At 34.5% G+C, this 72089-nt stretch overlaps 5 protein-coding genes across 7 annotated transcripts in view; 3 read left to right on the top strand and 2 right to left on the bottom strand.

The window, feature by feature from the left end:
• Positions 1-5903: 5903 nt before the first annotated feature.
• Positions 5904-7666, bottom strand: LOC124829060 (aspartic proteinase PCS1-like). The gene has a single exon (XM_047302501.2). It carries the CDS (start codon positions 7580-7582, stop codon positions 6296-6298), a length of 1287 nt encoding a protein of 428 aa, XP_047158457.1. The 5' UTR covers positions 7583-7666; the 3' UTR covers positions 5904-6295.
• A 9091-nt stretch (positions 7667-16757) lies between these two features.
• LOC148204486 (uncharacterized) lies at positions 16758-20808 on the top strand. The gene is made up of 2 exons (XM_088110247.1): positions 16758-17775; positions 20744-20808. Exons 1-2 carry the CDS (start codon positions 16758-16760, stop codon positions 20806-20808), a joined length of 1083 nt encoding a protein of 360 aa, XP_087966373.1.
• Positions 20809-27129: 6321 nt separating this feature from the next.
• LOC124829063 (NAD(P)-binding Rossmann-fold superfamily protein) lies at positions 27130-40655 on the bottom strand. Its single transcript, XM_047302507.2, has 11 exons — positions 40542-40655; positions 40125-40171; positions 39081-39174; positions 38224-38371; positions 34139-34351; positions 33604-33738; positions 29662-29793; positions 29273-29488; positions 28534-28658; positions 27997-28054; positions 27130-27364 (listed from the first exon to the last, which is right to left on the bottom strand). Exons 1-11 carry the CDS (start codon positions 40634-40636, stop codon positions 27254-27256), a joined length of 1374 nt encoding a protein of 457 aa, XP_047158463.1. The 5' UTR covers positions 40637-40655; the 3' UTR covers positions 27130-27253.
• LOC124829062 (uncharacterized) lies at positions 40461-44557 on the top strand. Of its 3 annotated transcripts, none has more exons than XM_088092724.1 (7): positions 40461-40574; positions 40894-40986; positions 41492-41585; positions 41775-41991; positions 42694-42842; positions 42922-43077; positions 43155-44557. In XM_088092724.1, exons 2-7 carry the CDS (start codon positions 40898-40900, stop codon positions 44352-44354), a joined length of 1905 nt encoding a protein of 634 aa, XP_087948850.1. In that variant the 5' UTR covers positions 40461-40574; positions 40894-40897; the 3' UTR covers positions 44355-44557. The 3 variants fall into 3 exon arrangements, with proteins under 3 accessions (XP_087948850.1, XP_047158461.2, XP_047158459.2); XM_047302505.2 differs by lacking the exon at positions 40461-40574 and adding an exon at positions 40622-40759; XM_047302503.2 differs by lacking the exon at positions 40461-40574 and having other exon boundaries at positions 40807-40986.
• A 16270-nt stretch (positions 44558-60827) lies between these two features.
• Positions 60828-72089, top strand: part of LOC124829065 (potassium channel SKOR) — an 11888-nt gene continuing 626 nt past the window's right edge. The window contains exons 1-12 of the mRNA XM_047302509.2: positions 60828-61677; positions 64036-64260; positions 64480-64543; positions 65392-65731; positions 67769-68064; positions 69087-69167; positions 69656-69754; positions 70079-70300; positions 70490-70675; positions 70828-70903; positions 70995-71289; positions 71687-71808. Of these exons, the coding sequence (XP_047158465.1) occupies positions 61373-61677; positions 64036-64260; positions 64480-64543; positions 65392-65731; positions 67769-68064; positions 69087-69167; positions 69656-69754; positions 70079-70300; positions 70490-70675; positions 70828-70903; positions 70995-71289; positions 71687-71808 (2311 nt within the window). The 5' untranslated portion in view covers positions 60828-61372. The remainder of the gene's footprint in view (positions 61678-64035; positions 64261-64479; positions 64544-65391; positions 65732-67768; positions 68065-69086; positions 69168-69655; positions 69755-70078; positions 70301-70489; positions 70676-70827; positions 70904-70994; positions 71290-71686; positions 71809-72089) is intronic.

Below are 72089 nucleotides of genomic sequence, written 5' to 3'. Positions count from 1 at the left end.
CATCGAACGGTCTTATACCGTTCGGTTTCCCTTGAAATGACTTAGAATAAGAATTCTTTCATTTGGAAAGGATTCTGATTAAGAACGAGCGTCCTTTGAGTGAAGGGTTAGGTTTGAGCGTTCGGCTCAGCCTAGCGTGTCCAACGATTGAAATAAATTGAAGTATTTTAGTAACGCTCGGTTTTATATTCCAGCGTTCGTCATAGGTAGCGCTTAGTCTTATACTGAGCGTTCGTCCAAATGAGCTCTCGGTCTTAGATTGAGCGTTCGTCCTAGTTAGCGTTCGGTCTAATACCGAACGTTCGTTCTAAATGAGTGTTCGTTCTATTTAGTGCTCGGTCATTTACCTAGCGTTCGTCCAAAGCAGAGTTCGGTTTTATAACTGAACGCTCGTCCAAATGAGTATGTGGTAAAAGAACGCTCTGTACTATACCGAACGTCCGTTCCTTCATAAATTATCAACGAGCGGTAATAGCGTTCGTCCCAAATTTGAAATAGCGTTCGTCCTTAAAATCTAAATAGCGTTCGTCCAATAATTCTAGTAACGTTCATCCAAGACTTCAGTGACGTTGTCCAAAAGTTTCATTTTAGCGCTCGGTCATTGACTGACGGTTGTTTCTTGAATTAAATCGTGTTCGGATTCTTTATCTAAACAATTTGTCATATATCTATCCATTTGATTCGTTCCAGAGTTATTGAATTTAAATTATTCTAAGTAAATTCCAGATCATTCTAGATTCAGTTCATCTAACTGATTCAAGTTCGTGAACAAGCCTTTTTGGTATTGCATTAACGTTCGTCCTCTATTACAAAGAGGGCTGGACGTTCGTTCTTTTATGGAAGTGAAACTAAGAATGAGAGTGTGAATGAGATGAAAGATTAAGATGTGCGAACACCACGAGAAATGAAATTGTGATTGTTGGTTTTGAACGAGCGTTCCAGGGAGGAACGACTCTTGGTTGGAAATTGAGATTTGTAAGTATGAACGTGGTAAGCTTAGATGGTGGTTCATCCTGATATTCCGTGAGTGCTCGTTCTCAAGTAGAGATGAGTATGTCATGCGTGGGAATGGCAGGAGGTCTAGTCCATAACTGTAACTTGGACAAAAAGACTAACCTCAGGTGGCTACTGATGAGCATTCCAGTTACCCCACCTGAGTGCACGGACGCCTTAGCTACACAGGATTCATACAGTCCGGACGGTCGGTCTAGCATCAGGATTTGGATGGAATTATTATATGAATTGAATGTATATGTTTGTGAATTTACTTGCTGTATTTAATAAGTATGAAATATATATTTGACTTGAATTAAATTCAATAAGCTTACCCTTGCACTTTCCTTGCGTTGTCTGTATATGTGTATCCGTCTTGTCCTTGCTATGATCATCCGTGTGGATGTGAGCAGAAGGTGATACTTCCCTGGAGCAAACACTTATCCTAGCTGAGGAGAATCTCGTTGAAGTGGAAGTGAAGGCCGAGCAGTAAAGACGTTCGGTTTTTGGTTAGAGAAATTAGAATAGCGGATCACTTAAGCGAGCGCCCTTTTGTTGGTTGTTTATAGTTGGACGTTCGGTCATTATTTTGTAAACCGTTCGTCCTAATTCTTTTTGTGAACGCTCGTTATTTTTGTGTGTGTATAGTATGAAATATTAACCGAGCGGTTACAAACAACCAACCGAATATTTAGGTAATCTGTTTATATCTTATTCTGTTTATATTTTATTGGGCTTATATTAGCTCAAGATCCATGAGGAAAATAATAAATACAAAGCTAGGGCAAAAAGCCAGGTACGTTCCACTTACTCTACATGACTCTCAAATACTCAATAGTGATAACCATTCACTAAATATCCAACCAAGAGCCGAGGCTCTTCAAATCACACGCCTAACTTGGGCGTCGGAGTACCTTTTGCAGGTACATCCCCCTCGTCAAGAAGGAGACCGATCGGTTTGCGCCAACACCGATCGGCCAACAGGAGGAGTTTGGAAGCGAGCGAGCGGCCCAGACACGTCAGCAGGTTAGTCTCTCGGTCCCTAAAAGTATCCACCGAAACATTTTGGCGCCCACCGTGGGGCCGAGCGTCAAACCCAATGATGACCACGAGGAGCATGGAGGAACAACAAAGCACCAGAAAGATTATTAGAAACCACAAGAAACCAAGACGAGCGTTCGGTCTCGACATCACTATTTCGGATCAACACGAGAAACTTTCGACAAAGTAAAAACTACAGTAGATGAATCATCATCTCTACGTGAGACGTCGTCAACAAGATAAGTATTTTTTGAAATATGAATATTTCATAAAATATCTAATTGATAATAGATATTATAACAACTATTTTTATGTTAAATATATAGTATAATCCATAATATATTATATGATATATGATATATTATATATAATATAGCATATAACTATAAATATAGTTATCTAATTATTATAACCGAAATATTTTCTAGCATGATTAAAATAGTCAAAGAAATTGTTGTGTGAGAGATAAGTATCAATAGCAATATTATAAAATCTCAAGACGGTTTTGATACCTTGTTTATTATCTATGTGATTTATTCGGTGCAATTCATAATATCTGGTAACCGAATCATTTATTATACGGTTATATACCATAATATATATCATCATGAGAATTTCAGCAATGAACATCTTGAACAAATATATATCGAAATCCACGCCATCAACTATGCAAGTGCAGACTAAGATCTAGTCATAAACGAACTTCTTGCTTAAAGTATCATGGAATTCAATTAACGAAGGGGAAGTCTCCTATTGCAAGCACTGATTGCCAATTTTGTCAGCAAAGTTCATAATTAACGATCAAGTCCAAGACCGAGCGGTAAATCCCTCTCGGGAGAGAGGTAAAGCCCTCTCAAAGACGAACGGTAAATCCCGTTCACTAGGAAACAATCCTAGCTCAAAACAGAGGTAAAACCCTCTCAAAGCCGAACGGTAAAGCCCGTTCCCTAGGTAGCACTCCTAGGTCGAAGACCGAGCGGTAAATCCCCCTCGGGAGAGAGGTAAAGCCCTCTCAAAGACGAACGGTAAATCCCGTTCACTAGGAAACAATCCTAGCTCAAAAATGAGGTAAAACCCTCTCAAAGCCGAACGGTAAAGCCCGTTCCCTGGGAAGCACTCCTAGGTCGAAGACCGAGCGGTAAATCCCTCTCGGTTCATGTTGAAGAACGAGCGGTAAATTCCTCTCGCTTAATGTCTAAGGACGAGCGGTAAATCCCGCTCGGTTAATGTCGAAGCCCGAGAGGTAAATCCCTCTCGGTTCATGTTGAAAGACGAGCGGTAAATCCCGCTCGGCTAATGAGGTAAAGCCCTCTCAACGACGAACGGTAAATTCCGTTCACTAGGAAGCACTCCTAAAGCCCGTTCCCTAGGAAGCACTCCTAGGTCGAAGACCGAGCGGTAAATCCCCCTCGGGAGAGAGGTAAAGCCCTCTCAACGACGAACGGTAAATTCCGTTCACTAGGAAGCACTCCTAGCTCAAAGCAGAGGTAAAACCCTCTCCAAGCCGAACGGTAAAGCCCGTTCCCTAGGAAGCACTCCTAGGTCGAAGACCGAGCGGTAAATCCCCCTCGGGAGAGAGGTAAAGCCCTCTCAACGACGAACGGTAAATCCCGTTCACTAGGCAACACTCCTAGCTCAAAGCAGAGGTAAATCCCTCTCGGTTAATGTGGAAGGTCGAGAGGTAAATCCCTCTCGGTTAATGTCGAAGGTCGAGAGGTAAACCCCTCTCGGTTAAAGTCGAAGGTCGAGAGGTAAACCCCTCTCGGTTAAAGTCGAAGGTCGAGAGGTAAACCCCTCTCGATTAAAGTCGAAGGTCGAGAGGTAAATCCCTCTCGGTTAAAGTAGAAGGTCGAGAGGTAAAACCCTCTCGGTTAATGTCGAAGACCGAGAGGTAAACTCCTCTCGGTTCCTGTTGAAGGACGAGCTGTAAATCCAGCTCGGTTAGTGTCGATCGTTGATCGTCGAGCGTCGATCGTCGAGCGGTAAAACCCGCTCGCTTATTGTCGAAGACCGAGAGGTAAACTCCTCTCGGTACCTGTTGAAGGACGAGCTTAAATCCAGCTCGGTTAGTGTCGATCGTTGATCGTCGAGCGTCGATCGTCGAGCGGTAAAACCCGCTCGCTTATTGTCGAAGACCGAGAGGTAAACTCCTCTCGGTACCTGTTGAAGGACGAGCTGTAAATCCAGCTCGGTTAGTGTCGATCGTCGAGCGGTAAAATCCGCTCGCTTATTGTCGAAGACCGAGAGGTAAAATTCCTCTCGGTTCCTGTTGAAGGGCGAGAGGTAAATTCCTCTCGGTTCATGTTGAAGGACGAGCGGTAAAACGCCATCGGTTTGTCTTTACATGGAAAAAGTTCTAAAAAGAACTCTCTTCAACCACCGACAAGAGCGGCAGAAGCTCACCAATACAACAAACACACCCTCCCTCAAGCTCATAAGTCCTATAGTTAACCACGGCTAAAGCCAAACGCTTAACTCGGACTTGGGGGGCATAATGTATAGTATGAAATATTAACCGAGCGGTTACAAACAACCAACCGAATATTTAGGTAATCTGTTTATATCTTATTCTGTTTATATTTTATTGGGCTTATATTAGCTCAAGATCCATGAGGAAAATAATAAATACAAAGCTAGGGCAAAAAGCCAGGTACGTTCCACTTACTCTACATGACTCTCAAATACTCAATAGTGATAACCATTCACTAAATATCCAACCAAGAGCCGAGGCTCTTCAAATCACACGCCTAACTTGGGCGTCGGAGTACCTTTTGCAGGTACATCCCCCTCGTCAAGAAGGAGACCGATCGGTTTGCGCCAACACCGATCGGCCAACAGGAGGAGTTTGGAAGCGAGCGAGCGGCCCAGACACGTCAGCAGGTTAGTCTCTCGGTCCCTAAAAGTATCCACCGAAACAGTGTGTATATGTAAGACCGTTCGGCCATTTTTGCACGCTGCTCTCTTTAATTGTAAAACTGTTATATAATATTAATACATGTTAATATTCTATTATATAGTTGCTGACTGTATAATTTTGGGATGTTACATATATTCTACAGATGAGAGAGAAAAGGTTAACATGTTGTGGTAATATATTAGATCATTTGTTCAATAATACGATAAGATGATTGCCTTAAATTTTATAATATTCACTAACAAAATAACTTTAAAAAGAAAAGTAAAAAGTGGTTCAATAGTTTTCTCAAATATTTATACTCTATGACAACACATTGAGTTGAGTAACATATAATCGAACAGAAAGGGAAAACTTTATCCCTTGGCTGGTAAGATTTGCAAAAGAAAATATACTTTGATTGGAGGCAAAGTAATTTAGAAGTATAGAGAAAAGCCACGTGGACATTAGTTAAAAGCAAAAAAGTAAATGGTTGAAGCAGATTCTATCCTTAACAAAACGACACAAGGTTTATGTAATCATGTGAATGATGTGACTGTCGGGAATTATGTGGAAGCAGTTCGTGTTTTGGGCGGTATCAGTCTCTGAAGACCCCACCTTGCATCCTCGTAAAATCCTATGGCCACTTGCCACGACCACAACAACTACCGTCACTCTTGACTTTGTTCCCTTTTGCACAAACACAACCCTCTAACTTTCCCTTCTTCCGTTTTCGGCATATTTTAATTCTTCTTTTTACCCATTCTTCACTCTTTACTTGTGGTAGTTCTTTGTTAAATAGTCTATTCATATAAAGTTTAAGTGCCCTCAATCAGCTGAGTCTTATTCAATCGTCATCTAGTGTCACTGATAAGGATCCCCTACATGAACCCTAATTTCCTACTGACCAACCGTTCGTTTAAAAGATTATATTTTTAATTAGAAGTTAAGTAGATATCATTATTAGATATATAAGAGAGCATGATCTTATTTTGTATATATATATATATATGATTGAAGCTTATCTGAATTACATACAGAAACTATACACACAAGCATTATTGATGGATGCACTCTAATCGTTATCTATACACTATGAGTCCCCGTCAGATTAATAAACAGGCACGACTTAAATATGACACAAGGCAATGGGTCTTCCTTTCGCTTCCCCCGCATGCATGCGTCCAAAACGTTGACGTTTACCCCTCTTAGACCTCACAACAAACATCTCTTTTTCTTCCCTTCTTAGACAGCTCCAAATCCCAATGTCACTCATCCATCTAATCTATACAGTAACCATGCTGTAACACTTCCTTACGTCCTACTCATCGTAACCGCATGCACCACCACGCACTCTAATGGTTACTCCTACGATCTGCTACAATCGGCTTCGCCGAACCCGATTCTGTGATTCGCCAGGTCGAACTCCACCCACAGATTCTGCTGATGGATGTTCCCTATGATGTTGCTGGCTGCACCCAATCTCTCCGACCTGCCAATTCCCACACAGTGGACCCCACCTCCCACGTCAGCAAGCACCCTCTCTTTTGGAACCACTATCTCAACGCCTTTCTCCAATTCCAACACCACGTCCCCTATCATCCGTCCGATTGACTCCCTCGCGGAACCGTCAAAACACATGTCCGCGACTCCGCCGTACACGTACCCCTTCTTAATCCTTGGGCCAACAACTCTAACTACCTCCTCCCGCACCCTGTCGTAAGCCTCGTCGACCAAGAAGGTGAATTCGGATCCTGAGTCGATCATCGTCTGCCCCGACCCGCCGGCGTCCGGGCGGAAAACGGAAGGATTGATGTTTAGCCTCTTGCCACCAATTCTAATTCCCTGCATGGGGACGGTGTAGGCCAGCGGGTCCAAATTCGGCATGCGTTGACTTTGACTAAACGTCAACATGCTGACGTAACGGAAGCGCGCGGAGTTGGGGTTGTTGCCGAGGTAGAACGACCCGGTTGGGAGGTTCCCGGATCGGGATACTCGCGTGGGTACGCAGTACGAGAATTTGGTGATTTTGGCCTGCGAGGGAAAGGAAAGGCGGCCGAGGTTCATTCCGAGAATTCCGCCGGCGTCGCGGGACTCGGTGGCGCAGCCGAGGGTAAGTGGAGGGGTTGTTTGGGAAGGTGAGAAGGTTAGTTTTTCTCGGACGAGGTTGCCCTCGGCGTAGGTGCCATCGGCGTAGAAGTAAGAGTAGTGGCAGAGGCGGTTCTGGTCGCATGTTGTTGGGAGAGTAAAATCGGGGACGCGAGGTTTGCAGAGAGGGTGGGTGCAGGGGATGACGTAGAAGGAGGAAGAGAGAGAAGGGTCAAAGGACACCGTTGGGGGAGTTTTATTACGACACTGAATCCACGAGAGTTGGCTTCCTGTATCCAAAACCATTTGTTGATGCTGCGGAGGTGTCCCTATGGGGAGGCTTACCACCAGAGCCATCGAGTACTTGAACGGCAACTTTACGTTGTACGAGGCAGAGGAAAGGCTTCTCAGTTTTGGGTTCGTCTTCAGAGGCTTCTCTGCGGTGATGGGAAGCGACCTGAGAGGGAAAGAGAACGAGACCGAATCATGTTTGGCGGAGGAGGAAGCGGAAAACAACAACACCGTACAGAGAAGTGAAAAGAGGGAAACAGGGGAACACAGAGCCATGGTTTTCTGTTTCCCAATGGAGAGTGCAGAGTCAGGGAGTGAGAGTGATGACCGGGGATTTATTTATACTGGCAAAGCCTTAAAAAAACATTAATGGTTGTATGTTCTATTATTTATACAATTTTTACACTACCATTCTTTTATTCGTGCTTTACGTCATTAATGGTACATTTTTTTTTTTTGCAAAAGAAGAAAATCTAAATAGAATTTATGGTGTCGGAAAGAAACAATTGGACGGCAAAAGTGGGAAGTGCAGCCAGCCCCTAGGTGAGGACGCGTTTTCTTTGGTTGAGTGGGTGAATATTATGATACTTTAACAAAAACAGGTTGATGCGTGTTTCACATCCTCTATGTATGATCATACCCAATTAAATTTGGTCGAATCCATGTTCTATTTCTCTTCCTCTGGTCACCTCTTTTTGAATGTGGACGAACTGGTTGAGTTCAATTCAGATATTTTTTTTTAATAATATTTGTCCTGTTCCTACCTCAACGCCTACGATCGTTTCGTTTCTTTATTTCGTTACACTTGTTTATCAATGAAATTCTGACATGTGTACGCATGTAGCACACCATTGCCAACAAAATCATCCATTACTTGTGTGATGATGATATAGTGTACAAAGTCCTACTACAATTAAAAAAACTAGATAGAAATTATGCGAGATACTATTCCATTACATTAACCAATACATTATTAGTTACTTTATTTCGTTCTCTGGAAGATGCTATCTAATCATGCCATTCATTTGTTTTATTCATTTAATGACATATATTAAAATTAATCGTCGGGCTATCTAATCATGCTTACTATATTCTTCTCTTCTTATCTGGTCTCCCATATTATGCGACCCTTTCAAAATCCAAGTTGTAAATTCCACTCAACCAGTCAACTTTGTATCATTGAGTTATTCTTTCTGATGGGTCCGAGTAGAAGTGATGGCTCATCGTAAATTGTGCAAAGCTTTCGTATGGCAAAAACATCGAAAGAAAGAACAAAAAATCTATTATCTGTTAGGAAATGGTCGGATTGGTACAGAAATTGCTTACAAAGGTGAATGTTTTCTAGCAATTTTTGTGTGGAAAAAGAAGGAAATAAAGACTCATAATGTTGTGAAATAGCAGAAATGAGAAATGGTAAGTAAGATTTTGATGAGTTGGAAGGCCATTGATTTGGGGCAGAGAGATGTTGCAGTCAACCACAGCTGGAGCAGATCGCAAGTTGAAGTAGGCAACACAACACAACATGCAGCAGCCAACACCACCAACCATTTGTGTCTTGTTATGTAGGTCGGTCATAATATCTTCAAAACAAAATGAACCCAAATATTCTTTTAATATTGGAAACTCGACACTGCAACTAAATCTAACAACTTTGGTTGTTTTCTATATGTATTTTAATTTATGGATGATTGTATCTGTCGCTTGTTCATATATGCAACAAGAGACACTTAATGAAAAAACACAAGTTCAATGTTTAATTATGTTTCAATTGAATTGGTCTGAGGGTCGGTCGTCCTTTCTTATTTTACTTTTTTTATCTTTAATTCTCTCCGAGAATGCGATCCACTCCAATGAGTTGTTGACTTATAGAAAACACGCTCAAGTGATATGTTTCATAAAAATGTCTATATTTTATTATAATAGATCAATATGTCTTTACCTGATTATTCACCTTGCATTTTTATAGGCTTTGCAATTGTGCAACCCATTGAATGTCCATTAATGTAGTATAAATATACCCTGCCAATCATTCATAAATGTAATATATATGCATATGATACGATAATTACTCACATTAATTACCCATTAATGTCCTTCAGTGTGCCTATCAGGCTGACTGACACTTTCGTCCAGATGGCCGATCTACTGTCCTCACGTCTTTGATCGATCGTCTCTCTTCAGTCTCTTGTCGGCGGATCCTGTATAGTACATAAGCCCCCCAAGCCCAAGCGAGGTCTTTGTTGAAAGAGGTGCGTAGGGATTATTATGAGCTTTAAAAGAGGTAGTTCATGTTGTATTTAGAGAGTCTATCTTCGATGCGCTTTAAGTCTTCATTGCTCCCTGTTCCGAGCGGCGAACTCTAGGAGTTCTCTTTGGAACTTTTCCCTAGACTGAATAAAAAATGCTAAGAGTTTTCTTTGAAACTTTTTCCTGTGCAAGAGATTTTCACTCCAAAAAATATGCGTTTAAATAAAATAAAGTAAACGCTTCAATATTTTATAATGAAAAGGCATTAGAACCTGACAAAGTTGAACCTGTTGAGTAGTCGACTAATAGTTATTTTTCTAACTTCCTACGTTGAGCGGGGATTTCTGAAGTCCTTTTTCAGACTCCCCCGAGCGGCTTGAGGCATGAGTTATTTTTCTAACTTCCTACGTTGAGCGAGGATTTCTGAAGCCCTTTTTCAGACTTCCCCCCGAACGACTTGAGACAGGAGTTATTTTTCTAACTTCCTACGTTGAGCGGGGATTTCTGAAGCCCTTTTTCGGACTTCCCCCCGAGCGGCTTGAGGCAGGAGTTATTTTTCTAACTTCCTGCGTTAAGCGGGGATTTCTGAAGCCCCTTTTCGGACTTCTCCCCGAGCGAATTGAGGCAGGAGTTATTTTTCTAACTTCCTGCGTTGAGCATGGATTTCTGAAGCCCCTTTTCAAACTTCCCCCCGAGCGGCTTGAGGCAGGAGTTATTTTTTTAACTTCCTACGTTGAGCGGGGATTTTTGAAGCCCTTGTTTGGACTTCCCCCGAGCGGCTTGAGGCAGGAGTTATTTTTCTAACTTCCTGCGTTGAACGGGGATTTCTGAAGCCCTTTTTCGAACTTCACCCCGAACGGTGAACATGTTGTAGAGGAGTGAATCTTCCTGTGCAAAATATTTTTACTCACAAAAAGCATGTGTTAAAGCAAAATATTCAATATTTTATTCTTATAACGAGATGGCATTGGAACCTGATAAGATTGAACGTTGGAGTGAACCTTCCTGTGCGAGATATTTTTACTCGTAAAAATATGAGTTAAACAAATATATTATAATTTATAAATTATAATGAAAAGTGGAATTTGTCAAGGTTAAACGTAGGACTGAACCTTCCTGTGCATGATATTTTTATTCACAAAAATATGAGTTAAACAAATATATTATAATTTATAAATTATAATGAAAAGCGGAACCTGCCAAGGTTGAAAGTACGTAGGACTGAACCGTCTTGAAAGTTCTCAAAACAAAAGATATGCCTTTAGAAATTATTACGGAATTTTTTAATCTTGTTGCATAACCTGGTGTTGATCCGAAGTAGCGATGTCGAGACCGAGCGCGCGTCTGGTTCTTCGTGGCTTCATGGGGATGCCGCTCGACCCCACGGTGGGCGCCAAATGTTTCGGTTGAATTGGTCCGATGGTCGGTCGTCCTTTCTTGCTCTGCTCTCTTTTGATCTTCAATCCTCTCCAAGAACGCGATCCACTCCAATGGGTTGTTGACCTGCAGAAGACACTCCGACGCTTTCAAGTCAGATATGTTTCATAAAGACATTTACCCGTTAATGTCCTTCAATGTGCCTACCAGGCCGACTGACACTTTCGTCCAAATGACCGATCTATTGTCCTCACGTCTTTGATCGATCGTCTCTTCAGTATCTTGTGGGCGGATCTGTATAGTACAAATTCGTTATTTAATCATATGACACATGAACCTTTATTCATCCAAATCGAGTGAGTTAATTTATCTAGTGTTCTATTAAGATAAGAATGGTCTAAAGAAATCGTAATGTGATGCGATATTGTAGCTTTTATAAATAGACAAACACTTTATCTTAGTAGTCACGACCAAACAAGGGGAGACGCTAGTCGAGTATAGATGACTTAAAATACAAATTTATTTTTTAAGAAAAAATTAAAATTACTTGTTCATAAATGATCATAAATGAGAGTTGTTGAAAGAAACTCTTAGTACACCACCATTTTAGTCTTTAAAGGCATAAAATAAAGACACGTGATACATTGTCACTATCATAGTTAAAATTAAAAAAAAATGGAATGAAAATATTTTTAATTATTTCATTTTAATTAATATGATTTCATAAACTTATTGTACTTTTTTTAGCTTTTATAATAATGTCATGTAATTTTACTCTTCAAATTGTGCTATATATGTTTGATATATATATATATACAATACAACTGTCTGACTTTTAGAGAAGCCATGGCAACTTTTCCTCCTTTTAAAAACGTCCTTTCTAAGATCAAATAAACACACAAAACAAAAGAAATGTGAGGATGAATGAGGAGACAAAAGAAATTAAAAAGGTACAACGTCAAGGTAAAGAACGTGATAAAGTTAAATCCGTGTATAGTTCACGGATTGATTACGGTATAAAGTGGTAAACTAATCACGAGATATGTAAAACAATTAATTAATACATATTTTAATCACTGAGACATATATAGTACCAGTTTTTTTGCTTTGTCTATTATATAAGGAAAAAAAATAATAAACATGTTATTCATTTTGGATTTTTAGGTGAGGTTTGCAAGTACAAGTTTTCTTGCTCTTTTTCTTATTCGTGCATGAATGGGAGTCTTGCGTCCATTGATGCTTCAAGAAAGTGATATATCACAGTGTTGGATTAAACGATTGCTAGATTAGTAAGTTAGAAGAAATGTTTGATGGATCTAAATTCTCTATTGAATTTTGGTCAATTTTCTGTTTTTAAAATACATTAATTTTTTAAATATATTTTTAAAATATTAAAATTAATGTATCTTAAAAACACACAAGGAACAACAAAAAATCTAGAAAAGAATCTGTTTTTGTGTTTGATAGGAAGATTTTATTTTTTTTAGAAATTGAAAATTAAAAATATTAGATTATTATTTTCGATAAGATTCCTTCCTGGACTAAAATCAATAAAATTAAGCATAGTAAAAAATTTTGTAAATATTCTCTGTATGTGTCCAAATACATTAACTATAACACGCTTATAAAAAAAAGAAAAATTAACTATAACACTATGGGGGAATACCATGCCTTGGAAATATATTATTAAGGAAAATACCAGGTGTAGAAAATATTATAGTTAAAAATTATTGTTAAATTGTAGAGGGCAACTTTGGTTGGTCCAGAATATGCCTTTTGGATTTAACTTAGGTTTACTTTAATAAATTAAACTAAATGAATATTGTTGAGCGTGTACTACCATAGTTATATATAATTGTGTTAAATTAAAAAGTGTCAGTGTATCATGCAAGTAGTAAAAAACTAGCACCCGTGATAACGATTTAGAGTATATATATCATGCAAATATAAGTTTAATTCATTATTTATAATTACAACTGTTAAATGAGCCACATATAATTCATTATTTATAATTACAACTGTTAAATGAGCTACATCATATGAAATACTAATTCTTTTACTTTTATAATTCATACAACTTTTGGTCCACTTAAGTTTTTTTTTTAATTATAAAATAAATTGTAAAAATATTCTCATTTATTATATTATTTTATTGTAACTTGTACGTCAGTGAAGCAATTTAATGACAAGACTCAAACAATGTTGCGTGATAATAACTTTTCTCAATTACTATATCTGTTTTTGGTAGGTATTTTCTCGAAAGACGAACATTTGCTGACATGATTTTCCTTTTTCTGACTCTTGAATTTCTTATCGCAGGTTCTTCAAGTCCAAATTGAGGAGGAGAATCTTTGCAAAAGACACCCAGTGCTCAAGTTAGACGTGTTGTTGAAGAACTTTAGCTCTTAATGAAATATTCAATGAATGGTTAGCACTGTTTGAGTATTTGAGAGTAATGGAATATAAGTAAAGTGTACCTGGCTTTTAACCTTTGGTCTGTATTTATAGGTTATCACAAGCTTAATAAAATATAAATAGACTTACTTTAAACATATTTACCTTAAAATCCGGTTGGTTGTTCATAAACAGCTTTATGAATATCTTTAATCAGGTATTTTATCCAATAACGTAAATGTTGGTCCAATTGTGGTCCAAAACCTTTTAACCTGGTTGGACCTGGTTTGACAAGCGTTGTAGCCCAACATCATTTTAACCTGGTTTGTTGACGAGCGCGGCTACAGTAGAGTTGACGAGCGCTGCTACAGTAGAGTTGACGAGTGCTGCTATAGTAGATAGACTGATCGCTCTTGGATGCTAACCGTTCGGTCTAGATATCATACTATACATGATGTCCCCCAAGTATTAGTTAACCGTTCGGCTTTAGCCATGATTAACTATAGGACTTATGAGTTTGGGGGAGGCTGTATTTGTTGTATTGGGGAGCGTGCTTTTAGGCATTGCTCATCTGTGGACCGAACGGCGGGCTTTATGAGTTTTCTTTTTGAACTTTGCCATATGCCGAGCGGTAAATGATGAGAGTCCTTATTAGAACTTTTTCCCTTGTTGATTAACGACTTGGTAGTATCTTGTTTACCTGTTCCGAAGGAAGATAACAATCGAATATGACATGTCAAAGAATGTAAACAAGACTAACCCCTTTTATAAGATCGAATAGCCAAGCAGGGATGACCGCTCGGTTGGAGATGCTCGGATTAGGGTGACTATTCCTCAGCTCTTGGTTTTCGATCTAGGAATTCCTGGAGAACCTCTCAGTAGACGTGAATGACCGTCCGTGCCCCAGGAGTTCCTAGAAAACCTTCCAGTAGACGTGAATGACCGTCCATGGCCCAGGAGTTCCTAGAGAACCTCCCAGTAGATGTGAATGACCGCTCGTGGCCCAGGAGTTCTTAGAGAACCTCCCAGTAGACGTGAATGGTCGTCCGTGGCCCAGGAGTTCCTGGAGAACCTCCTAGTGGACGAGAATGGTCGTCCGTGGCCCAGGAGTTCCTAGAGAACTTCCCAGTAGACGAAATTGGTTATTCGTGGCCCAGGAGTTCTTGGAGAACTTCCTAGTAGACGAAATTGGTCGTCCGTGGCCCAGGAGTTCCTGGAGAACTTTCCAGTAGACGAAATTGGTTGTCCGTGGCCCAAGAGTTCCTAGAGAACTTCCCAATAGACGAAACCTGTGAGGCCGAATGACCGAATGCTGGAACGCTTAAGGCCATGGAAGGCCTAACGGTTGAGGCCGAGTGGCTGAAAACCTGCGAGGCCGAATAGCCAAGTACCTGTGAGGCCGAATGACCAAGCAGTTGAGGCCGAATGACGGTATGGTTGTGAGACCGAATGGTCGAGCACCTGTGTGGCCGAATGGCCGAGTACCTGTGGGGCCAAATGGTCGTACGAACGGTCAAGCACCTGTGTAGCCGAATGGCCAAGTACCTGTGAGGCCAAATGGTCGTACGATTGTGAGACTGATTGGTCAAGCACCTGTGTAGCTGAATGACCGAGTACCTGTGAGGCCAAATGGCCGAATGGAAACTATCTGGTTTTATTCATATTAACGGTGTAAACACAAGTCTTATCAAAGGGATTTAACGTGACATCAAAATTTAACTAAAGCAAACTTGAGATGAGTTGCATTCCAAATGTTATGGAAGACCTTTTATCATATTTTCTAGTCGATACGGCCCCGAACCGAGCGGTAAGGGCTATGACTACGGCTACGACTTCGCCTATGTCTACGTTCCTCTTTTCTGCTTAACCGTTCAGGACTTCTCGGTGGAGACCTCCTTTCTCTTACGCATTTTTGGATATGGCCTCCTCGGATCAGCCTTTCTATTTCATCTTTCAGTGCTATACACTCTTCTATAGTGTGGCCGCGGTTTTGGTAGAAATGGTAGCTTTTCCTCCCGTCTGCGTTCGTTGAAGTTGCCTTCCTTCGGAGTGTGAGAAGTTCAGCATTGAGAGCTTCCTCAAGAACCTTAGCCCTCGGTGCATTGAGGGTGGTATAATGATTAAATTTGGGGAGACGGATAGGATCCTTCTAAGGGAATCCCCGTTACTGTTGAACGATCGTTTTCCTTCTTTCTTGTTTCCTCCCGAAGTTTCCTGTTGCTACTTTTTTCTAGATTGCCTTATATCCTCAATACGAATAAACTTCGTTACTCTTTTTTGGAGTTCGTCCATATTTCTGGGCAGTCGGGCATACAAGCTTTATGAGAAGTATCCCGCCTTCAGGCATGAAGGTAAATTGTTGATGATAAAAGTATGGTTAACATCTTTGAATCGTCGTGCGGTTTCATTGTACCATTTCATAAAGGCTTTCAGAGGTTCATCCTGTTACCAATAAGGAGTATTGGTAAATCTTGAAGAAATTTGTTTTGATGATGCTACAAGAAGTTTTAGTTGAAGAAGATATTAGAATTAGTTAAAAGCAATTTGTAGAAATTAAATGTAGTAGGAAATTCTTGTAAACCTTGTAAACTTGCATTTTTAACTGCAATAATCGATTATGGAATGACAATAATCGATTATCACAGAGTCATACAGGAATAATCGATTATCACATTTTGAAAACCCTGTAACGGACTTAAATAATCGATTATCACTTACAATAATCGATTATTCGTGGCAGTTGAGACTTAACCTTAGATATTCAGAACAGCTAGCTATATATTGGGTTTCTGTGAAGATCAATAGTAACGTTGTTGAACAGAAGCTCTTGTAGAATACTGTTTGTCAGAGGAAGTTATCAGAAGCTATAGTTCAAGTTCCCTTGCTTGGTCTCGTGAACAGGAGAGGCTCGTGTGTCGTGTGTCGATAGTCGGAGCAAGCTCTCTTCGAGTTAGCAAGGTGCTCTGCCTGGTCTCGTGAATAGGAGAAGCTCGCGTTTCGTTTGTCGATATTCGGAGCGTTTCTCTTCGAGTTGGCAGAGTGTTCTTCTTCCTGTTCGTTCGTCGAAGGAAGGTTTATTTATCTGCTTTATTCACTATTAGTTGTAATCTGTGAAACCATTTTTAGTGAAAAAGGTTAATCACTATTTATAGTGATTAACGACTGGACGTAGAATCTTTTGATTCGAACCAGGATAAAAATCCAGTGTATCAATTTTTCTACTCTCTATACTCTTTACCTTTTACGCATGTTAACTGTTTGATTAATTTTCTCTAAGAAAATTGTTTTTCTAAAACGAACCATCAAAACTTGATTTGTGACCGTAACACGCTTTCCGAATATTTTATTCCGCTGCGCAACTCTATAACGGTACCGATTGTTCCAACAATTGGTATCAGAGCTTGCTTTGATATTTTTTCAAATTCTTTCGAAAATGGCCGGTCATCAAAATCAAGTATATGCCGAGGGTGCTTCCATCAACAGACCACCACTCTTTACTGGTGATAACTATGCATTCTGGAAAGTCAGAATGGAAATTTTTATGGGGTCTGTTGACAGAGGCATCTGGGAAGCTGTGCTAAATGGTCCCTATATTCCTAAAAGAACTGTTGATGGTGTAGAAGTAGAAAAACCATACTTTAACTGGACTCCTGAGGAAAATAGAAGAGCCCAATTTGATATTAAGGCTCGTAATATTATTTCATCTGCTGTTGTACTTGATGAATTTTATAGAATTTCAATATGTAAGACAGCACAGGAAATGTGGGAGGTCCTCAGAGTCACACATGAGGGTACAGACGACGTGAAACGTGCAAGGAAGAATACACTCATCCAGGAGTATGAGATGTTCAGAATGCAACCTGGAGAACCAATTTCTGATGTCCAGAAGCGTTTCACTCACATTGTGAACCACCTAACAGGTTTAGGTAAGACTTTTGACACTGATGAATTGAATGTGAAAATTTTGAAATCATTAGACAGGTCTTGGCAACCAAAGGTGACTGCCATCTCGGAGTCTCAAAACCTCACTCAGATGTCAACGACGATTCTCTTTGGAAAGCTTCGTGAGCATGAGCTTGAGCTGAAAAGATTAACTACAGAAGAGGATCAAGGCAAAAGAAAGACACTTGCCTTCAAATCTGAAATTTCAAAAGGAAAAAGTTATAAGAGAATTGAGGATGATGATTCCGATAACGATGAGGAAAACATGAGTCTTATGATTAAGAAGTTTGCTAAATTTATGAAAGCAAAGGGAAAAGACAAATACCGTGGAGAAAGGAAAGAAAATCAAGGATCTCCATCAAGCGTTAAATGTTATGGATGTGGAGAAAGAGGACATATGAAGACTGATTGTCCTAATAATAGGAAAAGTGAAGAAAAGAAGGAGAGAAAATTTTCAAAGAAGAAGAAAGCTTACATAGCTTGGGAAGACAATGCTTCTAGTTCTTCAAGTTCAAGCAATTCAGATGAAGAAGCTAATTTGTGCTTAATGGCAGACTCAGAAGATGCAGGAAGCCAAGTAAGTGATTCTAGCTTAGAGTCAAGTGATGAATTTGATTTATAAAAGGCATTTCTTGATTTGTTAAATGAATCTGAAAAACTTGATGTTGCTCATAAAAAGTTAAAGAAAGAGCATAATGAATTGAAATTGAAGTATGAAAAAGTACTAGATGACGAAGTTGTTTTGAGAAACAAAGTTAGTAATCTAGAAACTAAGTTATCTGAATCTGATGTTGTTGTACAACCTGTTGAATGTTTATCGTGTAAAAGTCATATGTTTGATATTGACATTCTTGAGAATTTACTTGCAAAGGCAACTAAGTCTAAGTCACATGCCAAAACAAACTTTGAGAGAAGCAATGCTAGAAGTGGAAACACGCATTTACACAAAAAGTCTAAAGTGATAAGAACTCGTAGGGTATGGGTTGAAAAAGGAATTGTGTCTTATAGAAACCCAAATGTTGTCACATGCTTTTATTGTATGAAAAAGGGGCACACTTCTAACAAATGTAGAATTAAACATTTTGATGTTCCAAATGGAAAATATGCTTGGATTCCTGTTATAAAGTAAATTGTCTCTAATCTTAAAGGACCCAAATGAGATTATGGGACCAAAACTCTATTGTTTGGTTTTGCAGGTTAATTTTTCAAAAGGAAAAGAAGACTCTATGGTATCCTGGTATTTTTTAAGAGCTTTGAAATGATTTATGAATGTTAGATGTGTCTTAAAGTTGAAAATTTGGCCCAAATTTGTGTTTTTCGGAAATTAACGTAAATAATCGATTACCAAAGGTAATAATCGATTATCTCGTCCTCAAAAATTTGGATTTTAACATTTTGGCTCGCACATAATCGATTATTTAAAGTAATAATCGATTATCTTAAGCCACAGCGTAAAAAAAAAAAAAAAAAAAAAAAAAAAAAAAAAAAAAAAAAAGAAAAAAAAACTTTTTTTTTTTTTGGAGACTGTTTTGTTGTTTACTTGCCATTTCATCTATGTTATAATTTTGTCTGTTATGTGTCTTCTTATAATGTAATCTTTATTTTCATAAATAAAATGATCTCTTGATCATATGCATCCTTTGTTTAATTGAGGGGGAGATCATATTTAGGGGGAGCCTTTAACATCCGGTCTTTTTGCTTCTGATCAAAAAGGGGGAGAAGAATAATACAAGGGGAGAAGTATAAATTATTACAGGTATTGCTAACCTTGTTGTTTGTTAGCTTGTATGTTTTGCAGGTAAGCCAAACTTGCTTTTAAAATTGAATTTTTGATCATCATCAAAAAGGGGGAGATTGTTACCAATAAGGAGTATTGGTAAATCTTGAAGAAATTTGTTTTGATGATGCTACAAGAAGTTTTAGTTGAAGAAGATATTAGAATTAGTTAAAAGCAATTTGTAGAAATTAAATGTAGTAGGAAATTCTTGTAAACCTTGTAAACTTGCATTTTTAACTGCAATAATCGATTATGGAATGACAATAATCGATTATCACAGAGTCATACAGGAATAATCGATTATCACTTCATATAATCGATTATCACATTTTGAAAACCCTGTAACGGACTTAAATAATCGATTATCACTTACAATAATCGATTATTCGTGGCAGTTGAGACTTAACCTTAGATATTCAGAACAGCTAGCTATATATTGGGTTTCTGTGAAGATCAATAGTAACGTTGTTGAACAGAAGCTCTTGTAGAATACTGTTTGTCAGAGGAAGTTATCAGAAGCTATAGTTCAAGTTCCCTTGCTTGGTCTCGTGAACAGGAGAGGCTCGTGTGTCGTGTGTCGATAGTCGGAGCAAGCTCTCTTCGAGTTAGCAAGGTGCTCTGCCTGGTCTCGTGAATAGGAGAAGCTCGCGTTTCGTTTGTCGATATTCGGAGCGTTTCTCTTCGAGTTGGCAGAGTGTTCTTCTTCCTGTTCGTTCGTCGAAGGAAGGTTTATTTATCTGCTTTATTCACTATTAGTTGTAATCTGTGAAACCATTTTTAGTGAAAAAGGTTAATCACTATTTATAGTGATTAACGACTGGACGTAGAATCTTTTGATTCGAACCAGGATAAAAATCCAGTGTATCAATTTTTCTACTCTCTATACTCTTTACCTTTTACGCATGTTAACTGTTTGATTAATTTTCTCTAAGAAAATTGTTTTTCTAAAACGAACCATCAAAACTTGATTTGTGACCGTAACACGCTTTCCGAATATTTTATTCCGCTGCGCAACTCTATAACGGTACCGATTGTTCCAACACATCCTTCTCATGCTTGGTGTTCACCAACTCTGCTGCTGTCAGCTCTTGCACACGACTAGATGCATATTGCATCCCAAAGAGGGTTTGTATAGTGGCAAAACAATCTACTGTATTCGGTGGAAGAGTGTTGTACCATGACAATGCCTCTCCCTTGAGTGATAATGAAAAGGCTCTGCACAGGACTGGGTCACTGTTGGAGTAAAACACCATTGCATTGACGAATGCTCTCATGTGATCATCTAGGTCGGTTGATCACATGAGAGCATTTTTGTCAAACGTGGGAAGAGCTTTCTCCGGCATGGGTGCTTTCTCCGGCATGGGTGCTTGCATGATTGTCGTCGTGAAGGGCAGTAGACCGATCGGTCTTATGGTCTGCAGAGGTGGCGGCTATCTTCTTCCTTGGTCGCCATTTAGATTCCCATTCGGATTACCGTTCGGATTGGTATTACCGCTGGTATTACCGTTCGAGTCAGTGTGGTGAGACTGCTCCTGGTTATTGCGGGTTCCATGGTTATTTTCACCATTATGAGCCCGTTGGGCTGACGACGCCGAGTGCTGCTTAGATTGTACCCGACGAGCCCGTTCGGTTCTTAGCATTGCGATCTCTTCTTCATGCTTTCGCTACATCTCCTACTGAGCTCGTGTTTGAGCTTGCAGTTGTTCTTGCATGGCTCGTGCTTGAGCCTGCATTTGTTCTTGCATTTGTGCTATCAGATCTCTAGTGTTTTGTTGCTCGTTCATGCTCCTTGTGGTCACCATTCGGGCTTCGTCTACTTGCTCTCGGCCCCACGGTAAGTGCCAAAATGTTTCGGTAGATATTTTGTGGGACCGAAAGACGAACCTTTGCTGACGTGGTTTTCCTTCTTTTGACCCCTGAATCTCCTGTTCCAAGTTCTTCAAGTCCGAGCCGAGGGGGAGGGTACCTGCAAAAGGCACTTCGACGCTCAAGTTAGATGTGCTGTTGAAGAGCTTTAACTCTTAATGAAATATTCAGTGAATGGTTAGCACTGTTTGAGTATTTGAGAGTAGTGGAATATGAGTAAAGCGTACCTGGCTTTTAACCTCTACGAATGAAGGAACCACGTTTTACCATTGTGAATGGGCACACTCTTCAGCACAATGTTGGGAGAGAAAAAGACAAATGCAAAGAGGGTTGCTAGAAGAAAAGAAAAGGAACGATGTTGGATGATAATGAAGAGACACTGAAAATCACCGAGAAGAAGGAATGAAGGGGAGGTAAGGGTTTGCTAAGTGAAACCTAATTTGGAGAAACGATACCCCAAATTTTGATCTTTTTTCATCGTAGACATTACCAACGACCTCAAGTTCGTTGATAAATTATATCATCGTTACATTACATTATCGACGAATATATCTGTTAATAAAAGAATCAGTTCAGTTAGCCAGTAATTCGGTCAGTAAATCATGTTTACTAGCGGATCCTAGACTATTGGTAGTCATCTATCAATAATGTTTGTTTTTACTATAGTGTGATTTAAAAAAAAATTGTATTGTTAAAACAATTTTCATTATCTTTTAATGGTTTGACTTGTTTAATATATGAAAAGTTGTGATTAAATCTTTAAGGTATTCCATCTTATATATTCAGTTATAAATTATTTTCTTCTTTATCTGATCTCGTTGTATCAAATTCTTTATAGAAAACATGATCATTTTTATTTTTTTTTAATATTTTTATTTGTTATTTATTTTATCATGTAAAATACTATTTTGATGTTTCTTCTTATAATTAATTTTATTCTCTAAATTATTTTCATAAGTGTAAGTTTGTCATACTAATTTTATAAAAATATATAATATAATAATTTATTGTCATTATCAGAAATCTTATTTATCATCATGTAAAATATATTAAAGTCTAAAAGATAAAATATTTATTAAATTTATATTATTACTAATTTATTTTATTCACTGTGCGATTTTATTCAAGTGATACATTATAATCTTTATTAATATATAAAATGTAGAGATATTTGAAATATTTTTTAAACTTAAATATTTTTTAGTAATTTTTAAAAATATTTTTAAACTTTATCAACTTTATTCTATTAATGTTTATAAAATTATTAGATGTTTTGGTTCTCACCAAATTTTACTTATTTGTTGTCTAATATTTTATATGATTATTATTTTTATCTCATTGTCATGTAATACTCTAATTTAAAATATACATAATTATAATTTATTTATTATATTTAATATTAAAAAAATGAGAATATGTCTTTTGATATTTATCATTTTCCTTTGTTGTATTTATTATCTTTTTTATAAAATGTAATTAATTAATATTGAAACAGAAAAATAATGTAAACATATCCGTTATTTAATAAAAATGGAAATAAATAAAAATTATATCCATTAAATATGAGAATGAATTTTTAGTTTAAAGACAACGTCATTATCATTCTTAATTAAATGATAATTAAAATAGTGAAAATAGATGATTTAAAAAAAGAAAAATACAATCAAAACATATTTTTTTATTATTTTAATATTTTATATTAAAACCAAAAAAAGAAATTATTTAAAAAAATGATAAAATAAAGTGAGTTATAACTTTTTAATTCTTATTTTAAATATATCATATTAAGAGACTGATAATTAGATTAGAATTTATAACGATAAACTAGTAATTTTGTAATTTTGGAGTTCAAAAATGAAGTGGAATTGAGCCGGATTCACTATGTTACATTCCTATTTTTACTAATCATCATCAATTAAATAACTTATCTTTTTAAACCTTATTTGCTCTCTTCACTTCGTCTTGCCACCAATCCAAAACATAGCCTAAAACATAGGGTAAGTAAAAACTAAAGCTAATAACCCAGAAAGCACTTTATTAGCAATTTATATCAATATTGAAAATGCAGATGTATCATCACATTATATTTTTTTAATATTCTAAATAAGTTATTAAATAAGTGATTTAGAATATTGTCACTTTTCAGAACTTTGAAACGTTAGATTAGATTTTACAAATAAATTATATTATAACAAACTCAGAAAGTAATTATCTATATTTGTTACTACGATATAAGTGAACAAAAAAGTGTTTTTTTTTTACTTAGCTAAAATATAATAAGTTTAATACATTAATTATCTGTATATGTACTCTCATAAAACCCTTCCATTATTAAATAATATATGTTTGGTTATTTCATGTATTTCTAAAGCATTAATTCATGTGTGTGTTGGGTTAGAGATTGATATATATAGAATGAGTTTTGTACTGTATGAAATATACCGATCGGAGTTAATAGTCATTCATGAGCAATTATCAGGTATTAATAGGTCAGATTAATAATACAACTGAAATATTTTGGCGTCTGAGCGGCATCCTCATGAAGTCACGAAGAACCAGATGTGTGCTCGGTCTTGACATCGCTACTTCGGATCAACACCAGGTTTTGCAACAAGAGTAAAAAATTCCATAATAATTTCTAAAGACATGTCTTTTGTTTTGAGGACTTTCAGGAAGGTTCAGACCTCAACTTGCTCAGGTTCTACCAACTCTTAATTTTAAATTATAAATTATAAAATATTATGCACAGGATGATTCAGAAATAGCGTTCAACCTTGTCAGTTCTACCGACTCTTAGTTTTACATTATAAATTATAAAATATTATCTGCAGGAAGGTTCAGACCTCAACTTGGTCATGTTCTACCAACTCTTAATTTTAAATTATAAAATATTATGCACATGATGGTTCAGAGGTGCTTCAACCTTGTCAGGTTCTACCGACTCTTAATTTTAAATTATAAATTATAAAATATTATGCACATGATGGTTCAGAAATGCGTTCAACCTTGTCAGGTTCTATCGACTCTTAGTTTTAAATTATAAATTATAAAATATTATGTGCAACAAGGTTCAGACCTCAACTTGGTCAGGTTCTACCAACTCTTAGTTTTAAATTATAAAATATTATACACATGATGGTTCAGAGCTGCGTTCAACCTTGTCAGGTTCTACCGAATCTTAATTTTAAATTATAAATTATAAAATATTATGCACAGGATGGTTCAGAAATGCGTTCAACCTAGTCAGGTTCTACCGACTCTTAGTTTTAAATTATAAATTATAAAAAATTATGTGCAGGAAGGTTCAGACCTCAACTTGGTCAGGTTCTACCAACTCTTAGTTTTAAATTATAAATTATAAAATATTATGCAAAGGATGGTTCAGAAATGCGTTCAACCTTATCAGGTTCTACCGAATCTTACTTTTGAATTATAAATTATAAAATATTATGTGCAGGAAGGTTCAGACCTCAACTTGGTCAGGTTCTATCAATTCTTAATTTTAAATTATAAAATATTATGGACAGGATGGTTCAGAGCTGCGTTCAACCTTGTCAGGTTATAATGGCCGCTCGGGGGAAGTCAAAAAAATGACCTTAGAAATCCCCACTCAACGCTGGAAGTCAGAAAAATGACTTCAGAAATCCCCGCTCAATGCAGGAAGTTAGAAAAATGACTCATGCCTCAAACCGCTCGGGGGAAGTCAGAAAAATGACCTCATGCCTCAAGACCGTCGGGGGGAAGTCAGAAAAATGACTTCAGAAATCCTACTCAACGCAGGAAGTCCGAAAAATGACTCCTACCTCAAGCCACTTGGGGGGAAGTCAGAAAAATGACTTCAGAAATCCCCGCTCAACGCAGGAAGTCAGAAAAATGACTCTTGCCTCAAGACCGCTCGGGGGAAGTCAGAAAAATGATTTCAGAAATCCCCGCTCAACACAGGAAGTCATAAAAATGACTCCTGCCTCAAGACCGCTCGGGGGAAGTCAGAAAGATGACTTCAGAAATCTTCGCTCAACGCAGGAAGTTAGAAAAATAACTCTGGCCTCAAGCCGCTCGGGGGAAGTCCGAAAAAGGCTTCAGAAATCCCCGCTCAACGCAGGAAGTTCGAAAAAGAACTCTTATGAGTCAACTACTCAATAGGTTCAACTTTATGAGGTTCCAATGTCTTTCCATTATAAAATTAAATTATAAAATATTGAAGGGTTTACTTTATTTTATTTAAAAGCATAATTTTTGGAGTGAAAATCTCTTGCACAGGAAAAAGTGTCAAAGAGAACTCTTAGCATTTTCTGTTCAGTCTAAGGAACAGATCCAAAGAGAACTCCTAGAGTTCGTTGCTCGGTACAGAGAGCAAATGAAGACTTAAAACATCGAAGATAGACTCCCTAAATACAATGTGAGCGACCTCTTTTAAAGCTCATAATAATCCCTACGCACCTCTTTCAAATAAAAGAGCTTGCTTGGGCTTGGAGGACTTATGTACTATATGAAATATACCGATCGGAGTTAATGGTCATTCATGGGCAATTATCAGGTATTAATAGGTCAGATTACCTTACGCTTTACAAATATACGGTATTAATTATTGATTATTGGGTTTGATTCCCTAATGGACTTGACTGCCACAACATCTTTTACTATCCCAATAAATTATATACCTCTTTATGAAACATATCTGACTTGAGCGTCGGAGTGTCTTCTGTAGGTCAACAACCCATTGAAGTGGATCACGTTCTTGGAGAAGATTAAAAATCAAAAGAGAACAGAGCAAGAAAGGACCGAAACAAGTTTGAATGACTTCAATAAGGTTTAATTGAAATCAACTATAGCAAACAATCCCCTCCTAAATAATTGTTATAAGGATAATCAAATTATACGGTGGATTTCTGAAAATTCTACCCTTCACTCTATCTTTTAAATTTATGTTTTCTCATAAATATATAAATAAAAATTATAATTATGTTCTTAAATGATTTAAAAATAAAAAGTATAATAGTTTTTTAAACGAAAAATAATTGTACCAAAATTTATTAATATTTTTTATTTTAATAATTATAGAAAAAAATATACATTTAAAATTAATAAATATGATTATGTAATTTTTTAAATATATTTTTATTGAAATTTTTATGTAATTATTTTTTATTAATTTTAGATATGTTTATTATTTTCTAAATTAGTATTATTTTTGTTAAATAAATATAGTTACTAAATACTTTTGAATGATATATTTATTTATTTTATTTGTAGAATAGTTATTTAAGTTACAATTTTTAATTTCTATTATTATATTTTTCATATTATATATTATATACTATATTTTTATTCTACATCTTAAAATATTTTCAATTTAATTTATAATTAAGAAAAAATAATATATAGTTAAGTATATGTGAAATATTAATTATGATGTTAACTAAAATTAAGTAGTCAAACATAATAATAAAAATTGATATCAGAAAAAATATATTCATTCTGCTCAAGAGTTTCTTCATAAGGTTTCTTAATATTACTTTTTTTTTACATTGGTCTAATAAATTTTCAATATTATTCCTCAAAGTTTATTTGTTCTAATTTTCAAACCGTCTATCAACAAAGTCATAGATATATTTATTAATTTGTTCTTAATTATCACGATTTAGACCATCTTGTATCAAGAATTAAAGTATATCATCTTAAATTTAATAGTCTAAATCAATTAAAGTAATAATTGATATTCTTACTATTATATATTTAATATTTGCTCAAATCAATTAAACTCACTTGAATTTCTCCTCTAATAAATTGCCTGTAAAGTTTTGTTTTTCCCTAAATGAGCCAATTATATATAGCACAGTTCGGCGGAGAAACAACATAAATTGTCATGTAATTCAATTTAACTAAGAAATCCTTATGCATTTGAGGATAAAGTTTTATAATCCAACGGCACCAATCCACTTTAAAGGAAAATCAAGTGATTTCAAGTATGTCACAAGTATTTTCAAGAGGTTTAAATTATAAAATGTTTTAAATGAATTACTTAATTTGACCCTGAAACAATGCATTTGGGATTTAAGTTCATGCTATGTTAAAATACAGACATTAATTAACCCTGCTTAAAAACTACTCCTAGAACAATTTCTAGTTATATTTAGCATAGCACCTTCCATCTTATTCAATTCCTCACAGGAACAAAATAAACCATGTTAGTTCTACAAGAGTGATTTGTTAGAGGTAATTGAACACATAAGAAAATATAATGAGATTAAAAAAGGTATAAAGATTCAAGAGTTTCAAATTTTTTGAAGTTACCGGGAGGAATATAAGACTTAAATCATTCAAAAAGAGTAGCCTTGACAAATTCACAGTCCAAAGTCAAGTTCAGCTCGTTTTAAAACAGCAGTTACTCTACTGTAAAATTCTGGTTCATTTTCCTTTATGTCATCCAATGTTCGTGATTCATGTTCATCCACCTGAGAAACAACAACTACATTAGCTTACAAAAGAGTTAAAACATATCAACAAAGAATTACATTCACTGTTATGCTAGTGAATCTGAGGAGAGAAATGACAATCATTCAATTACCTTATCACAGTATAATGCCCCAAATTAGCGAATTTGATTAGTTATAAGCAAAATTTCTAAAGAGTAGGAAGAAGTTAATATGACTAAGAATCAATGAGAGACAGCCTTCAATCTGGTAAAATTGAAATAATAGGAAACATTCAACTGTAAAAGTGATCTGTCATAAGTCATATATGTTTCCTTTTTGAGAAATTATAAAAATACATTCTCTAAAACATTATTCTGAACACTCTCTGATTGGTTGGAAGTTATTAAAATTCACAACTTTGAGGGCCCCATATAATTTCTCTCCAATGATTTTGTAGTTTTCAAAAACCAACCAGAGAAAATGTGTTCCAAAGAGTTTGTTCCTAACACGTCTTGCTATTTTATGAATCATTGGATAGGATATGCCCTACAGTGGTTTCTCTATTTAACACAGTATACAGATAAAGACACAGTTCCATACCATGAATCGGATTCTTAAAACACAATAAAGCATTGAAGCTTTTGCTGAATATTATGGAATCACTAAATTACCTCTTTGAATTTCAAAAGAATCAGATTTGAAATAGATGCCGGTTTTGTACTGTCCCACCTAAATAAAACATAAATGTACAGAATAGTTATGTATACAAAATTCAAATGAAAAGCGAAAGGATCTACATTTGCTATCATTCTAGAAAACAAGGGGCAAGGAAGTGGTCAAATTACATACGACTGCAACATGTTATACAAAAATGTAAATTCCAATTGCAATACAAATCATAGTTTCCAAAACTCTTATTACTCATTTAAGCACAAATAATTAGTATTATGAGAAAAGTAACATTTTGAAATGTACAATTTTAATGGTGAAAAGAAATGGAAGAGTGCGCTTTAAGAGCACTTCGATACAAAAAGGAATATGAGAAAAACCATAAATAGCTTGAGGAAGAGTGCATATTTAAACTGAAGCAACAGATATAGACACATCAGAGGGCACACGTTTACAGCTCAGAAAAAATGTAACCAAATAAAGTAGCTTGAAAGTGAAAAATAGTTAATCTGAAAATAAAATCATAAGCCACACCATACCTAACAAGCATTAGTTCATTAACCGATCGCCACATTCCTCGCCCAACATCTTTCACATGCTTTTCTCTAGCACTTCTTCCATTCCATAACTCTTTAACAATATACATCACTTCTTCAACATCTATCTATGAAAAGAAAAAGAAAAATGATAAATAAAAGAAGAAATATCCCATTGATTTTTATTTGTCAAACAAACTACTATGTACATGTCAAAACTACAAAAAAATTGACATAAAACTCAATCTACAATTCATACTCTGACGCCACCTTGAAGCTTCTTTTCGGTAAACCAAAAGAAGACCTCTTAGATCGAAGAATAAAGTTAATTTTTTTAGTTTTCCCATTACAAATATGATAAAAGTAACATTGACCAAGCATTCAATGGTAAGGTGTTGATATTAGTATCACATAAATATCGACAGATATTTTAGAAAAAAACTGTTCTTGATTCTAAGTTATTAGAAGTAAGTATGCAGTAAGTTTTTGATAGAAAAAATACTTGAAAAGACATTCTAAATATGCTGAAAGTAAGTAGATTTTGTCTACTATAATTACTTTTGGATCATTAGAAAAGTGAAATTGATGCTGGATAACTTTTTTTGTCAAAATATAGCTGCCTGATAATTAAAAAATTATGGGGTAATGTGCAATTCAATGAATAGAGATGGAATAATGAAACTGATCCTAATTTTTATTTTTATTCGCAGTGAAACAAAAACCAAATGGGAACATTTCATACCAGTACTTCGGTGGATGTTCCATACACTGACTCCTCATGCTCGATAAGGCGTTGATGAAGAGTATGATAATGATCCATATCAAAATTGACTACAGGTTCTGTTTGAACATGAACTCCTGCTAACTCTGTCACAACATAGGAGGCCATGAATTGTCCAAATATTGCAGGGATGGTGCCAAGCACAGGTATGATACGAACCCTAAAACCTGGTATTATCTGGCAAGAGGATCGAGAAGTCAAAACATGCATCCAGCACCTCTAAACGTCATGAGAGAGCAATAGTTTGACGATGTAGAAAATATTATAGGCTTACGTTTTTTTATCACAATTAAACATACATATATATTTATATCTAAAGGGTGATTAAACTAATGAATCCATGAACTTACCTGGTAATCTGAAGGGTTTTCTTCTCCGCTTGGACCCTTAAAGGGAAGCAGCTTAGCTTTGGGTTTTTCTAAAGAAAACACCACAGGGATACCACCTTCAATGCCATGATCTTTCCTCAAACGGTGTCTTACCTGCACAGATATGATTCTAGTGTTAGTTATGTAGCTAGTATTAGAAAGAAGAAACTGAGTGAGGACAGAGAAAGTCATAGTTGAAAGATGAAATCAATCAGCTCTGAGATAAATGCCATCCAGCTAGTATTTGTAGACACACATATGAATTGATTCCCTTTACTGAGAGATTATTGACAACAGTTTTAAAAAAAAAATTGTAAAGAAGTATAACAATTTTCACAGCATTCCAGTTATTTCTTTACCAAATTTCTGTAATTTCTTCTACTGTAAATTTGTCTTTAAATAAAGTGTAAAATTAATATATTTCCCCAAACAAAGAATACTCTCTAAGGTAGTCTTTCCGTGATTTCTTTAAGAGCTTATGGAGCCTTGTTCCCTATGTTTGGAATGCTTGCAACTTTGGTTTCTCAAGTTTCTTTTTCCAATCAAGTTCCTTTAACATAAGCAGATTTAGTCAAGCCATTTATTTTCTTCTATATGATACCCAATTATTATTTTTATTCCACTATTTGGAGTTTATGATGGATCAGAGACATCAAACAATGTTAAAGGTTTATGTTGAGATATTTTAGGAAGTTTTAGATTTTATTCTGTCAATACATTTTAGAAAGTTTCAAATTTTATTCCTATTGGTTTTAATTCTGTATATTGGCTGTACTTTAGTTTTATTATTAGCATATTAATCCCACGGTCTCACGGATTTGTTTCCTAGAACAGGATGTGCTTGTTTTCTAAATTATCCAATCAATATATATATATATATATATATATATATATATATATATATATATATATATATATATGTACACGCACACATATATGTATGTATATATATGCACACATATATGTACGTATATATGTACATATATATGTATGTGTATATATATATCTATGTACATATATATGTATGTGTATATATATATCTATGTACATATATATGTATGTGTATATATATATCTATGTACATATATATGTATGTGTATATATATATCTATGTACATATATATGTATGTGTATATATATATCTATGTACATATATATGTATGTGTATATATATATGTATATACATATATATGTATGTATATATATATATATATATAATGAGACTGAATAAGAGAAAAAGTAATTTCTTCTAATTTTAAGATCATATCAGAGCTCCTGATCCTTGGGAGTCTCTAATCATGTGGTTTAATTGCATGCAGCCTTCATTGCTGCCCCACCTAGGTTACATTGGGTAACACCAACAACAGCAAAGGAACTAAGAGGGTTTCTCTGACTTTCAGGCTATTACTGAAGGTTCTTCTTCTTCTTGGACTATGAAAAGATTGCAGCCCCAATAACAGAATTGTAGAAGAAGGAGAAGGTGTATCACTGGATTAAAGTAACAGCAGCTGCAATTCAGAAACTTAAGCAGGAACATATATTTGCTCCGGTTTTGAGGTTCCCAGACTTCGCACAACCTTTTACCATTGGGATAGATGTTTCTAGAGGAGCTATTAGGGTTGTTTTCTTGCAAAATGGACATCTGATTGCTTACATCAGCAAGACAATGGGACCAAAGTACAAGTTGTTTTATACTTATGAGAAGGGATTTTATGCAGTTTTATTTGCAGTTAAAAAATGGAAACACTATTTATGGAGGCAACATCTCATCATAAAGACTGGTCAAAAAACTCTTCAGCACTTATTGTTACAGTCTCCATCTACTTTGATGCAAAATTGGGGTTTAGATAAACTTATGGGCCGCATATAATACAAAAAGGAAGGCGGAATTCAGAAGCAGATGCACTGTCACGGGTTTGCCATAATGCAAGTTTAGCTACAATACTACGTTTTTCATCTATCTTAATGACTGAAGTCATTGAGTCTTGGAATGCAAATCCAAAATTACATAAATTGGTGGATAAGATTTGCAAAACAACCTTATAAGCAGTACACTTTTGATGGTACCTTGTTGAAAAGAAAAGGTAAGGTGGTCGTAGGTGTTCAACAAGGCTTATGAAACAAAATTCTAAGTCATTTCCATGATTCTCTCGTTGGTGGACATTCTGGAACTGAACTCACTAACTGAAGGATTAAAGAGCAATTTCATTGGAAAGGATTACAAAGGGATGTAAAGAGGTGGATGAGGGAACGTGTCATTTGCCAAAGGTTCAAAGCAATAAACTAGTCACCAGAAGGGCTTCTTCAACCTCTGCCTGTACCTACTAGAGCATGGAAGTCAATCTCTATGGACCTTATCACAAGATTGCCTAACTCCAATGCGAAGAGTGTCATACTAGTAGTATACCATAGATTCACTAAATATACTCATTTCATAGCTTTAGGATACCCATTCAGTGCAATAAAAGTAGCAGAGTTATTCATGAACACAGTGGTGAGATTGCATGCATGACCAGAGGAAATTATTTCGAATAGAGATACAATCTTCTGGAACACCATCTGAAAAGGTTTGATGCAGTTATATGGTGTTAAGCTGTTACGACCCACAGCTTTCCATCCAAAAATTGAAGGACAAACTGAGAACCTAGCAAGTCATTAAAGGCTTACTTGAGATGTGGTAAAGGGAGTATGCTCAAACAGTGGACAGATCACTTAGCAATGACTGAACTACGGTATCATACAAAGTTTCATACAGCCACCCAGATGGCACCTCTTGAGGTTTTATATGGATACGTTCCTACAATTCCTAATTTGGTACATAATGGAGTAACTTTAATTGAGGCCATCAATTACACTGTGCGAACAAGAGAGCAGATTGGAAGAATGCTAAAAGAAAATCTCTGTAAATTTTATCTGTTTCTCTGTTTAAAAATAGGAATAATTCATGTTAGCCAACTTTTGACTTTTGACATTTTAAGAAAAGAAAAACCAACCACAAGTGTAAATTTACTTAAGTTTAAAAATAGCAGAACTTAACTGGCGTGAGAACAATTTAGGGGAGCAAAATCCAAATGAAACAGATAAAAAGTGTAATCGAGCCTACAGACAACTTCAAACCTATACACAAGTTTTTATCATAAGAGGAACAAAAAAGGATCCAGTAAGATATATAACATAGGTTTGACACGGGTAAAAGTGAATATCAATCATACGCTCGAAATAACAGTTGAAAGTAATGACTATATCCAGATAATTCATGTTAGCCATTCAAGAAGATTATCAGGACAAATGCTTAAATAACATTTTGAAAACAGTTTCTCTTAATCAGAAAGTAAAAGAAAACAGGTCCGTATGTATTATGTTATGCTTAAATCACAATACCATTAAATCAACATAAACACAATTCACAAATTTTGCTCAGAAGTCCTGGCAGTAACCATCCACAATCACAAGTATATTGTTTTAATATAAAACTTAATTTTAGTTAATTGGAATGACAGATGACAATATGGAAAATGAGATATCCTGAAATGAAAGAAATAAAACCAAAAGAGAAAGAGCATCTGAAAAAGCTTTCACTACTGTCAAATGTCAAAATTCTAGTGGTCATAAAATCAGCAAGAGGGACCCAAGAATGAAGTATTATTCAAAGTAACCAAGAGGCTAAAAACTTCTCTTTAACAATGATATTATCAATTTTGGTGCGCACAAGGGCAGCTGTGCTTTCTGTACGCATTTTTCATTCAAGTCAGTAAATTGTAATTGGCAGATGGTGTTGAAGAGCAATGCATTAGTTCACTATTGGGATGATTAGGCTATTAGGGCTATTGGGAATGAGAATTAGTGCTAAATTTCCATAATAACTAATCTATATGGTTTAAGCTCTAGAAAATACAATAAAAAGGAGACTTAAAGGAACATTACAGCTCGAGACAATGGATCATTAGTAGACTCTCTCAGATCAGCAATGCGTATTCTTGTTGGATCAGCTCTGGCACCAGCCCCTGTGGCGGATAGAACCTTCAAACCCCTGCGTACACATGCAGCAAGAAGTGCCACCTATGACAAATGACAAACCATGCAATGAAAGATCAAGCTTATGACAATAATATTTGGATATGAATGGCATGATTGTTAATAGTAAGGAGCACAGGATAGGAGAACAATTTTTATCAAGTTTTCCAAAGCCAACCAAGTCATATTGGCATATGTATTACCAATATAAATTATCCATCAGATCACATTCATATATGGATCCCAAAATGTTTCTATTTCACAAGTTAGAAGCTAAAGAATTGAAGGAAAGAAAAGTAAAAGATTATGAATATAAAACAACCATTAGTGCCTGATCATAATACCTCTCACAACAGGGGATTGAGGGATACCTATGTTATATGATAGAATGGCAGCATGAACTTGTAACAATTCAGTCAAGTAGAGAGTAATCTTTAGAGGATACCTTTGTATCAATGTTATCAATACAATCCAATACAAAGTCAGGGTGGCCTGAGAGAATTTCTTCTTCAGTGGATGAATCATATAATAACACTTTGGCATCTACTTGGCACTCTGGAAAGACAGATAAGAAGTACTCCTTAAGGCACTGAGCTTTCGAGATGCCAACATCTGCTCTTGTCGCAACAGCATGTCGATTTAGTGATGAAAGAGAAACCTTCTCATTTAACAAATAAATAAGTACAAAACTGTATGGAAGGCACAGGCTTACAAAAATTCTAGAGATGGGAAAATATGACAGCAAAAGATAGAACTACTTTATCTTTTTTTACTCTGTTTTACCAAATACAGCTTAATAATATTGTTAACAAGATTTTAGCTGCGATTCTTCAGCCATGCACTAAAGTAATTAACAATAAAGGCTCGTATAAATTGACATTTAACGTGAATAGAGTAACTACTAAAATACCATTCATGATAGCTAATAAGCAAAGAACCAAGTAACCCAAATCTTTTTTCCAATCTAAACTCCAGTTTCTTAAGTAAACTATAATAGTTGATAAATTTACATTTTTTAGTCTTTAAAGTAGTATATTCCGAAACTATGAGTATTATGTAGCCATACCATTTAAGCACATAAAATACAGAACTTCTAGCCAAAATGAAGAAAGGAAGCTGTAAATAACATTGATATTAGAGTCATAACATCCATATCACAATGTAAATAAATAAAACTTCACAGTTTGTGTTAGGGGTTGGAAGGTGTATGAGAGAAAAAAGGTTTAGGAGAGAAGGTGAAGACCGAACGGTGGAGGAAGGAAGACCAAACTGGACGGTGATAGAGGAATTATTGGATGAATTAAGGGGAGTTAGGTATTTCTCTAAAGTAGATTTAAAGGCCGGATAGCACCAGATTTGGATGGGAGAAGGGGATATTGAGAAGACGGCCTTCAAGACTCACCAAGGCCATTATGAATTCATGGTGATGCCGTTCGGCCTTACTAACGCACCAACAACCTTTCAGAGTGCGATGAACGGTCTGATGCAGCCCTATCTATGAAAATTTGTGCTATTATTTTTTGATGACATATTGGTGTATAGCCGAACGTGGGAGGAGAATTTGGAGCGTATCGGGTTAGTGTTGAGGAAGCTGGAGGAGAACAGTTGGGTGGCTAACAGGAAGAAATGCGAATTTGGCAGGACCCAGATAAGATATTTGGGGCTTTTGATCTCAGAAAGCGGGGTGGAGATGGATCAGGATAAGGTGAAGGCAGTGATGGATTGGGAAAGACCCAAGACGTTGAAAGCCTTAAAGGGGTTTCTGGGCTTGACGAGGTACTACAGGCGTTTCATGAAGGATTATGGGAAGATTGCCAAACCATTGACCAAACGGCTTAAAAAGGGGCAGTTCATATGGACCGAGCAAGCTGATGTGGCCATGACTCGATTGAAGGAGGTCGTGACTACTGCACCAGTATTGATTCTACCTGACTTTGACCAACCTTTCCATATTGAGTGTGATGCTTCGGGAGGAGGAGGAGCGGTTCTCACTCAAGGAAAAAGACCCATTGCTTTCTTCAGCAAAGCATTGTCAGAGGGATCGTTGAATAAATCGGTATACAAAAAGGAACTCATGGCTCTGGTCATGGCCATACAGCACAAGAGACCCTATCTCTTGGGCCAAAGATTTGTGGTTCACACAGACCAAAGGAGCCTCTAATACATATTAGAGCAACGCATCACCACTCAGAACCAGCATAATTGGATCGCAAAGCTCCTGGGATATGATTTTGAAATTGTGTATAAAACAGGGGCTACCAACAGGGTTGCAGATGCTCTATCTCGAAAAAAAGAGGAAGGTACGGAGGATGAGAAGGAATTGAGGGTGGTCGCCAGGCCTTGTTGGCAAGACTTTGGAGAGATTCTAAAGGAGGTTGAGGCGGATGAAGCTTTGAAGAAGGTAATGGAAGATCTCGAGAAGGACCCCAACTCACACCCATCTTTTACCATGGAGCATGGCAGACTGCACTACAAGGGGAGACTGGTGATCTCGACTCAGTCCGCCTGGGTTCCTAAGCTAATAGGTGAGTTCCACATTACTCAGACAGGGGGGCATTCAGGGGTATACCATCACTTTACTGGATAAGGATGAAGAAAGTAGTAACTGATTTCGTTGCAAGCTGCCTGGTGTGCCAACAACATAAGTTCCTGTCATCTTCTCCACAGGGGTTGCTACAACCCTTGCCCATACCCAACGCTATTTGGGAGGAAGTAAGCATGGATTTTATAATAAAGTTGCCCAAATCTCAAGGGTATGATGCCATACTGGTAGTGGTGGACCGCCTCAGCAAATATGGGCACTTCATCCCACTGAAACATCCCTATTCCGCCCGTACAATAGCTGAGGTATTTGTTAAGGAGGTTGTCAGGTTGCATGGGGTACCAATGTCTATTGTTAGCTACAGAGATCCATTGTTTTTAAACATTTTCTGGAAGGAGCTGTTTAAAATGCAGGGTACCCAATTACAAATGAGCACTGCCTATCATCCTGAATCGGACAGGTAGACTGAGGTGCTGAATAGGGTGTTGGAGGGTTATCTGAGATGTTTTTGCTCAGAACAACCAAAGGGGTGGAGTTCAATGCTACTATGGGCCGAGTATTGGTACAATACTAGCTACCAAGAAGCAGCAGGGTGCACTTCGTTTGAAACAGTATATGGGAGATCTCCTCCTTCTCTGCACCGTTTCGTACCAGGGGAAACCTTAGTGGAAGTTGTTGGCCAGGAGCTGCAGACAAGGGATGAAGCACTGAAGCAGCTAAAGTTTCATTTATCACGTGCTCAAACAGGCCAATAAAAAAAAAGAGACCAGTAGATGTAGAGGTGGGAGATTGGGTGTACTTGAAGATCAGACCGCACAGGCAAACTTCTATGCCGACCAGACTACACCCTAAGCTAGCCGCTCGGTATTTTAGGCCTTTCCAAGTCACACAGAAGGTCGGAGAGGTGGCTTTTAAGCTCCAATTACCGGACACTGCATGGATACATCCAGTATTCCATGTATCCCAGTTGAAGAAGGCGGTAGGGGAACAAAAGGTGGAGAAGGAATTGCCAATAGACTTGCAAGGGGAAGGGCCGTCTTTTTGGCCTATTCGAATTTTGGATAAGAGACAGATTCAACAAGGGGAGGACGAGGTGCAACAAGTGTTAATAGAATGGCAAGAAGGGGGACCGGACGGAGCAACCTGGGAGGATGCAATAACTATCAAAGAGCAATATCCAGATTTCAACCTTGAGGACAAGGTTGATCATCAGGCGGTGGGTAATGTTAGGGGTTGGAAGGTGTATGAGAGAAAATGGTTTAGGAGAGAAGGAGAAGACCGAACGGTGGAGGAAGGAAGACCAAACCGAACGGTGAAAGGCAGGGGAAGTTCAGGCCGAACGATGGAAGACAAGGAGGAGTCGAGCCAAATGGCCAAAGGCAGTAGCGGAGCGATGGGGAGCAGCCGACTGGTTGAAGAGTGACTATCCTAACTGGGACAACAGTTAGGATAGGCGGAAAGTAATTATAGTAAATAGAGCCATATCCTAGGAAAATATTGTTAATTACGGTAATTAGAGTAGTATCCTAGGGAAATATTGTTAATTACGGTAATTAGAGCAGTATTCCAGGGAAATACTATTAGTTACGGTAATTAGAGTAGTATCCTAAGGAAATATTCAGTATAAGTTAATTACAGTAATTAGAAGTATATCCTAGGAAAATAATAATTATAAATAAAGCCCTGACGCTATGGTTTACGACATGCTTTTGGTTATTGAGTTTTGTAAAGGAGGTTAAACTCCTTAGTGACTGAAAGAGGTTATGCTCCCAGTTATTGTTTGCTTTCTTTGATTCAAATATTTCTATCAATAAAAGAGATTTATTCAGTTACTGTTCTTTCGATTTACTGTGAGAGTTGAGGGTTATCTTTCTACCTACGATCGTGGCTAGTTACGTCTCCAACACGGATAGGTAACAGTTTGGTGGCAACGAAGTTTTGTAGATGACACATTAAACATTAAGGAGTGAATCAATCTGAGAAAAAACCTGGTCAAAGTCAACAAGAAGAAGCTTGCCAATCCCTGATCTCAAGAGCATAGTAGCAGCATGACTACCGACACCTCCAAGACCAATGACCACTACATATGATCCAGTCACTTTTTGCTGAGATTCAAAGCCAAAAAACTGAATGTTCCTAGTTACGGCATAAAAAAATCCAAAAAACAATTTGATTAACAGAAGTCCAAGAAAAGATAGACATATCAAGAAAGTACCATCCATATACGTTTGATGTACATAATGTTGAGTAGAATAGATATATGCATACACACACACAAATATATATATATATATATATAATGACAACAATTGTAAAATGGGCATTTAAGCATTGCAGGAGATGTGTTGGTAGTCCCAAAAATAAAAGAGAAGAAATATTCCACCAGTCAAACTAACCTCTTTTTTTTTGGTTTCTTCTTATCTCAGTAATTCACATCAAGCAATGAAAATTCTGCCTTGATGGCAAAAAGTTGTCTTTCAAAATAGAATCAATGTAATAATATTTCATAGGTTATCCATGATATTGGGAGTTGTGGGACAACATGTAAAGTGCAAAATTTCTATGCAAGGAAAAAATATTTCATGCCATTTCGAACCTTTATTAAACATCAAACAGTAACTGTAAAAACTAGCACCAAGCATAGTCCAACTATTTTGGTAATTGACGCATGAGCTCTAAATCTTCTTAGACCGCCAAAAGATCTCACAGTCTAATTGAAACAATATTGCAGGTGCTTCTTAGATAATTTTTTACCAATTAACTCAACAATGTAGAACACAGTTACAGTCAGAAATAAGCTCAGAGAAAATGCTACATTAAATTTATTGGCAACCACTTGCAATACCTAGTTAGCTGTTCTGAAACAATCTCATCTTTCAGAAGATCTTCGTTAACCACCCTATCATTTTTCTTTCCAGAAATAGAGCATCCCTCAACACCTGCATGAGACACAAAGTCCAACACTTATAAGGACACTTAGAGAAGCAGTCTTATTAATTTCCCGATGTGAAAGTAGGATTAAGTAGATAGGAGCATTAGTCACATTGAAACTTGTTTCTAACAGGTTTATACAGTCTGCATTTGTATCGGTAGTTAGCCTGACTTCCTATAAAAGAGAATATAAATGATCTAACAAGTCAATTATAGTCTATTAATAATTAACATAGGAATTCAATAAAACTATCTGAAATCTTAGAGAAAAAACACGGGAATAACTACTTGTAGTACTTGAAATTGGTTAGTTAATACTTTAAGGGATAGATAATAACATTTAGGATACATGGGTAACAGAACAAACTAGCCAAAGTCTATAAAAAGCACCTCTCACCCTGAGCAAAGACACTCAACTCTAAATGCTCTATCTAGAAAACCTAAAATACAATATCAAGGTACTTTTGGCCAGAAAAACATTGAACGATGACCTCAAACTAATACATTTACAAGGAATACCAGTTCTACAATAACTAAGATTTAAGGAACTGTCTTACGAATGCAATTTTTTTTTTTCCTTTTGCTAATTATAAAGTAAAGAAAAAAAAAATGCAAAACCCATTACCTACTAAACAAACTATAAAACTTGGTATTTAAATTCGATCTCCTCGTATCTCCGTTTCATTCCTCTCTATTTCCGCTGAAACAAACATAGGACAAGAAACTAACCATTGACATGTGTGTCACTAATTGCAACTTCAACTCTCCACTATTGATGAGTGATGAGTATGCGAGTGAATGTGCAATTTTTATAATCAAAGATTTTAATTAGGCAAATACCGAAAGGGAGACGTTCAGAAGCAGGAATAAATAGAGTCATCATAACAAAAGAAGTGGAGACAAATTGGTCAACAGCCATTCACTGCACTGTTAAAATCCATTCTTTCAGGCCACTTACCATTGAGATCAGCCGGAACATTCTTACTGCACTGCGATACACCTCTTCTGCAAACATCACAGCAAGCATTCAGTAGCATCCAAAGTACAGTAAAAAAAAAAGTATCCCTTTGATTAATGACTCTAAAGTTAAACAACTTGATCCAACCAACCCATCACCTTTTACGACACTCAATTATCGCAAAGTTTCAAATTGTAAGCAATAACGTTGTTTTTGCACCAGCCCTTCCTTTGTGGGTTCCAACAACCAAAGGACCAGTCAGTATACACACATACATATACACACACACACACACACACATATATATATATATATACACACACACATACATACATATGTAAGAAAAAAAAAAAAAAAGTAGTTCAGCTCAGATAGTTAACAAGAGGAGATTAAAAGGGTAAAGAAGAAGTTGCATACTTTTGAGATTGAAGAAGCCTAAGAAGAAAGAAGGTAGATACAGAGCCCAAGAGAGCTCCTCCTCCCACCAATGCCAAATATTTCCCTCTGTCCATTTTCTCTCTCCTTGCTAAAACCCCCTAAACACAACTAATTCTAGAGGTTTTATTTCGGGTCCAATTAACCGGGTCGGGTTAAATTACCCTGTTTCAATTCGGACCCTTGTCTCTTTTCTCGAGGTAAATTGAAAATTTTGAACAACAATAATATATAAAACAAGGGTTCAACAATTTCTTGGGTGTGTTGAGGGTTCCGTTTGTTGCGTTTTCAATCTTTTCCCCTTACGCCACATTCTTCTTCTGCTTACGAGCAGGAACATGGATGCTCCGGACAAGAAGAAGGCATTGTCTCGTGTTAGCTTTAGTTTTAAGAAGAAAGAGAAGTACCCTGTATTCCCCCTAGTGAGGTTTGCACTTCTTCACGCATCTATCTCTAACTTCAATTTTCCTTTTTTTTTTCTTCTTACACCTTTGCTTATGGAAGTGATTATTTGTTACCTTATGTTGATTTAATTGCAAACACAGCCGTCATGATTTTTTTTCTAAGTGTTTTGTTCTTTACTTGTGAATGACGCACTAGTCTCTAAAAACCTTCTGCTTATGCATTGAGTTATGTCCGTTTTTGGATTTGGTTGATTTTCTGGTAAAATGTGTTGGCAGCTATGTTTGAGTATACAACTTGAAAGTATTATTTCTCAAGATGTGTTTCATTTTGTATGCTATAGCCTGTTTAGATAAACTGCTTATAGAAGAGGGAAATAAGAAGGGAGAATATATTTAGCTTTTTCATGTTGTGCATTTTATATTTTGGAGAAGTTCATTGCAAAGTGATTCTGTAAATGTCATGTGTACTAGTTGATTTTAACTTATACCTAAGATGATTTTGACTTTCCTGTGTTTATGTAATTACAGGTATAATGAACTTCGGCAGCCTGTTTGCCAGGTATGTGGTGTGGTTATGTTGGAGCCTATACGTTCACACCTGGCTTCTCCTGAGCATCACGAGGTAATGAATGGTATTTGGTTAGTTCTCTCTGTGCTATTCTCAAAACTTCTGACTTACGTTTAGATGCTCCTATCATATGATTTGTTGAAGAGTACTTTCTTATATCGTTTTTTTCCCCTTTGTTGTTTCCCAACCTCTCTCGCCCCCATCGAAAATGAGCTTATATTTTGGCATGATTATTATGGGCAGGAAATGAAAAAACGGAATACTAATACTACTGCATCGGCTGACCATAACAATGCAAAGCCACTTACTGGTACCAACTCTCCCAAGGCTAATAGAGAACAACCTCAAGATACAGAACACCAACTGCCAGAATGTTCACAAAATGTGCCTCAACATCAGTCACTGTCGACGCTTCCAAGAGATTTTTGTGATGACAGTGGTAAAATAAGGACAAGATCTGGTACGAATTGGTTTAGAAAATGATGCTTTATGTGTTTTCTCTTGTGCACTAAATCATAGAGAGTTGCAGTTGCATCCCACACTACTGATAGTGATATTTTTTCATGCATACATCTTTTGTGCAAAGATATATAATATCTAGCATTTAAAATTACTGGTGTGATTCTTTATTTTTCTCTCTGAGGTTCCAATTCTTTTGTCACATAAATGATAGGGAATTTCCTAGACTGGAGTCTCTTTTTTGGGGTCTCATTGGCAATGTTCATTTGTTATCTTAAAATTCTTTCCATCTTTGGATCCCCATCTGTGGAATGCTCTATTTAAGGCATAATCTTGCATTTGCCTAGGTACTTCACTGTTTTAATCAGAAGCAGTACTTTTATCGTCGTGACCTTGGTGTCAAAGCCATGACTTGAAGACATGAAGTCTGAAAACCTTTTCTGAAGTCTGAAAACTAATACTACCTAATACTCCCTTCAACGAGGCTGGTATGTCTCCACACCCACCAAGTGGAGCTTTTTGGTGCTTACAAAAACGAAAGAAGAATTGAAAAACTTTTCCAATTTACCTAAATAATTTTTATGGCATTTTTCATTAAATATCCAAAGGCTGAAACTTTCTCCCTTTGGCACATCCAATATAATTCATGCATTTTATTTCAACATTTTTATCATATATTTAACCGAAGTCATTTTCTTTGTAGTTTCAAAAGTAACCGAAATGATGGACCCTCCTAAAGATCAAGAATACGGGGAATCCAACAACGGCTGTGTAAAGGTGAAATCCAAGATTTCACATTCCATCCATGAATCATTTACATCTTCAAGACGTGGAAGACCACGAAAAACGAAGGTAATTGCCATCCAAAATCTTTGAAATATTCCATAAAATTCACTGCATTGGCTTCTGATGAAATTCTTCTTGCTCCCAGCCTACCAAGTTCATAATCAACCAGACTCCCAATCCCCCATCAACACCCCGGAGATCCAAAAGAATAAAGCATGTGGCAGATAGAAGTGCCGACCATGTGCCTGAAGCATCGTCATCTGAGGAATTATTGAAGGACAAACTAATTGCATTACTGAAGGTAAAATTACTTACATCACTACTTGTCAAAGTACCTCTACTTCTTAATCACTATAACATTTAATTCTATCATAACAGAGGCGTACTGCAGAGACTTCCCTAGTCAATGGCAAAGAGAGTTTCCAAGTAGATGGCAAAGAGAGTTCCCCAGTAGATGACAAAGAAGCCTCTTCGGATATCGACCCCTTAGTAATCTACAAAAGAAAAAGACTACCTCGGAAGCGGTATTATGGTCAAACGAGCAAGACTACAAAGAAAACTGCTCCCAGAAAGGTTCCAACTGCTGCAATTACTAGCTCTACTACTGGTTTACCCCCTCATCATGATCCTCCTGCAGCTGCTCCAGTCAATGTTGATACTCCTCACGTTGAAAATACAAATACTGCTGAGCCAATATTCAGTGAAAGACTTGTCGAAGAGGTGGAGAAGGTTAACCCTGCCCCAGCCAATGCACAAGAGCAGGTTGCTTCCAGCAAGGCTGAAGATTCTCCAGATCAAGTGGACCCAAAGGCTGATGAAGTCTCTTCTGGAAACACCCCACTCGATGTAGAAGCCATAGACAAAATGATCGAAGATGACCCTTTGAGTGCCATTGAAAATATCCTGACGGGGAAGGTTTCCATTTTTTCCAAAACTCCACAATCTGCTACTCTGTCAGAACCATCAGAAGCTCAAAGCTCCCCTACAGATATTCTGTCAAAAGAGCTAAAAGACTTGATGCAGACGTTCAGCTTAGGTGATTTTGTTACAGACTATGAACAATTATCAAAAGTCCTACTTATTCTTGAAGAGTTGCAGAAGAATGAGAATTTACTTTCTCTTGCCCAGCAAACATTCATGAGGACATTCAGACTCTTCTTCAACAGTGCTGTTGCTCACCACAAAGAATCTTGTACAGTTGGAATAAAGAAAGTCAAGTTGAACCGAGCTAAAGAAGATATACTTCACAAACTGCAAGAAACTAAACATGCACAAGAGCAAATCACAACGTCCATTTCAATTGCCAACATCAGGGTCAATGAAATATCTTCTTCTATTGAACAACTTGAAGAACAATTATCTAAACTGAAGGAAGAGAGAGAGACCTTTCAGTTGGCTATAAATGAAGGCGAGAAACAAAGGGAGACATTGAAGAATGATAGCATCTTATGGGCTCACCATACTAAAGACCTGGTTTTTGATCTTGCAGGCATTGAGGCAAAAGAAAAAGCCCTTCGACAGCAACTTGAAGCAGACAAAGATGCATATAACCAATTTAAGGCATCCTTTCCTTTTTAATTTACATTCTGAACTAGTTGTAGTAATAATTAATTACAATGTTATGTTTAATTCTGTATTAGACCTGGTTAAGTGCAGAACTGTAGAATTATAACTTGGTTACAAAATCAGTGGACGAAAATTTAACGATTTCAAAATGTAATGTCATGTTAATATTGTATTACTTGTCACCTTAAACTAGTTGGTTGTCATTATTTCATGAATTCTACGTTTCATGTCTACTTTTGTTTCCACCCGCTATCACTTTAAAATTCGATATGTCACATTATCTTTTTATTTATAGAAAACTTATAAAGTATTTTGAACAAACTAACTAGAATTTATCCCGTTTAAAGAATTCTAACATCAGGAAGATTATTTGAAAATATTTTCTCCATATCAAATGGCATGTTGATAAGTTTAGTATTTAGTATGCAGCTAGAAGGTTACCTTGCAAAGCAATATAACAAAACATTGTCATTAGGTAGGATTATTTTGAGTTAAATATTTTGCAGTCCCTAGACTTGAAATAAAATTATAATTCGCTTATATATCAATTTTGATACAAAACTCTATACTTGTAGGGATGATGATGAATTTTTACCTTAAAAATGAATATAAAATAATGAAATTTATTCTCATTCTGTTAGTTTTCATTCTTAAACACAATCTTGTTTAATTAGATTATTTAGGGTAATAGCGGATAACCAAAAAACATTATTAAAAAGTATTAATAAATTTAAGTGACAATGTTTTTATATATTAACAACGACATGAAAAACTAATAATTAATTAAGTAAAAAAAATTCAAATAAAACTCTTTTAAAACATAATATTATTAATATCCCTTTATTATTATTTTTCATTATTGAAAAAAAAATGAGACGTGGATACATTTTCCTGATAAATGTGAGGATTGTGAGTACAATATATAATCAGGCATGCTCAACTGAATAATTTATCGTTTAAAATGAAAAAATCTTTGCCACCTTAATCTTTCCTCATAAATATCATTGAACTGAATCCCTCTTCGCCTCTTCTCTCTGAAATTAATGTATAAATAAAATGAACATGCATGTTTTCTTCCATGACTATATCTCATGCATGCAACACAGTAATCTTTTCTCATAAATATCATTGAACTGATTCCCTCTTCACCTCTCTTCTTTGAAATTAATGTATAAATGAACATGCACCTCTCTTCATCACATCTAACTCTTCTTCCATTCGTTTTCAGAGTTAACTCTTTCCACAAAATCTTCTTCATACACAATGCTGTGGACAACGACACTCACCAAGAGCATGTGCATTCTCATTTTTTTCTTAACAGCAGCTTTTGCAGCCACCGACATGGTTGTTGGGAATCACCGTAGAATCCTTCAGTATACTGATAATGCCAATGACGAAAATAATCATTTTCACATATCTGATATATTCAAAAAACCTGACATTATCGTCTACGTAACCATCGGTCTTCTGTTTCTGACCTTTATCGGCCTCTCCTTATGTCGCTACCTTCGCTCCAAAAAGGATGCCCCTGCGCCACGACCACGATCACAACAGTGATCCACTATATCGAATTCAATAAATGTTTTTGGGATAACTTTTTGTTTTCTTATGATTTAAATGATCAGTGAGTAATTTTCTGATTACTTCATATCATTGCAGACTTCTCCTTATTGATGAAATAGTATTTCTAATTTCTTTTTATTACTCCAAACTCTTGTGTCAGTGTGTGCTCTAACTGTTCCTATTTAAGAAAGAATAATGGTAGGATGAGATACTTTACATAAGATAATTTTCATCATGTAATGATTTGAAATTTGGATTGGATCTTTGATCATCCTGTGTTTTTACTTTTATTTTTATTTTTGTTGTGGTGTGTACTTTTAAGAAGTTTCTTTTGATTTTACTCAGGTGATTTGTAAATTGTGATATTAGTATATGGAATTGATTAGGATAAATTTCCAAATGATTCCATTAATTTTTAAATTTCAAAGGAATTATTTTATGTTCACCATTTTTCCTTCCGTGATTTTATAGTAGAAAACATAATTAATATTGATGAAAAATTAAAAGGTTTTTATCGTGTTTCTTTCTGTATTTACCGTTAAATAATTTATGAAAAAGGTTTGGTGACAAAACAAATGAAACTCTGTTACAATAAGATTTTAATCTTCACGATGAAAAATCAACACACAAATTCTTGAATCATAAATAAAGTTACATGAAATATTTACTCAAAACTATAAAATAATAATAATAATTGTTTCGGTTTATGGAATCGATGTTAACTCAACTTTCACATAGAGTTTTCAAGTTCCAAGATTAGGTTAGAGTTTTATCTTCAGTCTTCCCTACACTCAAATGCTAAAGTTAGTGTTTGTCTGCATGTTGTAAGAATAAATGCGTAGTAAAAGGTAATCAACTACCTGGATATCAAACGTGTATTTATATATTTTGAGATATGTTTATCATTAGTTCTGGTCTAATTATGGTCCAAACAGTGATAATTTGACTTAGAGTTGACGTAATTATTCTTGTTGCTAATTTTGTTTGTCTAGCCTAGCGACCCACCAATCGTCTTTCATGGAATCAAAAGGGTTTTTGACTGCTCGGTGTAATGCCCCAATTTTGGAATGTCACAGGTTTACTTAAATTTTTAAAAACTTAATTCTGATACCATTACAGAATACAGATTAAATAAAAACTTCTATTTATTTTAACTAAATTGAAAAAACTTCATAAATCAAATGTAACTATGAAGCGAATAAAAAATTTCATTACAAAATTATTAGTATTGAAATTCAAACCCCATAATTCTCCTACGTATCTCACCACTCAACTTCACTTTAGCTACATCTGTAACAACATCTACTCCCGTATAAGTATGATCATCGCAGGTGGAAACTAGAACCACAACATGCAAGGATAAACTAATAAAAACAAGTCATATAAGCATACATAAGTACTAAACAACTACTTAAAATATGTCCTCTAAACAATATATATCTTAAGATACTTACACATATCTTCACATGACATCACATACAACAGAAGGTCGAATGTCACCTCCTACCACTCTTTTAAAGAGTTTCACCAGGCCGGTACACTTTACCACACCATTAAACCACAACATTTTCCACCATTCTCTTAAAGCTTCACCGGGAGAGTACACTACTTCCCACCACTCTTCCAGAAGCTTCACTAGGCAAGTACATCGCCTCCCACCACTGCTCTATTCTTAGAGAGATTCACCGGTTGATACACTTTACAACACCATTAAACCACAACATTTCCCACCACTAAAAAGAAAAGTTAAGCAGCATATGTCCCTCCAAGGTTCAAACTCACTATCTTGTAACTCACCCGGATAAGTAACCAACAAACAACCACTAGGCCAATTCAATTTCATAGATATTACACTGCAAATACTATTATTTAATATATTTCACACATTTTACAAAATTAATTTAAAAAATTATAATTAATTTTTATTTACTCATTCAACACTTTTTAACCCACAAACACACTATCATAATAATTTATCTTAGTATTAAAATATAAATAAATAAAAATATATTTTATTTTTTATTTTTTACGAGTTTCACACTCAGCCTTTAACTAGACAGAAATAATGTACAACTTATATTAAAACACAATCGGTCAAAACCACCAGAAGCTCAAAGCTCCCCTACATATATTTTGAACTAGTTGTAATAATAATTAATTACAATGTTATGTTTAACTCTGTATTAGATCTAGTTAAGTGCAGAATTGTAGAATTATAACTTTGGTTACAAATCAGTGGACAAAAATTTAACAATTTCAAAATGGTAATGTCATGTTAATATTTTATTACTTATTATGACATACACCCTAGCCATGACCAAGCACACTTAAAAAGAGTTGGATTCATATGTGGAAGGTGGGTATGAACTCTTATCATCATGGGTCATCAGCATGTTCTTAGTAAATTAGGTGTATTTTAGACCTTGTATTAAGGCTCCAATAGTATATGATTTCCCTTTAGGCTTTGTATTAAGGACCAAGTATTGTATGGTTTGTAATTTTAGCTTGATGGAGGGTGTCCCACCGTGGGGCATGATGGTCACATGACAAGCTCTTAGTAAGAGTTTTTTTAAGAAGGAAGTGACCACGTGTCTTTTTCTAAGTGGAGAAACTCTTGCTAAAGTGGATTGTCATAGCTTAGGTTGAGTGAGCCCATATAAAAATTGTGCTTTATTGTTTTTCTTCTTTAAAAGCTTTTGTTAAGTTTTCTATGTCATCGTCTAAAGCATACCCTTATTTAGTAATCCTTTGAAAACTCATCAGACACCTCTTGCAAAAATTTAGAAAATATTATTCACCCCCTTTAATGTTTTTCTGTGTATTTCACTTTTTTAGCTCAACGCCTGATGGATTAACATATTAGGGTTTTGTTTAACGTTTTTTTAGTAAACTCAAAAAATAACAGGTACCAGCAAGTGTTTGTTTAACATTTTTTAGCTTGACGCCTAATGTTCATGGTTCGTAATAAGTTCTTTTGGTGTGTTTCTTCCCTTCATCACACTTTTAAGGCTTCAACTTTTTACTAGTCACTAATTTTGTCCTTCTAGAAATATGGATCTTCAATCTCACTTTTATTTCTTTAACAACCCATATCTTTGACCATTTTTCTATTCATCTTCTGCAATAATCTTCAACTTGGGTTGACAAAACTTTATGGATTAGCCTGGTTTGAATCTAATTTTTTCATTCATAGTACCATGATGATCATGTCAATCACCCTTTTCGTTTAGTTGGGTGATTCTATTGACTTGATTTACTTCATTGACCATTCTTTGCACTGATGTCTCTCTCTTCTCGTTGTTAGATTGTGAAGAGAAACCCCAAGCAATTTGTTCAACTTCAAACACATTGAATTTCACCTCTCCATTTTGACTTCTTATTTTCAATTTTCCACCATTAACATTTAACATACACTTTCTCTAATACTATGAAGTGTTTTGTCAACCAACTTTAAACATCTTGAACTATCAATTAAGGGTGTGAGCACAACATTGTACTTGGAAAGACTCATCATCATTTAGCAAATTTTTATGAACACAAAGATAGCTTTTTAAAATGTATTACAAGATATTATTAGCAGAAACATTGTTCAAGGTAATTGAGAAATATTTTTCATCGATACCTCATTGTTTTAGACCATCAAATGCAACATTTTCTAGTGCAACACATGTGTGTGATTGTTTCATTTGACAAAAGTTAAGAATTTTACTTGTCAATTTTTAGTTTTCATTAAAAAAGTGTGCAATTAGGGAAATGTAGCCCTTAAAAGTAATTGCAGTCCAAACATCAAAGGTTAAACAAATTCTATTTGGAATCCTAGAAATGATTTTCTTAACTTATCCATGTGTATTCCTTTTTCACATTTAAAATAGTAGTGTTCCTACATTTCATGTCAATAGGCTTAATGTATTTTATCCACTCTTTAATTCCTTCATATTTATCAAAATTATAAGGAATGTTATGTTTAATTATGATTCTTGCAATTAACATACGATGAATCTTTTGATTGATTTTTCGTGTCTCAAACTTTTCTTTTTGATAATGATCCAGATTCACATCTAAGTTTGTAATAACATGCATTAACATGATGACCTATATCACTAGTGTAAAATTGGCGCACAACGTCTAATGTTCAATGTTTGACAACCAAACATCCAACGTTAAAAATGACGGGCGAAAATATCGTAAATAAAATTACGGGATTGACGTTGGTTGGTTATACGTTAAATGCCTTTTTGACATTTGTTGGTCAAAGAACATACGTTTATTGGTATTCAAATTCATAAAAATTTGAACGCGAAGATATTTTAATAGACTTATTAGACTTCTGTTGGTCAGAGGAACAAACGTTAAATGCCTTTTTGACGTCTGTTGGTTAAAGAACAAACATCTGTTGGTGTTCAAATTCATAAAAATTTGAGCGCGAAGATATTTTAAGAGACCCATTAGACGTTTGTTGGTCAGAGAAACATACATTAAATGCCTTTTTGACGTCAGTTGGTCAAAGAACATTTGTCTATTGATGTTCATTTCATAAAAATTTGAACGTAAAAATATTTTAAGAGCGCGATCGAGAAAGAACATTTGCTTCACTATTTTTGTGCGCACTTTCTTCATTACGAGTCAAACTTCTTCGAAAAAGCTTTCGGTGACCATCAAAGGTAATGTTTCTTCCACTTAACACAAATGTCCATTGATTGATAGCCTATATGTATGATTTCCTTTCACTTTAACTGATTAGTTTTGTTCATAGACACCATTTAGAACACCGTTGAGTTCTATTTTTTCCTCTCCAACTGTAGTTGTCTTCTCCTCATCCTCACAACCGCACCTCTACTCCCTCATCCTCACGATTAGTTTCATTTTTAAATTTTTTTTATACATTTTCATTGACTGTTGTACTTCTCATTGGTTGTTACTACTTCTAAAATTCTAGAATTTTTTGTAGTATATTCTTAGTGTTGTATATTGATTTTTCATGGTTTCAATGGTGGAAAATATTGACGAAAAGTTAAAAAAAAAACAAGCTCATAAATTGACGTATGTTGTAAGAACAACATACATCAATTATTGTCTGTTATAAAACCAACACACATTAATTGAGGTATGTTCAAATATAACAGACGTCAATTTAACGGCTTTCGTAACGACATTGTATATTTAACCGAGGTGAAGAACTTAAAATATTATACATTAAAAGCTATTTTTATGTTAGTATATGTCAAAGTCCCATTGTTTTAAGTCATAGAGTTATTTTTCAACTTTGTAGTAATGCCCACAATACAAAGAGTCTTTTGAATGTCATCCTCGTCTTTCTTCAGTTTTGTGAAAAAAATTTAAACATTTGAAACTTTTCATTTACTTGTGGTGGCACTTTTAAGATGGATTAGGAGTTTCAAGATCATCAACGAAAATAAAAAAATTACTCTTAAAGTACTCCATATTTTAAGGTATGATTAAAATTTAAACATTTTATATGTGACACCGATCATTTTTCTCTTAAAAATTGTTTATTTTACCCGCTCATGATTTTATTAAAACTCAAACTTTACCAAACATTGATGTCAGCATAAACGAGTTTCTATACTTTTAATGAAACATAGATGAAGAATTTCTAAAAATTATTGTTCAATTTTAATTTTTCAAGGTGAATTATGTTGTACAGAGAAGGGCACATTCAAATGGAGAATAATAGGTAGAGAGAAGTATCTACTGGAAAAGGGTTTGGATGGGAGTATTGGAGTGGCCATGTTTGAACTGCAGAAACAAAATCCAACTATTACTGCCTCTGTCTACTTCTCAGATGGCAAAAATATTGAAACAGTGCCTCTGGATTGCCACTTCCTCTCACTCACTTTCTCAATTTTCTTATAATCATTTTAATAACATATTGTATTTTTCCTTACACATGTTTCTTAATTTATATATGATAGGTTTTGGCATGCAATAGTAATAATCTTTTTTTCATGTACAGTCATAATGATCACTCAATTGCATGCATGCAAGCATATAAATTCGCTCTTCTCCCGTGTCATCCAAAATTAATATATAAATAAACTAAAGATGCACTCTCTCCCATAAACAATGATGTGGACATTGTGCATTCTCAGTTTGTTCTCAGCAACATATTTGGCAGCCACAGACATGGTTGAAGGGCACCACCGTAGACTTCTTCAGGATCCTGACGGAAATCATCATTTTCACATCAAAAGAGTTGACATTATTATCTACGGAATTGTCTCTGTTCTGTTTCTGGCTACTGTTTCCTTCTTCCTATGTAGCTTCCTTCGATGGCGTCGTTTAAGCTCCGAATTGAACACCACTGCCTCTACCTAAACACAGATGCAATGCTTCAAAATATAAGCATGCACATTAAATAAATATTTAGGACCACCGTGTTATTGTTTTCATATGATTTTTCTTGTTACTGTCGGTACTTTTCTGATTATTTGGTCCTACGATTGTGTAACACTTATCATTATCAATGGAATGACATTTCCAGTTCCTTTTTCTTTATCAAGGTTTCTTTATCAGTTCAAACTCTTGCGTTCAAGCTCTCTTTATTTCCCTCTAATATGTTGTTCACACAAAAAAAAAAATAAATGAAAATAATTTGGTATTGATTTCGAAACTTGGATTTAATGTTCTGATAGTTTGAATGCTTTTATTTGTTTTCTTTTATTCTGCGAGTTGCACTGCTAAATTGATTGTTGTTTGTAAATTGTGATTAAAGAATATTCTTGTAGGCTTGATTTGGATAATTAAATTTCAAAATAGTTCAATCCTAACTTTGAAAAGACTTTTATTTTTGCTTTATGCTTACAATTGTCTTTGTCTTTCTTTTACTTACTCAAGTTTCCTCCATCAACATATTTTCTTTACCCAGACAAGGATCAAATTCCTAAATACATATGTAAAGAGTAAATTTATTTATCTTAATAAGAAATTAGTATAATATCCAATGAACAATTTAATTAACTTGACAGCTTTGTTTTCTAAATTACATAAATTTTAAAACATATTGTCTAAATTCTGATAAGTCGAATATCTGAATTAACAGTACTGTTAATTTGTATCCTCCTTTACCGTTTGTAATTAATACAGAATTGTTTTCGACAAAAAAGAGAACCATTATACTTAAAACGTGTTATCCAATGACAAAATTACTAACGAAGACTAATAAAATGATTAATTTATGTGATGTAATACAATTTTTATTAGGTCTATTTATCAATTTTGTTAAAGATTAATTTTCTTCTATTTTCTTGATAATGAAATCTCTCACGTCAAGATATTTGACATAGTGAGACTTTACCTAATCAGTGTATTAATATTGTACCTCTATAATTTTGGTATATATTAGAAGGATATACAATGTTCATGTATCCATAGAAATTGGGTCGATGAATTATTTCCATAGCAAGGGAATTTTTCCAGGAATATTTTACTTGTATTGGTAAAGAATATATAAAGATAACACTTTCCAACCTTTTTGTAATGATTCGTCCCATAATTTTGATTTTGATCCATCATTTTATAATCATTCATCGATTTATTTTTGGTTTTTTTATACATGTGGTGCATATTTACGTAAAAACTATGAGAATGGATGTTTTAAATTTATTAAGAGTAATAGCTCTTTCAATCGGGTTTGGTGTGACCCTACTAAAACATTCCTAATTCTATTGAAGACCTAGTGGATACTAGAGACCAGACGAACAAGCATTGTTCAACGCGTTGTCGGATGAAGATCGGGCGGGCTTTACTCTAACCGCCTCCTCCTCCAAGTCAGGTGGGGGGGGCGTACCTGTTAAAGATGCTCTGACGCTCAAGTCAGTAAAATGACCGAACGGTTATAAAAGATGCCAATAATGCATGTGTATTGTGCACCGTGTGCAGCGTGATAGAAATCATACATGGGACTCTTATTTATACTGGTTGTAATGGGCTTTTACCTTTCGCTAGCCTAATGGCGGCTCAATCACGCCTTAATCTCCATTAGGGACTTTAATGAGCTATTATCGTTTGTAATCTGACCATATGGTCAGTCGGCCGATATGGGTGATCAGCCTGGATAGAACCGTTCGATTCACGGGATCAGGGGACCATATGATATACCGACCTTTAGAAGGGTTGAACTCGGAAAATCGTTCGACTTTGAATGCGTGAGAGATCGTACGGTATACTGCAAACTATACGGTACAATAGGTTAATTTGTGTCAACCACACAACTTCTACATGGAAATCGTGTTCATGCACACAACTTTGGTTTTGGATTCTATTCTAAAAGGTAGAAATCGTGTTTAGAAAGCACGACTTTGATGTATTGGGATTGTGCTAAAGTCGTGTTGAGTATAACGATTTTTAATTAAAAATTTTAAATTAGAAATCATGCACCATAACGATTTACGAGTGAATTGGTTTGTGTTGAAGCCGTGTAACGTCTTTTAATTATGATATGAAATAAAATATTTTTTGTATCGTTAATTAAACAAAACCCTAAAGCCTATTCCACCAATTATTTTGAATATGTTTCATTATTTTACTTTATTTAAAGTATTTTGAAAAGAAGGATGAACACTCGTACTCATGTGAAATACTCATTTGTGTAATGTATAATTTATATATTTTTATTTGTTTACCATTTATTTAATCACATTGGATATTGATTTATTAAAAATGATTTATTAACTTATTTGTAATGGGGTTGTATTCTTATTAAATATCGATTTATTCATATTGATTATTGATTTATTGATGTATTTCTAATTGTAGTTTATTTTCATACAATAATTTGAATGATGTAATAACTTAGCTTTTTTATGTATGCTGCTTTATATTTTAAATTAGTAATTATAATTATATTTTTTGAATTATTAGAAATTTAATTTCATGTTATTCTCATTACCTTGTTAATTAATTTTATCTATTTCATCAATTAGATGAGAATGCTAATACATGAAAAAAAAAATAGAACCTAACTGTATACAAATAAATTAATAACAAAATGAAATAAAAATGGAGTAAATATTAATGCATGAAAGTGTCGAAATAGTTTGTAGTGTATATGATTAATTAGTTCATATCAAAGATATAAAATGAATAACAAAAAATATATATCTTTTTCAATTTATTCATTGTAACCGTAATTCCAACATAATAAAAGTTTGAAATATGAATTTGTGCTAAAACACGATAGTTCCACTATATGAGTCTATTATATGTCTAACCTTTGCATTTTTAGAATTTACTTTTTATATTTTCTCTACATGATTTATCCTTTGTAATTTTATATTTACTATTTACATTTTTTTTGTATTAATCTGTATTTTCAAAGATTCTACTCTTTTCATTTTTTTATGCTTATAATTTTATATCACCTACTGTTCATATTTTTTATCCTCTAATATTTATAGAATTTACTCAATAACTTTAGCATTGTTGATACTTATTTTTATTAAAATTCTATTATTTTTATTTTTATATATAATTTATTTCATTTAAAATTGAATTTAAATTCTTAAGATTAACTCAAAGTATGAAATAATTATATACAATATATATATATATATATATATATATATATATATATATATATATATATATATATAACTAAAAACCATTATCATTATGTAAAGAATCAAAATTTATTATTTAATTTTATAAAATAAAATACTTATATCAAATCGTAATTATATTTTTATAAATTAAAATTAATATAATGAATATATTATTATTTTTTAAAATGTCGTTCCACGATAGTTAATTTATATGATGTCTGTACTGCAACATGTGCCAATGCCAGACACCCACCTACTGTTTATGCAGCTTATTTAATTGTATTTTATTTCATTGGCTAAGTATTGCTCACTGCCATGACCAAGTATACCCTAGTTTAAGACCTTTACCATTTTCTCTTGAAAAATTCAACATCAGATAAAACCAATTTAAATTTAAAATCCACTACTTAACATACTATTTCATTTCTTAATATCATATCATAACCAAATTTAACATAAAAAAATTGGCTGCCAAAAACAAGTTGGCTGCCAACACCAGCTTGCTTTTTGCTAACAGAATTCACAATGCACCACACTGTAAGCATTCTTTCCAACAATATTTTTTTAATTATTCAACAGGGGACAGTGATGCCCAGGACCGACAACCTTTTTTTTCACAGAAATAGAGATAAAATTACAAGACAAGACACTTACTCTTCCTTATTTTGGTCTACTCTTCTATATTTACATCAATGAATGCTAAAAGAGATTCAGATAAGCATACCCTCATTCGCCCAAATTTGTCATCTTTAAAGTGTCTTAACAAAACTTACAGATATGCTTAAATTTTATATACACCTACAAAATATATTTCAAGTTTAGAAAGAGAAAAGAAAATATGAAAACTTTAGAAAATATACGTATTTGATATTTTAGATATTTACACCGATCATAAAACGTATTCTATATTAACTTTATTTTGACAAGACAATATATGATAACCAATATTTGTGAGCGTATATTGATTCTTTACTTGAACTTGACTAGGAATTACTTGTTGGGTTTTACTATAAAAGATTTAGCAAGAAGATTCCATATTAATAATATATAAATTAAATTTGAAAATATTAAAATAATAATTTTAAATTTTTTTATATATTATTTTACTTTTTGTTATAAATTAATATAAATTTTAATTTTAATTTAACATTTTGTTTTGGAAAAGGGATGACAGTGTATAGTCTGAATCTAATGGCAGAGGCATACTGGAAACAAAAGCAGCATGCGTGTACTGTGTACATTCAAAGCAACCTCTCTACTTAATGTGACTGCTTGCTGAGACAGCAACCACTCATTTAAAAGTTATAATTTCATTGCTATAACAAAATTAATAACATTCATTGAGGAAGAAGAAGAAGCTATCTTTCTTTAGTTATCGTATACGCTTATGATAAATAACTATACGCTTATGATAATAAGTATACGCGTATGATAATCGATAACTATACGCTACATTACTTCTCTGTATTTTCCTCCAGAAGAGATATATGATCATATGGTAAAACAACAAATACATAAAAAGTTGTGCTATCTAATTTTTTATTCCTTTATTTTGGTATCGTCAACCTTTTCAGTATTGTTGACGTAAAATGCTTCCATAAGGAGTTTAAAAATTTGAATAGAATGTGGACTGTGACAGTAGATTTCCATTATTGGTTAATCATATTTTGAAACACCATTAGTGGTTAATCTTCTTGTCTAATTTCTTGAATATGCCAGGTTTATGCTTGCTGCTCCCCACCATGCTAATTTATTATAATCTGATTAACAAAAAAAAGGAACAAACACATCGTTGGTCTATGTTTAACCTTTTACAATTAATTACATGAACTTTCAACTTGCACCTTCATGTCACCTTGTAAATCTTAAATAATTATTTTAATTACTATTTTAGAAACAAGAGTCAAATGAATGAAAATTTAAAATTAGTTTTAAATAAATACAAATACTGATACGAAATACATTTTTGATTTATGTGCGATTTATTTAATTGATTTTCAAAGTTTCCAAATAGCAGATTAGTACACCTTAGCATTCTTAATTTCATCTTCCCTTGAGACAAGCAACGTGGATTGATAAGCAAAATAATGTATAAAGTTTTAGTTGCAGAAAAATAAAGTAAGTACAAGGAAAATTAGGTGCAGAGAAGTAATAGTGGTGAAGGCACTAATATTGTGTAGCTCTATAAATAACTCAAAAGCAGTGGATAATCATGGTGTGTGGATAGTGGATAGCCCAATCCCACGGCTAATTAACACAAATTTAAATTACTTCCACTGGTGATTAGTGACAACAAATACCTAAATCTCCTTATTAAAGAACTATAACTACCATTATTTTATTTCATGTGTGGTTATAATTAAACTCTCCAAATACTCATTACAAGACTTCTATTTAAAATACCTAAATTTGGTATGGATGATAAGTTCCATTCTTTTCCAACATTGTGCGTTAAATTTTATACAATATTTTTTGTCAATTAATACAGAGTGATCCAAAGTCCAAATCTTACATTTATAAAAAATTATTTTTATTTAAAATATAAAGGATATATGTAAATTATAATCACATTTAAAATAATTATGTATAGTCATATGGGTTCAAGAAAGTTATAAGGTAATTATCTTTCAATTTTTACTTTCTTAAATATGAGTTAGTAACTTATATTTAATTATTATTTGTACGTATTTCTAACAAAAAGAGTTTTTATTTTATGGATGTGAAAACTTATATAATTTGAGACATTGCTTTTCTTGGAACTCGGAATATCATAATTTTATTCATAAGAATTGAAAGTGTATTTAAATTGTTTTTCACCTTAGTTTTTAAGTGATATATGTTATTATTAAACATACCAAAATACATATATATTATTTTTAACTTTTACTATTGAAATGAATTATAATAGTGTATTTTATACTATAAAACTTTTGGTTTAATACTTGAAAGAAAAAGGGACATATACAGATAAATACCCAGATTAAAAAAATGCCAAAATACTAACAGAAGTGGATTAGTTCACCTTACGCATACAACTCATACCCTTGTCATAATCAAATTATCTAAAGGTTCACTTGGTCTCTGGGTGTTTATTTTAGTTAATTTAACTTTCTATCGTTTTCAAAGGAATATATTTAACATTCATTACCAAGAATGAAATTTTGTCGATATTCAAATTTAATGGTAATTAGTAAGTATAAGATGAAATTGTGGAGATCAATTTGGTCCATTTAATATATCATAATATGAGTTTGTTCGTGTTGTTATTAGTTTTTAATATCATCAAAAACGTGTACGCAAGAAATTTATACTTTTATTATATATGTTTTTCTATATTCAAAGAAAAAACCCAAATAATGTTTTTATAGTAAATAAAAATGCGAAACTAATAATGTCATTATACCAGCTTTGAGGATGTTTAAAGCCTTTATTTACTTAAAGTGCTAAAAGATCAAAACCTCACCATTACCTAAAATAAATAAAGTAGCTAGTTTCGAAACTAATAAACAGTGCCATATATAACAAACTTGTAATTAATTAAATTAGTAACATCTTGATCATAAAAACATAGTTTTTTTGAGAAAAATAATTAAAACATAATTTTATAAAAATCAGAAGTAGTTAGAATTGTTTTTGTTTTAAATTTATTGACATATATTAACATAAAAAATAGAAGCAAACAATATAATTAACCAAATCTTCTAAATTGAATTCGTTTATATTGAAATCAACCTGTTCAATATATACTTGGCATGTGTGGTTGAATTTTTGTGACGATCCGTTTTGAACTCCGATGCTTTAGTCGATGAACATGAATGCATCTGTAATCCAAACTTTAACCTAGAACATGTTACTATGAGATTTGAGTGCAAGAGTGTAGTTGGTGATGGATGAAATGGATATAATGAACTAATGATATGGTGAATGATAGTCCATAGTTTCATGATCATGGCGCGAGGGAACGTGATCTTAAAGGAATTGGAGCCTGGCGATGGAAAAAGGACATGATCCATGAATGATTGGATCATCATGAGCTTCAACCCTGAAATCAGGTTTGGAACGTGATCTAAACTCAATCACAATTTTATAAGTTTAATATTTGAATTAGGAATCTTTTTTTCTTTTATCTAGGAATCTATTCAACTATAGAACCAAAGCTGCTGGTTGTTTTATAATAATGTTCTGTGAGGAGACAGTGATTACGTCCACCTCAAGCTGAGAAGGCTGAGAATAAGACAAAAAGGTATAAAGAAAAAGTAAAACATGTAATAAATTATAATAAATTGTGTGAAGAAAAAGCGAATGATAACTGTAGTTGTTTTTCTTCTGTAAGGTGGGTCTGGAACAACTTCGTAGTGAGAAAAAATCAATTATTTATATATGTATATGTTTTTATTTAAATTTGTGATTTGATTTATGAATGTGTTTTCGTTTAAAGATGTTATTTTTCAATTATGTAATTCTCAATAATATGCTACCAAAACAATAAGAAAAGAAAAGAAAATAGCAATGTTAAAGAACGAATGAAAAAAAAATGTGAAATTTGAGTGTTTATTATATTGTTAAAATGTTCACGTTATTAAACCATGAAATGACTTTGAAGATTGGTGTAGAATTGTAGTACATAATTATGCGTGCGACTACGTGGCAGTGCAACTGGATGCCTGCCACTAAATTTCTCCAGTAGCCACTAGATGTTTAAAGTATCAATTCATGCATAAATTGTGTTTTCCAAGCGCAAAGGCACTTCACAATTTTGTTTAAAGTATCAACTCATCCACAGATTCTGCTTTTACGTACCCTCTAGAGTTTCATCAAAAGAAACTACGTGAATATTGTTGGCCATTTAGAGTCTAGTTTTGCAAAACTTTTCATGACGAATTCAAACCTTTTCTTTTAGTATATGTAGGTAGAAAATCGATTTCGATAAGTTTGATTATCTTACACAACGTAATAAGAATGATGGTGTCCCAACACAAAATAAAAAGTCAACAATGTTTACAGCACACAATTTACTAGACAAGACACATGTTGTGTTGATTAATGAAAAAACTATATAATTAATTGTCATTACGACATGAAGCTCTGTTTTGGTTGAAATGTCAATAATCTAAAACCATGAATCAATAACATGTCATTTATCTTGTAAAGTATTTGACATACGAAAACCCCACGTGGAGCCGTGGACAACCGTCTATGGGCGGCCATGTTTATCAGCCGCTATCTTCAATCACTCGTGACCACATTTACAACCCAATCCTACTCAACCACAGCAAGCAAAATTCATAAAATAATCGCACAAAATAACTTCAAGATGTGACACAATTTTTGTCCCAACCATCTACGTTCAATTAACATTATTTTTTAAATCCAGAATTCAGCGGAAAAAAATAGAAAGAGTTTACCTCATTGGGGTTTTCATAATGATTATTTTTTACTAAAAAGATATTAAGGGTATATTATTAGTATTTTTTCTATTTAATTTTCGAATGTGACAGCCCTTGGTGGTGTATATAAGGGAGTGCGTCCACCCTGTGCGGGAAATTGAAGAACCTTACCTCTCTCACTCTTAATTTCGATCCTTAAGTCTTTTTCATAACCGTCATTTTTGTTATTTGCACGCCATAGCCACAACATAAACCCTTTCTTTCTCCCCGTGATGAATCCACATCCATCTCTGTTATCTCCCGTGACCTATTAACTTCCATTTCCAACATTTGTGGCCTTCTTCAGCCGCCGCGTCACCTTCATCGCAACCATATACATACACTACAAAGTGACGTCGTAGATCAATTAGGAAATGTAAACCGTTAGTTCAAAGCCAAATTGACATCTCTGAATAATAATAATAATAATAGTAGTAGCAGTTGCCTGAGAGTTTCTATTCCCTTTTTTTTTCTTTTGAAAATGACGGGGAAGAAGAATGTGAAGGCGGCGTCAAAGGAAGAGGAAGAGGAAGGGAGGCAAACGACGTCATCTTCGACACCGCTTTCTCATTCGCGGTCGTTGTCTTCGTCGTCGTCGTCTTCCGATGAGAAAGAGTACGAGGTGCAGGACCTGCGGGACCGATTGAAATCTTCGAGAGGGAGCCGGTTCAATCTGATAGAGAATGAGTTGGAACTCAACTCAAGATGGAGCAAGTTCAGTCGCCAAGCTCTTTTCCATGGAATCTGTGGCTTCTCCGAGGACTTCGTCATTCATCCTGATAACAGGTTCCGTTTGCTTCAACTTCCTCTCTTTCTTCCTTTGAATCAGGATTAGATTAATTTATGAATGATTTACTGGTTATTGAGTGTTTATGGATTTAATCATGACGATCATTGTTTATTTATTACTTCCTCCCTCCCTCCCCTTCAAAATTGTTTGCCAGAAAATAATAATAAATTTAACATTTTCCCCCTAATTACTGCTTTTTATTTAACTTTGATTGTTTTTCAATTTAACACGATAAATATATGTTTAGATTATTTTAAGTGTTGTGAAAATGAAAGGTATACTAAACATAATAATACATATGTTATTGAACTTTTAAAAAGACAGATGAAAGAAATAAACTTTTATAGAAGTATAGGAAGTGATACCATTTTTATCAGATGGACACAATTTTAAATAAAAAATTACAGGAATGAAATAAATATTTCAGCTGTATTATTAATTGAACTATTAATAATTTTCCCTCGTTTTGCAATGATATTTAACTTTTGAGATTTTTTATCCTTATTATTTTAAAAGTTGAATGTATGTGTGTACCATCTCTTAATATATATAACTTATAAGGTATAAAAGTTAATAAATTTTAAGATATATATTAATGATAATATTAAACATATATAGTATATTTTTCTAATTTTAGTGTTGTATGTTAATTTATTTACTAACTTTATATTTGATATTTTAAGAAAAAAGTTAACTGTATTGCGACATTTATATGAACCTGAGACTCTATTATATTAATTTTTTTCAAAAGTAATAACTATTTATGAAAAATAAAATATTTCTTCCCTTTGTATGTGCATAAAATAAAAAAATAAAATTTTGGAAAATTAATATGACCTAAATTTTAAAAATTAAATCATGCATGAATTAAATTTTACTTTTCAGAGATAAATTAATCTTTTCTTCTAAAAGAGAATTTTATGTAAACGTACTCGTTATATTTTAAATATTTTTTTTTCTAAATGCTGGATGTTTGAGAGATGCAAATAAAACTAACAAACAAAATTAACTTAGTAATAAAATATAAAGTGCAATAATATCTGCATTAGTAAAATCAAAATAAACGTGCTGAGTTAAAGACACAAAATGTTAAGAAATAGATACGGTACGGGCTTCAACAGATGGGTAGGCCTGAATCTTGTTGGTACATGATTCCATCAATTTGATCAGACAGCAGTGATCTATTTAGAGGGTGTAGGGTATGGTGGTTGTGTTGAAAGAGAACACGTGAGATGTATTTAGGTTCGATTAGATGGAGGCAAGTTTGAAATGAAGGTTCATTTCTCTCCCGCCACACGCGGCATGTGCTGGCTGGGTCCGTAATTCATGTGATTTTGCTTAGTTGTCCCATCTTATCACAATCATCTACTTCATTAGTCATAGTTTACATTTTTTATATTTTTAAAAAAATATTTTTATATACTTTTCATTTTTATTAATTTCTCATCAAGCTGTGGGCATCAAGTGACTCACATTTTACACTTGGACGGTCTATATTCTTTAGAAACTCACCTGTGTACAACCACAGTATTAAAAAAAAAATTCACTTTTTTTTCTTAAGAATAACAAATCTTGACTGTATAACAATATATATTAAATTTTCATTTAATATATATGTACATATAGTTAATTTAATTTATTAAAATAATATACTGTCAAATTATACACTGTCAACAAAATTTTCAATTCAATTTACAAGGGAATAATAATCAACTGTCATTTTTGACAACCACTTCATGTTAACACTGACATGACATTCATGCTATTTAATTATTTATGTCATATTTTGATATCTCAGTTTTGTCTCCACCAGACATAGTTTAAATATTTGAAAACAATACTATTTAGTACGCAAATTTGATGGGTGTGTGTGTATATATATATTCGGGGGTTTTTATTTGGTGCGGAAATCCGGAAGGAGAGCTAAATAAGGCCGATCTTTTGTCCCCAGAGAGAAGTTTCCTAAGCTTTATAGAACTACTCAAACGTCAAGCTGTGAGAATATTTGGCAAGTTCAAAATAAATTTTCTAACAAAATTAATCACGTTTGAAAATTACTTAAGAATATTGATGATATTTGAAATTATTAATAAGAAAAAAAGATTTTGAAGTTAGAAGTAATCAGATATTAGAGTCTCACGTTTCATCTTTTGAGCAAGATAACTCGCTTGCGCGAATGAATTAAAGTAATTAAGTATTACTGATACTGGTAACCGAACTACTTGATGAACTTGCTTCATATTTTCGATACACATTTCTTTGTTGGATAATAGAGTGTGCTCTCTCACTTAAGACAAGTACTGATAGTAATGTAAGACTAAATTGTTTGATGCTTATGGTGATGGGCACTATAGGTGGTACCGGGCATGGACAAAATTCATATTGCTATGGGCAGTGTATTCATCCTTCTTCACCCCAATGGAGTTTGGATTTTTTCGTGGCTTGCCTGAGAATCTCTTTATTCTGGACATCATTGGACAACTAGCTTTTCTCGTCGACATTTTCTTGCAATTCTTTGTTGCTTACAGAGACAGCCAGACCTACCGTATGGTCTACAAGCGAACACCTATAGCTCTGCGGTAAACTTTTACTTCTTTTTTCTTCTCTTTGATGATGTTCTTCTTCATGTCATGATTACCGATCTGTTTATGACTATTATCTAACATCAGTTTCTAGTGTGCTCCTGTATAACTATGGCTCTGGTCTTTGAGAAAATCCGCAATTGGTTACAAATATCTTATTTGTGTGGGTGACATTTTTTTAGTTGACTTATGTCTTACATGTATCTCTTCATGTAGGTATCTAAAATCTGACTTCATATTCGATCTTCTTGGGTGTATGCCATGGGACGTCATCTTCAAGGTTATACTTCTTCCAGATAAACCCAAATTTCTTGAGTATCTATATTACTTATCTTGAATTGTTTTGGTCAATAGTGTGACGCTCTCTAACAATTCATTTGATCCACCAGCAAAGTTCGTAATCACATCGCTTATGTTAGTGTTTTATGATGCATGTATACATTTCGTGGTAGTTTTTCAGGGGTTCTAGCATATTTTTCGGTTTGCATTTAAATGACAAGTGTTAATACTTTACCTTCTTTTTACTTGTCCTTAACTTCCATGTAACTTTTATTTTACACTGTTGGTTAACTGTTCTTAGGATTTGCCAGCTATTGGTTAAACCGCGAAAACACCCAAGTTGTCATTTATTAAAACTCCACAGTAAAATTCCGAAGCATCCTGATTTTCTGTCTCGGTACTAGAAATTGAAAAGACAAATAGCCTTTTCTCTTTTAGCTTTTTGTTTCTTTCATGGTAATGGAACTTTGGTACTTACGAATAATTGATTTGTCTTTCGGAACGTAATATAGGTAGTTTGTCCCTCATAGCAATGGTACACGAACCATTGCCCTTTGCTTGTGTTTCTGTTTTGTATCTAACCGCTTTGCAAGTCAATTACGTTGATGGAATTTAGAATGCCTCCTCACTTCACAAGTTTTGGGACTTAAGTGTATATTTAGTCATGTTTACATCACTTTGCTGCACAAGAAGTTGTGAATCCTGTTATTAAATGTGAGCTGGTATAACTCACTGTGCAACTCAGCTAAGACACGAGACTAATATTGGCTGGTTTTAGACGTTACCAGAACAGAAAATGCAGTTGATATACTAAAATGTTAACAGACTAGCATAACTTTTTATTGACAGGCTTGTGGACGAAGAGAGGAAGTGAGGTACCTTTTGTGGATCAGATTATACCGGGTGCGGAAAGTCACAGATTTTTTCCACAAGTTGGAGAAGGACATACGCGTCAATTACATTACTACCAGGATTGTGAAACTGATAGTAGTCGAACTCTACTGCACCCATACAGCAGCCTGCATTTTCTACTTTTTGGCTACTACTCTACCGGAATCACAAGAAGGATACACATGGATAGGAAGTTTAAAATTGGGTGACTATAGTTATTCGCATTTCAGAGAAATTGATCTTTGGAAGCGCTACACAACATCTCTGTATTTCGCTATTGTTACTATGGCAACAGTTGGTACGTTTTTTTATCTTATTCATTCAGCAAAATCGGTTCAGTTTGTTGTTCTTTATTAGTTATTGTAATTCTGCCTATGTCATGGTATGTGGTCAAAGTTAACAAAGCCGGTCCAACTCGGAGTGAAGCGGAGGGTTGTGTTTAGGCAATTGATAGTAAAATTCAAATTTTGAAAAATCCCTGAGACACTGTTGATCAATGAGTCTTTTTTTGCACCCTTTCTAGTTGTACAAAAATAAAACTAAACACGCTGAAGGAGAAACAATTAGAAAAAAATCTTATCCAATTAAATAGATTTAGTGATAAACTCGTATGTTAGGACTCTTTCTAACTGTATATAAATAGAACGAGCAAGCTGAAAACAATGAAAAAAGAGATCTTATCCAGTTAAATAGATTTAGTGATAATTTCGTATGTTAGAGTCCAATTGGACGGTTCAATCACTGTAACAACAACCCTTGCTGGCAGGATAAGGTTTGGTCAATGTTGTTGTTGGTCAACCATACTGATAAACTTGTCACGGTTGCTTGATGGTTGTTGCTTTTGAAAATAAAGCCACAGAACCTCAACAGTTTTGTCACCGGTCAAATCTATAAAGCACCCGAAGTTGTTACCTCAAAAGTACTTGTGGTGCTATGAGATTACTGAACTGGTGAACCATAGCAGATATCTGCTATCGCTATTACCTTTTCTGCATCTGTTGAAGCTTTTATAGGCTGGTAATGAATAAATATGGACGAACAATAGTCAGAAACTCTTCTGTGTCCCTGGATATCCCTGGATACTTGTAAGCAAAAGTTCATCGACACATTTTGCTTTCAAGGATTTCAACAAAATCCTCCTCCACCCTAGCTTAAGGCATATCTTATGGAGGTTTCTTTCTCCTAGTGACGCGACAAAAGCATCCCTCTACTCTATCCCCACTCCTTGAAATAGAGTAATCCTTGATTAAAAGAAAGTTCTTAGAAAGCTTCCCAAATTCTTCCTTTTTTCTTAAAAATATTGCTTCTAGTTTTGAAGAAAGACAACATTTCAATTCTGTAGAGTAAATTTGCAAGTATAAAGCTGTCAGCAATTCGGAAAAACAAAGGATATTACAAAGATAAAACCGTTCAATACTTTTTCTCCGCATCAGTTGTTAGAATCTTTAGGAGTGCCTTTTGCTTACAGTTTGAATGACATCTGGATAAGAAACAAATAGTCTCCTTAATTCATGGAATGCCCAGCACAATAAGTAATATTTTTAGTACTTTTAGACTTGTCTGTGGTAATAGCTAGTTTCCCAAGTAGGGTGCTACTGTATGTAGTCGTTAGTTTACATTGTTTTAGCATAACTTCATAAAAACATGTTTGTGATACCTTAAAACATTGGAGAGTGATTCTTTCTCCAATAAAGCTTGACTCTAATAAAAATAAAACAGAAAAATTATCTGAATTTTATTTAATACAGAATAATTTGATTTCAAGTTTTTCTCTCAATTTGTAACGAAGGAATTAATAAATTTCAAAATCTTACCAAATCAATTTTGAGATTCAATGAAAAATCAGCTATTAAGTTTTAGTTGAAAGGTTGTTCAGGGATTTCAAATAAATTAATCAAAATAAACTTATTTAAATAAATCAAATTAAACAAATATCAAGAAATTTCAGCAAATAAATTACAATTAATAGGTCACCTTGTGCTCACCTCATGACTCCATTGCGCTCAATTACAAGGTGCTTAATCAGTTTCCGACGAGGATAAGTTATTAATAAAGTTGATTAGTACTTCGTAACAATCTCTTGGTGCCTTAAATCAATTATAAATTGTAAAGGTAATTTAAATACATGCAATATATTCAAACTAGAAAACAAAATTTTCACTTGTTAAAAAAACATTACATTCATCACCAAATCTAAAAGGACTAACAATTTTAAACGGTTATAAATTCTAGATCAACGAATTTTTGCATAGATATCTGCAGATTTTTTTCAAAATGTATATTATCTTTTTAAATTTCCCTGAATGAATCATGTTTGTGACCTTTTCTTGCACAGGCTATGGAGATATACATGCAGTAAATTTGAGGGAGATGATATTCATAATGATATACGTTTCATTTGATATGATTCTCGGTGCCTATTTGATTGGTAACATGACAGCTTTGATAGTCAAGGGGTCAAAGACTGAAAAGTTTAGAGACAAGATGACAGACCTATTGAAATATATGAACAGAAATAAGCTTGGAAGGGATATCCGTGAACAAATTAAGGGCCATGTACGCTTACAGTATGAGAGTAGCTACACTGAGGCTGCTGTCATTCAGGATATCCCTATTTCTATTCGAGCTAAGGTAATAAGAGAAAAAAACGACTTTGAACCTCATGTGGTCAATTATGGATGTCACTTTAGTAATTACGGTCATTTGTTTCAATACCTTACAATTTTATAGTTTTCCCACCTGCTTCTATAAGTTTTTTGACATTTCTTCACATTTTGTTTTGTTTTTATGCATCAACTTCTTACTTTTTGTCTGTTTAGATAACTGTTGTCAAAGTTATGATAAATATACCAGTATACAAGTATATATGGTAGCGTGTAAGGAAGGAAAATGTACAATAGATGTATAACATACTATTTGAAATGTCAGTTTCGTGTTGAAAGTAACAGTTTAGTGCAAAATGATTTATCATTTCATCAAGTTCTTAATTAATAATGTACGTTGGAAACATCTGCAGACAACTTTTTCCCAGCACAGATAGTATAAGATTTTAGGCTATAAGAGACTGGCACGCTATATTGAACCTCTTTCCTGCTATTCAGTTATGAATTATGATAGATGATATTCAGTTATGAATTATGATAAATGAAAGTGTGATTATTCTATATTCCTTTTTCAGTGAATGTGAATTCAGAAAATTAATAGGGATCCTATTGTAGTGTTGGACAGATTCACTTTTCAAGTTGCTTGCTCTACATTTTAATCTATTCATTTCTTTCCTTTTTTTTTTTCTTTTTGCAACATATTTTATGTTTATTTCTTTTGACTCTACTCTGTCCCTGCAAATTTTCTGCTGGAGTTGTAGACCACATTTTTATGTCAGTGTGCTGTTTAGAAATTTTTGGCATTTGTAAGTATTTTTGCTGTGTTGTTTAAAGAACATGAATTTGAACATTTACATTTTTAATTCTATTTTGTTCATTTTTTGGAGCACTGGATGCATATACATAAAATAAAGAGTTTTTTATTCTCAAGTCTCGTAATATGATAACGCAGTTAGTACTAGCTTTGAATCATGCCTTTAGAGAAGGACATATTTTATTATTTCCGTCATTTTTATTTCGGATAATGTAATGATCTGAATACTTTTGCAGATATCCCAAACATTATACTTGCCATACATCGAAAATGTTTCTCTTTTTAAAGGATGCTCTGCAGAATTCATCAACCAGATTGTAAGTAACGTTATGGAATTAATATTATCTGTATTTTTTGCGTACAGAGTTCTCTTTTCCCATTTGTACTTTTATCCATAATCTACAAATTAAAACGAAAACTGATATAATCATCCCTTTCCCGCTGTTTTTTATTTGGCAAGTAATTTTTTTGTTGTATAGACTTTTAGCACTGGAACATGTTTATTCTCATAACATTAGTCCTTCTGGTAAACTGGGTATTATTATCAGTGTTTTAAGTTTTTTGTAGATTCCAGTTACTTTTTTCTCTGCAATCTATGTAATCAACAACAATTTCATCCTTGAAGGACTTGATTGAAAGAAAATACTAACTGAAAAAAATATATCTAATTGACTGAAATAATCATATTTACTAGGATTTTTGTTATGACCAGATGTACCTACAATGAGAGTGTTTTTTATCGTCCATTATCTTCTTAGTGTGTCATGTTGAAGTGATTATAGTTTATGTTCTTCTGATCTTTCAGGTTATTAGGATCCATGAGGAGTTCTTTCTTCCAGGGGAAGTTATAATGCAACAAGGAAATGTTGTAGATCAACTATATTTTGTCTGTCATGGAGTGCTGGTATGATTTTATATTTCCACATTCACTTCTACAATTGCTAAATTGTTATATTTTTCTTCTGTTGAGGTTTCTGGTATTTTCTTAATATAGTCATGCTGATATGCATATCGTTTTCTTACTTTGTATTTCATCACTTTAAGAAAGTATTGGCATTAACAAAGGGCTCGAGAATCTTATAAATTTTCCACAAGACAAAATATTCATGTGCAAAGTAGTCTATGATACAGGAAGCTTCTTAGAATTTTAGAACTGATTCGTAAAGAACATTCTAGAGACAAATTTCATTTTTTTGGTTTTTGAGTGCCCAAAGCTGTCTCAATGCAGGAGGAAGTAGGTACAGCTGAAGATGGATCTGAAGAAACTGTTTCACTTCTGCAGCGTCACAGTTCATTTGGAGAAATATCTATTCTTTGCAACATTCCTCAACCATATACTGTCCGAGTTTGTGAACTGTGTAGACTCTTGCGACTTGATAAACAATCATTTACAAATATCCTAGACATATACTTTTATGATGGAAGGAAAGTATTAAACAACCTTCTAGAGGTACTAATTTCATATATGCTATGTCTCGCATCCTCCTCCCTTTAGTAGTTTCTGACTTTGACATGAATTAAAAATACTCTATGCTGCTCTATAGTCGAACGAGCAATGGATGTATCAACTTACACATTGAAGATTGTGGTTTACTAATTTCTCATCACGAGACACCTAATTTGTTTTCTTATTTTATAGGGAAAAGAGTCTTTTCGAGGTAAGCAGTTGGAGTCAGACATCACACTTCATATTGGAAAACAAGAAGCTGAGCTTGCTTTGAAGGTCAATAGTGCAGCTTTTCATGGGGATCTACATCAGCTCAAAGGCTTAATTCGAGCTGGGGCTGATCCCAACAAAACAGATTATGATGGAAGGTCACCACTGGTAAGGACCTTGCAACTTCTTATGATGTCTTACAAATTTTTTTTGCTTTCTCTTCATCTATGATGTTTCTGGCAAATAATAACTTACCAGCATGTGGATTCTGTAACAAGAAATACTTTCCTGATATGAACCCCGTTTTGTTTTTCCGACAGCATCTTGCAGCGTCCAGAGGACATGAAGATATCACATTTTTCCTTATTCAAGAACGTGTAGATGTCAATATTAAAGGTAATTGTCTAACTTATTCAATTTCTACGAGTAATTACTTAGATTTTGGCTGACGAACTGACACAGGCATCCCTATTTGTTAATTTTATAGATAACTTCGGCAACACGCCCTTACTTGAAGCAGTTAAGAATGGAAATGATCGGGTTGCTTCTTTACTTGTTAAAGAAGGGGCCTCAATGAAGATCGAAAATGCTGGTAGTTTTTTGTGTACAGCAGTTGCAAGGGGAGATTCAGATTATCTTAAAAGACTTTTATCCAATGGCATGGATCCTAACTTAAAAGATTATGATTACCGAAGCCCTCTTCACTTAGCTGCAGCTGAAGGTTTATACTTCATGGCAAAGTTGCTATTAGAAGCAGGAGCTAGTGTTTTTACCAAAGACAGGTATCATTCATCACTCTTTTTGCAGGTTCATGATGCCATAACTGGTGTTTGATGCTAGGGAACCTTTTCATTCTTTTCAAGGCTGGCCTAGTTCACTAATGCACCGGGCTTTATTTTTACGCGGGTGCATGCATCTCTGTAATATTGTAGACATGTAACTCCATAATAGAATAAGTTAGTTTCTTTATTCACACCATTAGCATAAACAAGATGGAATAAATTCAACAGAGACCTCTATTAGCAGTAACTATAGATTTCAGTCTTTCCTTTTTCTGCCATGTTTTCCCTAATTTCAAGTCTTACACAATAATATAGTTTTTGTACTTTTTTCCCTTTCATGATTTTGCCGAAATAGCATAACAAAGAGTTTCCTTCATTTTCATTTGATTACAAACAGATGGGGAAATACCCCGCTTGATGAAGCCCGGATGTGTGGAAATAAGAATCTGATCAAGTTGCTTGAAGATGCAAAATCTGCTCAACTGTTAGAATTCCCGTATTCCTCCCAAGAATTTACAGGTACTGACATATTGCGTAACCTTTATAGTTTTCCTAAGAGGTGGATAGGAAGTATGGTAGAATAGGCTTCTTAGCAATTTAGATCGATTAATTCTTCCACCCTAAAGTGATAATGCCTGAAAATTTTATAACATGTACTGAAATGTATTATTATGTAGCCTAACATATTGGCAATGTTTTACACTTTTTCTCTTAATTCTCTGCTTAGTTTTCTTTGTTAAATTTTACATTTTGGGGTTAACTTTATTATAGTTGCTTAACTTTATTGTCTCTTAATCATT

This window comes from Vigna umbellata, chromosome 1 (assembly GCF_029865625.1).
Source record: "Vigna umbellata cultivar VRB3 chromosome 1, Vumbellata_1.0, whole genome shotgun sequence".
Lineage (NCBI taxonomy): Eukaryota > Viridiplantae > Streptophyta > Magnoliopsida > Fabales > Fabaceae > Vigna > Vigna umbellata.
This window is presented reverse-complemented; position numbering and strand designations above follow the sequence as displayed.

Bases quoted from the DNA above. Each gene is read 5' to 3' on its own strand.
- LOC124829060 (XM_047302501.2), bottom strand. From the start codon at position 7,582: ATGGCTCTGTGTTCCCCTGTTTCCCTCTTTTCACTTCTCTGTACGGTG.
- LOC148204486 (XM_088110247.1), top strand. From the start codon at position 16,758: ATGGCCGGTCATCAAAATCAAGTATATGCCGAGGGTGCTTCCATCAAC. The intron at 17,776-20,743 runs GTTCAAGCAATT...TTGAGCTTGCAG, and splicing joins CAATGCTTCTAGTTCTTCAA to TTGTTCTTGCATGGCTCGTG.
- LOC124829063 (XM_047302507.2), bottom strand. From the start codon at position 40,636: ATGGACAGAGGGAAATATTTGGCATTGGTGGGAGGAGGAGCTCTCTTG. The intron at 39,175-40,124 runs GTAAGTGGCCTG...TGTCTCATGCAG, and splicing joins TGTTCCGGCTGATCTCAATG to GTGTTGAGGGATGCTCTATT. The intron at 29,794-33,603 runs GTAATGTTCCTT...ATATCTGTGCAG, and splicing joins ATGATCCATTGTCTCGAGCT to GTAAGACACCGTTTGAGGAA.
- LOC124829062 (XM_088092724.1), top strand. From the start codon at position 40,898: ATGGATGCTCCGGACAAGAAGAAGGCATTGTCTCGTGTTAGCTTTAGT. The intron at 41,992-42,693 runs GTACGAATTGGT...TTTTCTTTGTAG, and splicing joins TAAAATAAGGACAAGATCTG to TTTCAAAAGTAACCGAAATG. The intron at 43,078-43,154 runs GTAAAATTACTT...CTATCATAACAG, and splicing joins AACTAATTGCATTACTGAAG to AGGCGTACTGCAGAGACTTC.